The sequence below is a fragment of the Dicentrarchus labrax genome, unplaced genomic scaffold (genome assembly GCF_905237075.1).
Source record: "Dicentrarchus labrax unplaced genomic scaffold, dlabrax2021, whole genome shotgun sequence".
Lineage (NCBI taxonomy): Eukaryota > Metazoa > Chordata > Actinopteri > Moronidae > Dicentrarchus > Dicentrarchus labrax.
The window spans coordinates 57,404-129,492 of NW_026136737.1; the positions used below are offsets into that span (position 1 = coordinate 57,404).

General features: G+C 39.9%; 1 long non-coding RNA gene across 1 annotated transcript; it reads right to left on the reverse strand.

The window, feature by feature from the left end:
* Positions 1–6,822: 6,822 nt before the first annotated feature.
* LOC127359584 (uncharacterized) lies at positions 6,823–23,552 on the reverse strand. Its single transcript, XR_007882662.1, has 2 exons — positions 23,488–23,552; positions 6,823–7,468 (listed from the first exon to the last, which is right to left on the reverse strand). It is a non-coding gene; the product is annotated as an uncharacterized LOC127359584 (long non-coding RNA).
* Positions 23,553–72,089: the final 48,537 nt, after the last annotated feature.

A 72,089-nucleotide genomic window follows, 5' to 3' on the forward strand; every position in this document is an offset into this window, starting at 1 on the left:
CAGAACATGAAAGCAAGGCTGACAAGAAAAGAGACAGGGACTGGAGCCAGAGCAGACGGGACTGTGGGAGAAACAGCAGACAAAAAAAAAAACACACAGGCAATAATAAGAAATCTGAAAATGCCAGAAAAGATGACTGGAAGCTGGTTCAGAGGCTCCGTTCTGGCAGAGCGGAAGAGGCGAGGTACCTGTGGAGGTTTTGACACAGGCAAAGAGCTACTCAGGGAGACATAGGATCATAAACAGATTTATGTAAATATAGATAAAGTCTTGACATTTGATGGCATTTTTCTCATTAACAAGCCATAAAGGTCATGAAAGCATGACGAGCATGCTTCAACACCCATTTAAATGGCTGACAGCACTACCATGTCATTTCAAGCGTAACAAGAATGTTAATGCCAGCGCTGCTGTTATTAAAAGACATGGACATAAACCCACAGCTACACACAGGTACACCACACACAACCATGCCTGCAGGGCATGTGGGGTGTTCATACACATCAACATGTAAGTGGTGTGTAAAAAATTTAACATTTTTATAAGAACTAACGTCCATTTAGGCTGCAACAGATCTAATAGAATGTTCTGAACACTCAGTCCCCAGGGCGCAAATAAGAGACTGCTCGTTATAGAAACCTCATCAACAGAAACTACCTGGAGAAAGGAGTCAGACAACCACCCACACTGTTCAACAGGAAGGCAGTGCAAAACAGACGCAGCAATGAGAGTGCAACATCAAAGATGGACATAAAAAACTCGACAGCAGTGAGAATTAAATGGCAAATATGGATTAAAAAAACCCACTACTGAAAGCTGGTGCCAAAGGTTTAAAGCGAAATTTTCTAGTCCACACATCTGCAGTTTGGTCTGATGCTGAAAATATGTGAGCGTCTCAGTGTCCAGATGTAAAAAGAAATAATGTGTCAGCAGCTTCATAAAGTTCCAGATAAATGACACAACACTGTGTTTTCCCTTTAAGGCAGGCGGCACTGTCTGACAGTCTGTGCTTAAAAGAAATACTACCGCTTCAGATCCACAGTCAGGATGTCTCGCTGTCAGGTGGCGCCTGCGGACACATGGACCAGCTGTTTACAGATGTTTGCCTTTGGTTCAACATAAACTCCTCAGTGTTTGTAGAGTGATATTGGTGATGTTCTTGGACAAGAATCAAAAAGAGTTCACTTTTGGCCCATGCCCAGGATGATGCTCACTCATGCCTACAGACTGTGTACGAGTGCGAGCAACAGGATGCTAACTGCAGTTTACGGAACAACCACCGGTGTCACTATTAACAATGGAAGTTACATATACAGTAGAACCTGAAAAACATGAAAATAGCCTAGTTCTCCAGCAGGTGCAGTGTAAATTGCAAAAAAAGTGTTGATCATATACATTAAGTGTTGATGGAAAAATAGATCAGGAATACTGCCCCCTTGCTGCTCGAGGCTTTGAAACCGTTATAATTATTATAATGTAGAGAGTTGCTAGCACAGTAAGGGTGACTTGTTTACTTACAGTATACCGTGTAAACAGGCGCTTCAGTGTCCCATGAACGCTATCGTTACGTTTTCGGGTTAGATACAGTGTTAGTTTTCTCCAACCCACACTGACTCAAGTGACATCACTTGAGGACATAAACAGACTTCATACAGCTTCCCCTGGACACACTAAAGGCTTTAAACTACTTTTTTTCAAATATGCACTAGTAGCCCCTAAGACCTATACTTTGAGGGGGGAAATTGGTGAAGTTCCCCTTAAAGGTAAGATAAAGGCCAGTGTAATTTTTTCCTTTATGTAATGTTGCACAACTTTAGTGTCACAAAGGCGCCAAAAGCGACATAATCATGACAGTCATCATAAATGTGAAAAATTACACTACAATATATTGGCATTTCTCTCATGTCTACAACCACAGTAGAACAACACTAGAGCTAGTTATAACAACAAGTGATGTACCTTTACGATCAGTGTGGTCACATATACTTAAAAATTATGGGAGAGCTGGGGAATCCGCAAAGATGTTAAGACAAATGGAAATCTGCTGCACACTCTCCCCCCTCCGTCCGCCACCTTCTTAGAGTGTGCCTGATAACTTCAGAATGCCTTACTCTGTCTATCAGCTGTGAAGACACCCCAGCCACATCTCACACACTCAAAGGGGTGAGAATATCTCTTCAAAAGCACATTTAAAGTCACAAAACTTCCTCTACACCAATGTGTCTTCTGTACTGTAGTGCCACAGCGACAATAAGAGCTCCAAATCCATGGATCAACTGCAAGTGTGTGGATCCTTTTTTATCACATAAAACTGACTTTTTGAGAGGCTAGAAGCGCTCCTCTCAAAGGGTGCTTGTGCACCTTCAGAGAATTATTATTTTTTTGTATTTCTTTTGTAAACTCTGTTTGTGTGAATGTATTTTCTCTTGCTCCGGCTGTCTGCTGGCTCGCACCAAAGCCAAGTCAAGCCATCAACCCACTGTTTAAAGTTGATTTCTCACTCAACTCTTCTATGTGCAAATTCATGGCAGCACAGAAAATTGGTTTGCATCGCTTTACAGTGGGTGGCTGTCAAGGTGCTCCACTGCCTAAAAATTGATGCACTTCCTGTCGGGCCCTCAGAAAGATTGAGGCTTGAGGGTCTAGTTTTGGGTCAGAACATTTTATCCAGGAGTCCCGAGAGATTTTTGTTTGATCAGTGTGTTAGCCAGGATGCGTTTAGTCCCTTTCCCAATTTGTCCCATAGAGCTACAGCATGAGTCTGAACATCCTTGCCCATGTTCAGATTCATATGTTTTGCTGTGACCGAGCTGGTTTTTACCAGTTTTTCCTAGCATGTCCTCTAATGCTGCAACTGTCTTCCTAAGTTCGAAAACTGCCTGTGGAAGAATGAAGTATTTTTGAAGTTTACTTCTTGCATTTCCTTCCTCATCTGATGGGGAAGAAGGGTTGAAAAGCATTTTGAAATTCTTAAACTTTAAATTGTGTCCAGTTTTATAAAACCCACCTTCTTTGCAGGCCCCTATGTTGGCACTGACTGCAGATGAGGCCAGCTGTTCCATATGATGACTGACACCGGCAGCCAGGTCTCCACCTTCTGCAGGTCAAAGGAACCTGGAGGGGTGCTCTGTGGATATGAGAAATCCACCTTGCGCCCTTCACACTTGGAAGTGCATATTGCCACAACAAGCTGCTTTCCAAGGTCATTAGATTCAGCTCAAGACTAAATTGTGCGTTTTCCAAACTAGATTTCAGTAAGAGACCAAAGATCTTTACACCATAACGAAAATAACTGTTTGTCTGAAAATAGCTATTAGTAGTTCCTACAAACACACCTGCCAGAGGAGATCAGACAGGCCAGCTCTGTTTCTTCTTTAAAGTCTCTCTTAAAAAAGCATTATTTCAGAATTGCATTCTCTTGAATAATGGTTTTATTCTGTGTGTTAGTGCAATTATGTGTCTGCTTCATTGGGAATGTATTATCTTTAATCTTATTTAAGTATTTCTTTCCATTTGTATCTGGTATTTCTTAATTTGTGCCTTTGTTATTTAAATATGATTTACCTAATTAATCCCCAATGGAGGAAATTATTTTCACTCACATTGGTACCACACTTGTGGTCTGTGCTGGACTTGAACCTGCAGCCCAAGTCCCTACAAAATGAGCTTCTGTCTCTCTCTCTCTCTCTCTCTCTCTCTCTCTCTCTCTCTCTCTCTCTCTGCATCCTTATATTCCCCAAAGTGTCAGGTAGGAATCAAGTTACCTTACTCTCCATGGGCTTATTCTGTTCAATAGATGAGGACTGTCAAATACGTCTTGTACACTTGTGACAACCATCCCTATCGTGGGATTTCTGGTCACACACTATGGGGCTGGTTGTCTCTGTGATATTTTAATGGGGGAAAAATTGAGGCAATCTTCAAAATGAATTTAAAAAGTTTCATTTCATCAAGATTATAAAATCGGTGGCGTTTGCATGTTGTAACTTATCAAGTTAAACTCAATTCTTTATCCTATTTCAGCCTCTAAATATATTTACAGTGTATGACTGAAAGTAAAAGGTTTTCAGCAGAATACATGAAATGTAGCCACATAGCATCAATGCTAATAGCATGACAACACTTCAGGTTGTACACCAAAACTATCTTTTAAAAAACTCATAGCAACATTGAATAAATACTTCAGATAACAGAATGGAACATTGAGACTGACATTCTCTATCATACCTATGATAAGTAGTACACATAGTAGAGTGAGATAAGTTACTTTTGGCCTCCCCATGGCCTTCAGAAGACGCCACTTCTTGTAGATCATGTGACTTGTGAGATGTCCCAAATGTTTAGAGGGGTGTATGTGTTAGAGTAACAGGGGACACAACTATCATGAATTTCTGATGAAAACAAAATACAAAAAAAAAAAAAAATGATTTCTGAAGATTCTAATCATTATAAGTAAGCATAGTGTTAGTGGGGACAGTCTAAAATATTTTTTTTCTAGGTAGGTTTCTAGGAGGTTATTAATGATTAATTATTAATGTTTTATGATGTATCTACAAACTGAAATTAGAACAAAGTGCAAAACACTGCACAAGCTGAATAATATAACGTATTATACAGATAGTTGTAATGCATATCTATGAATGTAACTGGCACACATTATACTGCACATTTCACAGGTAATGAGAAAATGGTTATATACAGTAGAAAGCTGTATTACTGTCTTAGTTCACATTGTTTGTAATTTACAGTGTTCCAAGCCTTTCATCGGTATCCTTAAAAGCCAACATCCAGATACATTATTCTCACTTATAGTCACAGAACAACAAAGTATAATGCCACCCTGTCAGCATGACCCCATGACTTTTCTTAAACATAAGCAAAGCACATGAAGGAGAACACTGACTACTTTCAGCATCCATAGCTGGTGCCTTTTTTTCTCTGCTCTCAAAGCAGAAATCACAGCCGTTTCCTTTTGCTGAGTAGTACATCTTTTGTGGTATTTAATAGTCTCTGTGTGATCCATAATCGGCAAAAATAACCCTTGCTACCTTCCAAGGACCTCACTTTACAGGAAGCACTCTTTTGAAGTACCCATTTCTAGCACACAATTGCCACTCTTGAGTTTTGTCGAATCATAAAATGCACACAGAAGCCGGAGGTTTCCACAAAGCGCTTTGAGGTAATGTGGCGATTCAGTGAAATTTATGGTATGGCAAATTTAAAATGTGCTTTTGCATCTGAATCTGCTTCACTTGATAACATTGAGGCACCAAACAGCTATGGGTGTTAGGTATCCAGCTGGGACAAAAGTAAAAGAAAACCCTGCAGTCCTGAAAGTCTCTCTTGTGTCAGACACTATCTGCTTATACAAAAACCTCTCACACTGACATTTGACACATTTCCCCAACACTGTGAATTTGTTCCATTCAGTTCCAACTCAACTGCTTGAAATTCCACCTGAAACTTTTTCAAAGTTAGAGCAGGAAGAGGCTCGACCCCACTGAACAGAAGTTCTTTGCACTGCTTTCCAGGCAGATGTTAACAGCCTTTAACTCTTCTGATGGCCCCTTTTTATTTTTTATTATTATTATATCACTATATCCTGACAGTAGTACATGAGACAGATAATCTGTGAAAAACTCAGGTTTCTCTGGTTCCTCCTAGTGCTCCTAATGGCATTTGCAAGAATTCATTGGGCCTAAACGAAAACAACCAAGTTATTTTATAAAAGTTACCTACTGCAGCTTTAATGTCTGAATTTTTGTTATTATTTTTTCCCCATGCTGAGCCAGTTGAGGAGCCACCGGAGTCATGCTTTCACTGCTGTGATGGGATTTCTGGTCCCTCTCGGAGATAAACGGACACATGCTGCCGAGTGCTGGAGGCACACACATTCACCCCAGGCTGTGACACACATAGAGTCATTACATATGTGCGCATAGCCTCTAAACACAAGCACACACAGCATCTATCTCAGTGGTAGACTTATACAGTATTCAGATATTTTTAACCCTTTGAACCTCCTGCTGTTTTTGCTCTGTTCTATTCCCTGTGCAGGCTTTTAGCAGTCATTATGTCTTATCCAGGCCTGCAATGTACTGTCATTGTCAGAATAAGCAACAAATAACCAACAAAAGCATAATGTTTTTGATTTTGTTTTCTTATTTACATTTTGGATAAATATGTTGAAGGTCCAGTGTGTAGAATTCAGTGGCAGCTAGCAGTGTGGATGCAGATTGCAACTCACTCATTTCACCCTCCCCTTTGAAGCGTGAGGAACTAAGGTGGTTTCACAAAATTTGTGAAAACATGCAAATGGTCCTATCTAGAGCCAGTGTTTGCTTGTCCCTTCTGGGCTACTGTAGAAACATGGCGGTTCAACATGGCGGACTCTGTGGAAGAAGACCACGCTAGACCTTTAACATTAGATTTTTAAAGAAAAAAAAAAGGAAACATCAAATCAAATCAATCAAATCAAACGTGTTTTCAATATCTCCAAATGTGCTATATGAAAAGAGTGAATGATCCCAGCAGGATGTGTGTGACATCTCCGTATTACAATCGGACTCATTTTGTAACCAGAAGAAATGTGTGTGACTGATGCAAATTGTAATTGCTGCCTGGATTATATGATAATGTTTATTTCATCTCAGGAGGCGTTTTGTTCTTGTTTTGCTCGTTGGGAGGTTAGGTGGTGGGTGTTAAAAGCTCTTGGTTTTGACACAGGATTTGCATCTTATGTGTGTGGTTAGGTTTAAGCTAAAAAAACACTTTTTTTAATGAATGAGTTTGGTTAAAATCCAGGTGAAGTGAAAAATGTCATTTTAGATAAATAGATAACTTTATTAATCCCACAATGGGGAAATTCACTTGTCACAGCAACATTTGAGTGAAATAAATAGGCTACAGACATAAAGAACAGGAACATTTGCATACAGCAGGTCCAAGGCCTTATTGTCTCTGGTGCTGCATGTGACAAACTGGTGGAAGGTTGGGAGTGTGGACGAGAGAGAAACATGGTTGAAGTCCCCTGTGATGATGATGGAGGCCTCCAGGTGTTTCGTTTGTAGTCCTGCAGTCACAGTGTGGATGACGTCACACGCTGCTTCTGCTTTCCCAGACGGAGGAATATAGACAGTGATGATGATGATGAAGACCACTGTGATGAATATAGACAGTGATGGCGATCACACTGGAAAATTCCCATGGCAGATAACATGGACGTAGTTCGACGGCGACAAGCTCGATGTCCGGGCTGCAGACGCTCTTTCACACAGACGTGCCCGGCGTTACACCACCTGTTGTTTATGAGCACGGACAGTCCCCCTCCTTTCTTCATGCCGGTTGCAGTGGTATCCCTGTCGGCTCGAACCGTCTGGAAGCCGGGAATGGTGACGTTGGAATCCAGCATCTGCTCGTGTAGCCACATTTGTTTCCAGTGGTGATTGCAGGGATGTAGAGTTTAAACCTCCTCTTCTTCATCCTCCGTTTAACCCCGGCTCTGCAGCCTCGCCGTCTCCTCCTCAGCTCCTCGGGTATGGAGGGTCTCTTTCGAGTCAGGATGCTCGGGTACCTCAGGGCGATCATCTGGTCGCGGGTGTAAACAATGTGACTCGCCGTCGCCATGGAGACCCGTGCAAACAAAAAATAAAAAGTGCTCAAAAACACCCAAAAAGTATTTAGGCGACGTCAACAAAGTAGTAAGAAAGTAAGAAAAGAGTTCAAAATAGAAAAAAAAACCTGAAAACACGCTGAAAGTACAACGATGATAGGAGCTGCCATGACAGGCTGCCGTTGTCGCCGGCGCCATTCCCTTTAAGATTGCATTCATAGTTATATTGTACCCCTATTTAATTTCTGTAAAAGAAGATGTGACGCATGCTTATGTAGTTATTAACTGATTTCAACCAAGTTTCAACCAGTGTATGATGTACTATTGCCAACAGTATCAGATGGCGTCAGCTATTTAGCTTGTGTAGCTAATGTAAACCAACTTAGCCCTGGGTGGCAGGACCAAAACCCGGCAAAAAAACCACCTCTGTACTTTATTCCATGTCATCACACTGTCCTGCGTCGGCATCAGATGCTGCATTCGGTCCCAGGCTTGCCGTGCTTTTCACTGGGAGCTCCCAGTCCCAGCAGTGTCAGCTATAGTCTGCTATAGCTGTGTAACACACGGCGCTATTGGCTCCCTTGCTGCCTGATTTTACATGAACTACTTAAATATGCAGAAGCTGATTTCTCATGTGGACTTTAAATTTAAAGTAACTTCATTTCTTGTCTTGCTACTGTTGACTTTTTCAACCAAGGTCCCAATTTCTCCCTAAACTCAACCAAGTGCTTTGAGTTGTCCAAACATAAAAACATGCATCATTCTTTAGTTGCCAATAGCAGATATTGTAGAGAAAACCAATCACATACGTTTACATTCAATATGAACAATTTGCAACATCAATACATTATGTTCAAACTGTATTTTCTGTTTCAAATGAGTATTTTTTAGGAGACTGGGTTGTTAATTCAAGTTTTAAAAACTAAAAAGTCCTTTTACCAGCATATGAAAGTGGAAAAAAAGATGTTGGAGGAGGAGAACTGATTGAACTCCTGTGTTAAACTGCGTCACCACACAGCAGGCAAGTCGATAGCAGGGTTAAAGGTGGTTAATCCGTAGCTCCGGTGGTTTATGATTCATTTTAGCAACTTAAAATATCACCAACCCTCAACTATATGAGACATTCTTTACTGTAGCCAAATCAAATATCAATACAGGCCAATTCTGAGGCTGAAATCTTGACAGAGTCAGAGAGGAGACAATCAAAAGGGAAGGCAGGCAGAGAGCGATAGCTGCCGCTGGTCAGAGACAGAGAGTAAGATAAATGAGGGATTGATGGATAGCAGCACTTGAGTGGTAGAGTGCACGCGCTTCTGCTGTTAAAACACACACACACACACACACACACACAGAGGAACACACTCTTACTATACAGGTATTCCCCTCACCTCACAGCCAATCAAAAAACTTATATTAAATTAAAGAAGACATTTTCTATCTTTGTAGGGACATTTGCGTAATGTAGCACAAACACAGTACTGACTCACACTTACATTTCATTTCAGTGTGTTTCCATGTTCTGGTCAAACGCTGAAATTAACACTCAGGTTGGGTGTTATTGGTGGTACAGTGCCTTCACCACAAGGATCTACTATCAGCAGCCCTTCTGTTCCCATGGTGACAGGACAGCTACAACTATAGCTGCTTTCTCTCCTTCCCTCACACTCCCTCACTCCCTCTCTTTTTTGAGTGAAGACCTGATAATGAGGCTAATTTAAATCATCATGCGTTGTTGTATAATTTTTTTTTATGCACTTAATGTGATAGCTCCTGGCTCCTCTGACGTCCAAAGCTGTCGTCATTTTGAAACACTTCAATCATAATGAAGTACGGCTGTCAAGAATAACATCCAATCAGGAATAAAGAAAACAACACAAACCTTGAAAGACATTTAACAGTGTGTTATTTGCTATTGCTAAAATACAGAAAAGGAAACAGGAGTTACATTTCTTTCTCAGGGATTTCTTGCGTTCTTATGCATAAGGTGTTTGGTTTAAGTAAGGTATAATAGTCAAGTAGTATGAACCTTTCCTGAATGCTCTTGCAGCTAAATGTACAACCAGCTTCCCACCCTCTCATAGCAGCCAAATATAGGAACCACAGAAAATATCTCCAACATCTCTCCATCTATAAATATATTTCTCGCCTCGCACAGCTATATTCTCTTTTGCACTTCTAACTCCATCTTTTCACGAATCTATGTTTTTATCTTATATCTATCCCAATTCCCCAGGAGTCCTGTTTGTCTGAGGCAAATATCAGACTTCAGATAAATCTATGAAGATATTATGCACAAAAAACTATTTATTTCAGTTTCAATTTAAACAACATTATTAAGGAAGTTTGGCTGTCTTTATGCATTATAGCTTGTTATGATCTGACAGCTGTTAGCATCATATGATTAGTTTAATAAATGATAGACCAATGCACGCCCTGCTGGCTCACAAAATTATATTATTGTTGAAAGTGTCACCTGTGATGCTTAATAATGTCGTTGCTTGTTATTAATGATGCTTTGTCATTAAGACAAACTGATTACAGCAACATATTGTTTTAGTACAAATTACTGGTAGAATATCTGAAGAAATGACATTTATAAGGATAGCCTTTGAAATGTACGAAACGAATGAAGAGAAAGATGATTCACAGCTGATGCAGACCGAGCACTGATAATAAATAATAACTAACAGAACTAAAAGATCGGTAAAAGATCTAGAAACCTAGCTCATAGCCTAGTTAGCAAGTTATGATAGCTTGTCACTGTTTTTTATGGTTGTGTTTCTTATTTTTCTTCTAGGGGAGACTCTTGAAGGACCACCACCTACGAGGACAGGGGACCATGGGTGTAGCCGAGATAGCTAAACTGCGAGCATGTTGTTGCCAGCTTTCAACCGTGGGTCTTATAGACCAGTGGTTCCCAACCTGGGGGTGGTTGGGACCTCCACTAGGGGTCACCAAAGCTTCATGGGGGGTCACAAGGCCTTCTTGATTTTAAGGGGTGCAAGAACATTTAGAAAGCTTAGAAAACACACACATATATATATATATATGGTTTTGCACAAAGTTCTTGAGGTTACTGGGTTCACTATTTGGGTTAATAGTAAAGTTTTTATACAATATGAAATATGTCACTCAGCCAGGGGTCGTACATTTCCTAAAAGATAAAAAAGAGGTCCCTTAAGAAAAAAGGTTGGGAATCACTACTGTTATGTCACAAATGATTTCAGCGGGATTTAAAGCACAACACAGTTATGCTTCACTGTTCACTTTTTTTAGCAAGGGTACCAAAAAGTAGCCTGCTGACACTGGCTGACCCTCTCCCTTGACACTACTGGAACCAGTACTTTAATAACTTACTGTTGTAACTAACAATAAGCAATATACAGGCCTAGCTAGCTACAATAGATCTCACAGAAGGAGGAAACAGGGAAAGAGGAACTGTAAGCATTAGGCCTAACTGTGGAGAGAAAGACTATTTTAAACTACAAGACAGATGAAGTCACAGGAGATGTATAAAGAGAAGAGAGACAACACTGTTTCCAAACCAGTGTGTGGGCTCCGAGAGGTTGCAGACTCAGTGGGCTTTGTGCACACAGGAAGCAAAGCACTGTGGGAGTTTTTAATCCATCAATAGGTGCCTTTCCCTCAGGGTCTCTGGGAATCGAGCCAGCAACCCTCCGAGTGCTGGCAGCCCCTGCCTCTGAAGGCATACAAGTCACTGCCTTCAGACACACACACACACACACACACACACACACACACTAACACACATGTAAGCCAACACACACACACACACACACACACACACACACACACACACACACCACACACACACACACACACACACACACACACACACACACACAAATATATGCCCATACATTCAAAAACACGACAAACACTCCCTCCATCTTCCTCTGCTGCAACACACACACACACACACGTCTCTATCTCCTTTCTATCGGGCATCACCAGTTTCCAGGATGACACTTTATGAATAATGATTTATTACATGGGGAGAAAAGAAAATGAAGGGAATAGGCCTTGGATCGACAGAATACATTTACCTGACGCAGCGCTCGAGTCGGGGAGTCATCTGAGAAACATTTGGAGAATTCAGCTCGCTCGGAGAGGATGCTATAATTGGGATATACTTTCAGTCCTTGATGTGAAAATAAAGTCCTTTTTTCCATAATCAAGGAGGAGAGACACTGTGGGAGACCCTGAACGAAAAGAAAAAAAGGGGAGAGACAAGACTGAATTTAAACGTAGTTAGAGACACTGATTAAGACTTCACTGAGACAGAGGAAGCTGGAGAAAGAGACTGATTCACACCAGGAGAGAAACAAAGAGGAAATGACAGAGATAAGACACAATTCTTTTCGTCTTTCTCAATAACAGTCAATGCAAATTAACTTTCTTAAACCCGCACTTGGTCATTTTCTATGGCTATATGCAGCACGAAGGGGCACCGAGAGATACATTTGAAAAGTTGAGCTTTGGTACCAGAAATCAGTTGGTGAAATGTCACAGCTTTACACAGCAGACTTGTTTTTACCAACCCAGTGATTTAAACATGTTTTACTGACTGCTAGCTGCAGTTAAGAAGCCAGTTTTTGATTAAGGGCCGAGGTCAAATGTCCAACCTTAGCCCTGAGCCCTCACAGACTTTAATCGACTTCCCCTGAGACATCAGTAGTTAAGTGTCTGAGTGGGGGATGATGTGAGGCCTCCAAACGCTGTCTGAGGAATGGGGCGGCACTTTGTGAAATCATTTTAATTGCGCAGAGGAACTGTAGTAAAGTCAGTAAAGCAGCTTTGTTGGACTAACAAATCTACTTGTAAAAATGCTGTCAATCAAAATCGAAAGACAAACTACACATAGGCCTCCATAGTGCTTGTTGGCAACATGTTGATCTGTAATTGAAAGGAAAATGTTACCTTGCAGACACCTGCATATTTTGTTTGTTCTACTATTTAAGACTCCATTAGAGTCGGTCATTGCTGATTTGCGCAATGCATTGTGGGTTTTTCCCTTATGCAAAGTCTGCTGTTGTGGACTTTATCAGAGTGTATTAAAAGTGCGCATGGACGCATTAGAACTGGGCCTAATATTAGTTTTCTCACATCCTATCTGCATATTTATTTCCCAACAGTGACCAGGCCAGGTGGTGATGGGAAGATATGTCCCAATCATGTAGTTTATATTTTGATTCACAGTTTACAAGACACTGGAAATGAACCAAAATATATTTGAGACATAAAACATTAACATTTCAGCATTAAAATGTCTATGTTATATATTGAGTTAAAGCTGCCGTAGAAAACGTTTATGAAAATAACTGCTTGTCATATTTGCTGAAATTTTAACTATATCCTAACAGTAGTGCATGAGACAGACCATTTGTGAAAAAAAATCATGTTCTTCTGGATTCTTCTAGTGCCCTTAACGGCATTTGCAAGACTCCACCAGGCTTGAACAAAAAACAACCAATCAAAGGCGAAACAGATAGAAAGACGCTTTAGGTGAGAAATGTATATGATGAATGTGAGAAACCCCCTGGTGGCAGAACATACTCTAGGTTTAAGTAATGCATTAATAAAACAGTAATTTACATTGCATTTCCAATTCCTCCATGAGATTAACATTATTATGGAAAGCACAAATTCCAATTTTATCATAATGTGTTGTTTTCAATTTTACTTTATTTAATGACTGATTTATGAATGGATTGGATGGTTGAGGAACCGCACTTACGAAACCTACGCTCTTTAACACTCTTCTCTCTAGCAGCCTCAATAACTAATATGTTTCTAACATATAATTATATGAAAGGTGATACGACCATAATGACTAACCAAATAAGGAACAAAAACAGCAGCTATTTTACTCAAACAATAAGTACAAAGAAGAGGACATCACAGTTCTGGAGACAGTCTCTAGTTGGAAAGTGATTTCTGTATTCAGCAGTGCAAAATCCCTTTTTATCCACGCTCACTATGTGTTTCATCTCTAATTATAACATAATTATTTACAAAGCTTTGTGTTCAGTATATGCAGAAGCTTTGTGGCAGGGTGGCCTGTTGTGAGTGCTGGTTGGAGACAGACACCTGTTTCCAGTCAAGTTAATTGGCTCATGAGAGCTAAAGGGCACTTTCACACAGGCAGTTTCATCTGAATCTGGATGTTCGCCGAGAAATTAGCTTTATTAGAAATCAGTTCTGATCAAGAAACCACAACTGACCCCCAAATGACATGCTATAGGATTAGCTACATTCAAACCATAGGCTGTCGTAGTCTCCATTCACCAATAGGTGTCTCAAGTGCTGTTGTGAAGCTCAATGTGGTCGGCTCTGGCTGTCATCATCTTGGCAGTCCTGACAATAATCCAAAAATGAACAGCTCATTCAGAAAGACCATGCCCTTCATTATATATAACTTTAAGCCTTGATATAATATAAATGGATCATTTACTAAAAATGTACCCCCCGTGCAGTTGTCATGAATGGGGAAATTATCTTATAGAGAATACAGACGTTTTTGGTACCTGGTTGTAAACGGGTTTATTTCTGTTGTAAAGTTGGGCGTTTTAGTATGGGGCCTTATGGAGATTGACTCACTTCTAGAGCCAGGCTCAAGTGGCCGTTGGAGGAACAGTTTTTGTTTCTTCCATGTTGTGCTTCATTTACAATCACAGAGGTCACCGCTTGATTCAAACATGGCTACTTTCCATGTGCAGTCAGATCCACATCTGTGCTTCCACAGGAAAAGTTAACAAGAAAACAATGACATGAGGGTCTGAATCAGTTATTCCGTTTAAAGATCAATACCCATGATAGCATTATTAGTGGTGAGAATAGTGAGAAAGGCTTCACTAACCAGTTTGGCATGCAACAGAGAAACCTGGTTTCTGTAATTGGGTTAGAGGATTAGAGAAACCTGATTTCCCCAGCTCGATGTCTCTTGGAGAAAGCTAATTTCTGGGCCATGTATCTATACAGGGTTTCTGTGACTTCAGACATAAAGTATCACTGTGATATAGTGGCAATATGAAAATAAATATCATTACACATAGCAATATATTGTTATATATGTTTTAAAAACATAAACATAATTTTTTTTTAAATGTAAAATGTAAAATTCATGATTTAGGAAGGGGTGTACGCTCAAGGGCATCTCGGCAGTGCCCAGGAGGTGCAACTGCCACCTCTCCAGCTACCATCCACACTCCATACTGTGGTCCGTGCTGGATTTGAACTGTCAACCCTCTGGTTCCGAAGCCCTACGGACTGAGCTACTGCCACCTATTCAGTCCAATGATTATAGGATGCCGTTAAAAGCAAACTATTTGAGGGTGTAGTCTTGCCCAGAGAGACACATGTACCAGGACTGACCCCTGACAGCCAGCACCAGGTCACATTTCATAATAACCACTTACAGTCTCCTCATTTTCTCTGTTTAAATAACTAAAAGAAACTACAGATCCTCCTTGTGGAGAGAATATTAAAAAGCATCCTTATTTTAGTAATCATTTTATTCAGCTTTACTACTGATTATTTTACCCGAATTAGTAACCCAAAACATTTTTTTCCTGCTTTTGATGGGATTACCATGTGTCACATTTCTTGGCAACAGCAGGCCTCACAGTAGGGCCAATAAAGCATCTTTCAACAGGGTTCTATTGAAATTAAAAGCAACTGAAAAGACAGAAACTGAGGTGGAATGAATGCTGTCCAAGTTCAAGTGCCAAACATAGAGGCTGATGGATTTCATTTCAGTGCTGATTAAAAAATCATTCTGACATTTACAACCCATTACAGTCGGCAGAATAAAAGTGAGCTAAACCAGAACTGAGATGCAATTCCAACATACGAATCCTCACAGAAACACAGTACATACAGTACACCTAAATGGCATCTATTCACTACGGATAGCCCAGTTTACTATCAGAACTGCTGGGTTAAGTTAATATGAAGGAGCTGATATGTGCTTAAATGGTGTCACATGTCTGAAAGCAACAAAGCAAAAGAGATTGCCCTTTTGCTACAGAATGAAATATTAATTGAAGAAACCGTTGTGGATGTGATCATACACACACTTCCTGCAAGAGGACAATAATCAAAAGGCCTGCTTAAAAAGCACAGCCTATGATTAGCTGCTTCACTCCTAATGAGATGGAACCATGAACCAGCTGGCCTTAGACTGGGACAAGAGACAAGAACACCCAAACACAACCCACACACTGGAAGAAAAATCAAACGCCATCCAGAAGGGACCCAGCCAGCTTTCTGCTTTTTGATGCTATTGGATTCTTCAGAACCGACAAAAAGCTGGTCATCCTAAGAAATATGCCCAAAGATGATTGACACAGCAGCTACTCATCAGGCACTTCTTTTATTATTTAACCACTATTGTGAACTCTTACTAATCCCAGACCAAAATGACAAAAGAAATGACAAAAAATAGACTATGCTAGCAGTTGTATTTCAGCAAAACAGTGCTTTGAGCTAAATGCTAATATCAGCATGCTAACATAGCTCACAATGACAATGTTAACATGCTGATGAATAGTATGGTATAATAACAGTCATCATATTAGTTTAGCATAAGAACAAAGTACAGACACATTATGACATGATGATGTTACTAGATGAAAAGGTTAAAGGCAGTACAAACAATTAAATGTCAACCAATCCAATAGTTGAGACAATTTAATCACAGTATCAACCTCATGGTTATAAACCTACCACGAATGTCAGAAATTAGTAAATTTAGTGTCAGTCCTTTACGTAGATGTTTCAAAGGAAAGTAAATATGTAGAAGCAAATAGCACTTTAATTTTGTGCCCCCTGTGGTTACTGGTGGCAGGCCCCATTTCAGTTTTTCACCTCATGATTCTGTCAACTGTGTCTTCTGCATTATGTGCAATATGCAAATGCAGTGCTATTGCTGAAAGAAAATGGCTGGTATAAATACAGTCAGCCAATAAATCCATAGGGGGAATCCCCACCAGTCCAGCTGGACATGCATTAGATGGTGGACAATGCACAACTGTGATTACCAAATCAAAACACAGTGAGGAACATGATGATGCAGGAGGGTAGGAAATTGGCAGCTAGGACAGGGTTCCACTGCCAGGTAACGTCACTGTGTGAGACAGGTCTATGAAACAGTGGAAAGGCCAACAGACCCAACCACCCACACACACACACACACACACACACACACACACACACTGACTACACATGACCCACACGCACATATTCATCCATGTAGCAATGCATAGAGACAGCTGACATTGACATGATAGAGACAGGATGAGGTGCAGTCCGACACTGGGTTTGCCTGAACCAAAACAGTGACAACATTTCTACTAGCTGCACTAGAAAATATACGAATGACATTAAGATTGATTTTGAACTTGTTGGTTTTATTTTGAAAGCTTCTGGAGAAGCATAATCCTTGATTGAATGGGAAAAGTTGCGTAACTGACTGGAGACATAGTAGGAAAAAAACTCATAACTCTTGGAAGAGTAAAGTAAGCAGCATTCTGCCAGTGGAGGGCACAAGGGGATACATAAGAGATGATGAGGCCGGATGGATACGATGCTGTGAGCTCATGTAATGATTTATACATGAGCAGAGGCACTCAAATCCAATGTGGCTAGCACATAAGGGGAGGTCAAACTGGGTATAATTTTCTAGTTTACATTAATATTCTACCAGTGGCATTTTGTAAAAGCTAAGATTTTTATGACTGTGGTTAAGTAAGCCAGAAAACAGGACAGTACTGTAACCTTTCAATAAAGATAAAATCTGCTGTAGAGGCTGCTTGCAGTGTGTAGAAATATGTTTCTGGGTTTGGCTTTTTGCCAGTTACCACTGGAACAAACGTCCTTGGCTTTCTGTTACTGTTCGGGATGAATTCTAGTCTTTCATTCCAGTCACAATATTTCATATCTTATCAGTTGATGGGATCAAAATATGCTGATATTTATATCTGCCATTGAGATCTCTCAACAATGCAGTGCTAGAGGGAGGATCTAGAAACGGTCTGTTGGCCCACCACTTTGGTCTCAACTATTGGATGGATTGCAATGACATTTTGTACTGATGCTCACAGACCCCAGAACATAAATCCTATTGACATGTTTGATCCAATAACTTTTTAATCAATCTCATCAAGAGCTACCAACAGGAAAACATGTATCTAACCAGTGAATATCTCTACAATACCTGGCTTGATTGGCACAACCATCGGTACAAATATCGATTATTTCCAGATGAAGACCCCTAATGACCCTAGTGATCCCTTGAATCTCCTCCTGGAACCACTAGCAGGTTGACTTTTTTGTTACAGAGATAAATATCTATTGGATTACCTGTTATGAAATGCATGACATTAATGTCCCCCTGATGAACTGTATTTGGTGATCACAGTTTTTAGTTCCATTATCTGGTCAAAATCTAATTCTTTGGTTTATATCCAAGAACTTGCAAAATTACATACCTATTAGCCTAAGCTGCATTTTGTCATCCATCCATCCATTATCAACCACTTCTCCAGGGTCGGGTCAGTCCTCCCAGTTGGACATGTCCAGAAAACCTCCAAAGGAAGGCAGCCAGGAGTCAACCTAATCAAATGTCCAAACCACCTCAGCTTACTACTTTTGGCCTAAACGAGAAGCGGTGCTACTCTGACCTCCCTCCTGATGTCCGAACTCCTCACCCTATCTCTTAGGCTGAGCCCAACGGAGGAAAACTCAGTTTGTGTGTTTGTATCTGCAATTTTGTTCTGTAGGCCGATTGATAAATTGAAAGCTTCAGCATTTTGTGTTTTGAGCTACTTAGCAAATGTCAGCATGATAAACAAAATGATAAATAGACTGAACTGAAGCACTTTTCTTCCTCAGCTGTTGAGGTAGAAAAGTACTGTAGAAAAGTAGATTGTGCTTTATAGTTTGCTTTACAGCCACAGCCACTCTGCTGGTAAACATTGTTCATGTCAGCACGATAGCGTGATGACGACAACATTAAACTCCAAGCACCGCTCTGTCTGTCTTGTTCGCCTGTACACAAAAGTAAAAAATTTCATGTGCGCGCTGCCATGACATTTGCCAAAACTTTAGGCAAAGACGTCTCATAGTTTGGTTTGATATTAATATATTTCCAAGCAAAGTCATGCTACTAAAAGGGATAATCATTTGGATTTTAAGACCCAAAACACTTTAGCACCACTCTCATGACAAATGTAACATTTTCAGCCCTTCTATGAAGAACTCAGAGAACAGGAGGGTCAACAGTATGCTGTTCAATCAATACAATATGTTAACATGGAGCCTCTAATGGGTACTAGCAGGGCTTTTTACTTTGAGTCTTGTTACTACATGCAATCTGATTTCCAAATAAAAGTCTCAAATATATTGCATGATCTTAGTTATTTGGTAGATATTGCATCAAAGCCTCTGAGTCCTCGCCAAACCCTTGTAGGTTAATGAGGATCAGTGCATTTTTATGTACACACAGCACATAGAAATAAATATTTGTTTGCATCTGCCCAATAATTCCATTAAATTTTCTGGGTTTTTTTTTCTACTTTTATTTCATAAGCAATTTATCTCTGGCAGTTGTTACATTAAAGCCCCTGCACAAACGCAGAAAGAGAGACAAATAGAGAGCAGGGAAAGAGGGGAAAAAAGTAAGTGATTATGGCTTGCCATGCTATCAGCATATTTGGCAGAGAAATGCAGATTAGCTTGCTTGTGATCAACAGACATCTGCACTGGAGACAATTGGAAATAATTTAACTACAGAATTGCATTTAGCTCGAGGAAGAAAGGAGAATAATCCCAAAACAACAACATAAACTACCTTGGTTCATTAGCAGAATAATAGAGCTCCATTTTAACCTGGAGATAAGGGCTGGAAGACGGATGTAGCCACAGGGTGTGTGTGTATGTGTGTATGCAAGTGCAAGTGTGGGTGTCTGGGTTTTTCATAAGTGTGCCTGTGTGCAGCTAATTAGTATCTGTCATTCAGCAGGCTAGTCACCTGACTTTAACTTTAATTATAGTTCTTTTCCAAGTCTTCAGCCTTGAGTCATGCAACACACAAACACACATTGTTAGTGCTTGGCTGCTGGGTGCATTTCTTGACAATGGTTGCCTCAGGCCTGAGCTGATCCAAAACCACTTAATGCTGAGTCCTAATCTAACCTTAGTTAGAATTCATCTTAACCTGTCAAAGATGGTCCAGACTGTGGCCCTGCTCAATACAACTGTCAAACTCACTCAAAGCAAACTTTGGAAGAGAAATAGTCAACGCAGTAACAGAATCTTGAACCATATTTGACCAGCACTGCCTAGTTTGACAGTTTGATCTGAGTTTGGTGCGTTGAGCTGGACAGACTCACTGAGAATGACCTGTCAATCACAAGGTAGCCAAGCCCTAAAGCATACCCTGCTGTATGGTCTATTTTACTCTAAATGGGACTATCATTTACTAAATGAACATCAGGCTGTATGGAAGAAGACTGAAACTAGAGATTGAGAACATAAACTCATTAGGAAACTGTTTACTGAGCTAATACATCAAAAGAGAAGTGGGGTCATTTCTCCATAAGACTGCATAGTATCAGTTTTTATTGCAGCCAATGGAGCTGCCCCCTGCTAGCCATTACACAGAATGCAAGTTTAAGACACTTCCACATTGGCTTCAATTCACAGACCTGGAAGCTCTGTCCATTATATATACTGTCAATGATGCTGTCACATTGAATTTAAGGCTACAAACTGCACAAGATTATAGGTTCAATTTTAGTGATCACTGTGTGCCTTGTTTAACACTAGAATACTTTTAAGGACCAATGTTTAGGATTAAGTGACATCTAGCAATGAATAGGGTTTGAAATCAAAAACCGCTTCCAGTTAGGAATCGGTTCCAAATTGGAAGTGTATGCCTGCGAGATTATCTGTTCCTTAATCGATGCAGGGAGGTTTTTTCTGACAGCCACATATTGCAAACAATGAGGTCAAACTTACACATCTGGAAATAACAGATTTTTTTCTTTGACTAAGAAAATAAAAATAGTCTCTCATTTTATCCTTTTTAGATGATTACAGACAGATGGTTGCAACCGTTAACTCTCAGGCTACAGCCTTTATTCTGCTGTTTCTACACTGGGTTCAGATTCAGAGAGTGCTATAGTGAAGATTTGTCGAGTCCAGGAGTCCGAGACCTAGTTGAAGCAGAGTCAAGACCCAGTCCACAGAGGTCATGTCATGTCGAAGTACAAATTAGAGAGACAGTCAACATAGAAAAAAGAATGCTTTTGCTTTTCCAATGAGATGAGTTTTGGCAGCCAGGCATTCTGAAATGACACTAATCAGCCAATATCAACCCGTTCCAGATGAATTTTGAATTAAACCTTCATGTACTGTTTTGTTTTGAAGGAGGACGTTACTTCAGAAAAAAAAATACATATGTTGCTGGACTCAAGTAAAGTCTGAAACAACAGAAAAATGGCCTCAAGTCTGGATTTGAGTATTAAAGCACTGTTCAGAGATAATACAATAGATGTGTTGATGCTGAAAACCTGTGTGGGCCTACTTTTTTTCCACACAGAAAACTGATCCGGAATCAGTAAGGGAATTAATAAAGAATAAGCCAACCAATAAGCAGAATCAACAATGGCATTGGTATCAACCAATTTCCTTCCTTGGTTAAGTTGCAGATTGCTTGGGCTACTGTAGGAACATGGCGGTTTAACATGGCATACTCTGAAACACAACAATTATTATTATACACAAATAAAAAGATACCTATGAATATTATATTCCATTTCTGCCAGTAGATCCTCCTACATGTTACACACTGGAGCTTTAAATATGCAAAAGGAAATACAAAGCAGTTTAATAAACCAAGAAATACTTTTGGTTTTGTGACATTTAAGAAAAGTTGACTTGTCATGTGATGCTGAAATGTAAAATTTCTGGCATATTTCTAAAGTTATGTGTGTGAAAACACACTTCAGAGGGAAAACTACATGTATAGTAACATGGCCTTTGTATGTTTCTGCTTATTTACATGGCAGTTCAGCAAGAACCCTGAAAAAGCAACAGAGACTGAGAAACATCCAGATGCTTGCCTTTCAGCCTTAAAAACCTGTTGTAATTCATAAGGGAGTAGTGGAAGCTACATCTGTTTCTTCATCTGTCATCTTCCTGTTGATTTCACACCATGGTTTGTCTCCATTAGGAACAACAACAAATAAGAAATTGAAGTTACGGTCGTAGAAGACAAATGACTTCTTCTTTGAGCCACTGCCTGTTATTTTCTTCTCTTAGTGTGTCCCTTTTTTCCCTCTTCCTCCCCCTCCCTACCACTCAGCTGACATCCCATAATTTCCCTGTGGGCTGATGGCTGAGTGTGGGTGTGGATGGGCGGATTGGGAGAGTGAGGGAGAGAGAAAGTGAGGGGTCATGAGTGAGAGACAGAATAAGAAACAGTCACTAAGGTAGAAAAAAGGGGAGAATTAGTAGAGAACTGATGTCATTCCGAGTGTGCTCATTACACATGTTAAAAGCTTTTCACCGGCCTGCTGTCTCAGTTCCTCTCATCTTACTTGATTCTGCTTGCGCTTCAGCAAAAAAAGAGATATATTTTATCCCCGCGCTGTTTAGATTATGTTTACACACTTGAGTCAAAATGCATACATAAAGATAGATAGAAACTGATTTAGCGGTGAATGCGTGGCAATGTGGTTGAATTCAGATATCAATATATGTAACAATATGGCACATGTATGCCAAATCACAGATAACATAATGAAACTAAAGTTCAATGTAACATTCTCCATTGTTATGCATTACCATCAATACCATGTAAGTATATTCCAATCCAATCCAACTTTATTTGTTAAGCACTTTAAAAATAAGCTATAAGCTTTGATAAAGCTTATAGTTAGGGCTGGATCAGGTGAGTCCTGAACCATCCCTTAGTTATGCTGCTATAGGCCTAGACTATCGGGGGATTTCCCATGGTGCACTGAGCTCCTCCCTTCCTCTCTCTTTCTGCACTCATTCATGTCCCCTTAATGCATGTTACTAACTTCACTTCTTCCCCGGAGTTCTTGTGCTTTCTCGTCTTGCAGGTTCTTGTCGATCCTGGTGGAGCCTCCTGCCATGGTCCTGCTAGATTGCCATTGCCAATACTGTGGTTGCTGTGCACCTGTCTGTCTGTCTCTCGCTCTCTCTCTCTCTCTCTCTCTCTCTCTCTCTCTCACCCCAACTGGTCGAGACAGACGACCACCCTCCTAGAGCCGGAGGATTTGTCCTAGGTTTCTGCCTTTTAACAGGCAGTTTTTCCTTGCCCTTGTCGCCAAGTGCTTGCTCATGGTGGTACTGTTGGGTCTCTGTAATTAATGTTTTAAAGAGTTCGGTCTAGACCTGCTCTATTTGAAAAGTTATATACAAATAAAGCTATACAAATAAAATTGAATTGAATTGAATTGAATTGAATTGAATTAAAAAGTGCTGTACAGGAGAATAAATAAGACATCATAAATGTAAACATTGATGGTGATGATGAAGACCACTGTGAGGAAGATAGACAGTGATGGCGATAACACTGGAAAGTTCCCGTGGCAGATAACATGGACGAAGTCCGACGGTGATGAGCTCGATGTCCGGGCTGCAGACGCTCTTTCACACAGTCGTGCCCGGCGTTACACCACCTGTTGTTTATGAACACGGACAGTCCCCCTCCTTTCTTCCTGCCGGTCCCGGTGGTGTCCCTGTCGGCTCGAACCGTCTGGAAGCCGGGAATGGTGACGTTGGAGTCCGGTATCTGCTCATGTAGCCATGTTTGTTTAAACCTCCTCTTCTTCATCCTCCGTTTAACCCCCGCTCTGCAGCCTCGCCGTCTCCTCCTCAGCTCCTCCGGTATGGAAGGTCTCTCTCCAGTCAGGATACTAGGGTACCTCAGGGCGATCATCTGGTCGCGGGTGTAAACAATGTGACTCGCCGTCGCCATGGAGACCCGTGCAAACAAAAAATAAAAAGTGCTCAAAAACGTCAAAAAATTATTTAGGCAACGTGAACAAAGTAGTAAGAAAGTAAGAAAAGAGTTAAAAATAGCTAAAAAAAACACTGAAAACACACTAAAACTACAACAATGATAGGAGCTGCCATGACAGGCTGCTGTTGTCGCCAGCGCCATTCCATGGCTATATTAAGTGAATATCATATAAAGTGCATTTACCTATATTTAAAACAAAAACTGTTTTCAATTAAAATTTTCTTTGAATTACTAATTTGGACAAAATAATTTTGCAACAGCAACACAGAGAGTAGGGGTGTTAAAATTTACCAATGCAAGTCGGAAATCGGTTTAACTGATCATAGCCTGAGTTTTCTTACCTTAAACCAGCTGAGGTTTACTCATCTGCTTTTAAAAGGCTTATTTATTTTCTATATAGTATTAAAAAAATGCAAGACGTTAGGCGTAGAGTACAGGCTGGACTTATTCTCTCCACCATGCTGTTTTGTGGAAAAACACCTGGAGGCCCAATGGCCCAGTCTGATATCCTGCTGGTCACAGTGAAAAGTTGGTAGCGAGAGCCACGGTGCCAATCCACCACCAGTCTTCCAGCAGGTCTCTGAGATGTTATACTAACCAATTTGTTACAAGCGTACAGCCTGTGGTAACTATTAGGTTGGGAGGCTGGCCTCCTGCAGTCTGCTTACAAGGATGGGTCTGGGCTGAAAAAAGTGTCACTGTCTGTTCCAACTGACACTGAGCCCAGTGTACCAAGGCGTCAAGCAAATATGATAAAAGTGGTGCCTTTCTGGAGAGTTAACATAGTTACAGGCACTTGGAGAGTGAAGATCTCTGCGTAGGCCAATAGTGCAGTCTTCCAAGATATGCAAATTTGCACACTAATCATGACCAGTTTGTGGATGTGGGACCTTCTTTTTGGAACCCTTCAAGCCCACCAAGCATTATTAATTTGGGCCAATGGTTTTTCTGTCATCCTGCTGACAGACATGCAAACAGCACTGAAAACATATACTCTTTGGCAGAGGTAACATTTTTAGTTATTTTCTCAAAAGGAGGACAAATGAGTGTCCAGCTTAAGGTTGCGCCTGCAGCCGGACAGGGCATTTAAAAGCCGGACGAATGGCCACCCTAGTAACATTAGATGCAGAAATTTGACATCCTACACTTTCAGCAACAATGCCTTAAAAAGCAAATCATGTATGTCCCGAAAATATAAAAATTAAAGAAATTAAAAAAATAGGGGCATTTCTGCAGTGGGCTTTCAGTGGCCGACCACTGTTTCTAGGCCAAACAAAGCTAAAGTTAGCTCATTTTCAGCAAGCTAATCTTGCTGTAGCTCAGTTAAACAGCAACATTTTAAATATAAGGAACCATACAGGATGGGGCTTACCTCAGTTTGCATCATTAAGATGGTCAAGAATTGGTCGTGTATCACCTGTAGTCCTTGTCCTCCTCTCCTCTGCTCCTCCCTCTCATTGAGCTGTAAACCTGCAAATTCGACATATCACACACACACACACACACACATTAACATAGAAATGTATGAAAACATTTGCATGCAGTAATCCCTTGCACCAACATATTCATTTCTGTACAGACACGCACAGTTACAACTTCAACTGTGGACGCAGGACAGTCCTAAAATCAAATGTTTGATTTTCGGCTTTCATTATATTAGCAGGATAAAACAAATCTACCACTGAGTGTCCTACCATCTGCTTCACCTTCAGTCTGTTCTGTCTTTTCTGCCTGGTAAGGAGCACTCATCAGTTCTATGGGTACTTTACTTTTTCATTATATAGTAGGAGCAGTATCTGTATTTGCTCTGTTTGAATTTGATACATTCAGCCAGAGCAAAGTATCAAGTATCTCTTATTGGATACTGGATAGTTGGCAATGGAAATGAAAACAGTCTCAAACTGCTGATGAATAAGGAATGCCGTATTGAAACAAGATAGATTTCTTGATGTTATTCTCAAAAAAATGTGAAGGATGAAAGAGCTAACTTTGAATTTAATGCACACACTGATGGAATTGTAAATCAAGAAGCTTTTTGAATCAATAGGGTCTTAACCTACATAAAAGGTCAGTGCAGTGAGAGTGATGTCATGTCACATCATGCATACACTGTAAACCCTAATAAGTTCACAGAACTCAAAAGATTTTGTCTAAGAGATTACCCAACAATATTTTAGTGATGTTTTTAAAATTTTTAAGTTTACATAAAATGAAAATTACATTTACAGTTGACTTAAATTATCTCAATGTTATCTTATAAATATTGATATTCCCCAACTTAAAATTAGGGAGTAATTCACTCAGAATTCTCAATATTTTTCAACTCATATAATTGGGAATCAAAATTTTCAATATTTTCAACTCATAATGTGGGACATGCACTCAAAATTAATTCCAAACTGAAATACTGATGTCGGCCCACTACACAATTACAATCAGCTAATAATGTTAGAAAACATGAAAGTGACACCACAGTGACAATTTAACAACTTTTTTTATTCAACATGTGCTTTTTAAAAGGCATCTTAAATCTGAGGTAGAACAGGCAAATGATTACATTTGTAAAGAGGGAAAAAAAACAAAAAACTTCCTCAATACTCAGCTCAACAAATAGTCCATTCTGAGTGATTCACTCATTGAACAAATCATTCTTCAGCGTCAGCAGACGCCCTTTCAGTGGTTTGTTGTCCTCAAGACACATCACAACTTTTTGGATGAATGTGAATGTAAGCTCGAGATTCTTTGGGTACTGTAGGTCTAGTGCATAGACGTACCCAAAGAGCAGGAGAAATGAGTCAGCCAGATTTGTGGGACCACTCACAAGTATTTCATCCTCCACGACAATACAGATGCTCTCAGGGCTGAAGAGGGCCGCATCAGTAGTGTCATCCGTGGCGACTGTCAGGAGAGCCACCGGAGTGTCAGTGAGGTCTGGACCATCTGCTGACTACAAAACACAAATAATACAAGAATGAGTTCAGCCCCTCAAGGATACAAATCATGCTAATGATGTCTAGACATTACTGCCACTTAGCACTTAGACTGCAACTAAGCTACATGTTTAAACTATTTTCTTTACATATGCTTATATCTTATGTTAGTTTCACACCTATCTGTTAGCATACTTTTTGTTTAGTGGAATGCTTTATACTTACCTTTTCATTTATGTAATTTCTACATGTCAGTTTGCAGAATAAGAACTCTAGTAATCTTCATAAACAGGTCCTGGGGGGTGTTCCAGAAAGGAGGTTCAACAAACTCTGAGCCTAACCCTGAACTCTGAGTTGACTTACCCTGTGAAGTGAAACTCTGAGTTTTCGGTTCCAGAACAGCTGATCTGAGTTAGGTAAGTCGACTCTGATTATGTTAACTCTGAGTTGAGCTCGTGCCTGACGACTAGTATAAAGCCATCATCAGTGGAGCTCCGATACTGTGATTCACCATGGCAACGGGAGAAAACAGGAAACAGACATTTTCTGGCTGCAGCCGTAATAAAAATCTGTTTTTTTGTTTTTTTTTTTTTGAGTTCTTTGAGTGATGTCATATGTTTAAGCTGACTTAATAGCTAGGCAAAGTGATTGATAGTGAGGCCAGTACACTTACATTACAGGTCCTGAAGAACTTGGAGGCATCTTCACGCAGGTACACAGGAAGTGCACGAAGGACGAGGGCCCGTCTCGTATTTACATCAGGTTTTTCCTAGATGGACAAAAAATATCCATTACAATAGTAATTAAACAAATGCAGAGCAAACACTTAAAAAAAAATCAAAGTGTTAAATAGCTCCATATTCTGATGGTGGTCATTGCTATCGATGGTCGATTCAGTATTTTGGGTCACCATTTCTTAAATTAATTAATTTTTTTAATTAATAACTTTCTATTGTAAATACTTAAATAACTCACAAAGGAAAAAAAAAACAGTAGTTAATTGGACTACTACTACAAACTGAAGCTGATAAAGTATCTTTTTAAGAATATATCTTGTGAAGACGTTTATTTCTGATGAGATGACAATGTTGTGTTCATGGCATAATCACTTAACCTCGGGGCACAGTCGAGGCAATTCACACTATGGCTTCTTACAGTTGTCTGCAAACAATCTGTTTCTGAGTCATGCAAAGTTAAAAATTCACCTGAAGGTCATAAATCCTCATGAGCTTGGCTAGCTCCTCCGCTATCTTGCCAGTCTTGGTGGCCTTGTCTCTGAACAAGGTGATGAGTTTAGGCGTGTGTCTGTCCAGCTCCTTGTAGAATTGATTGCGCAGGTTAACGTTGTTGATTCGGTGGAACTCTGCAAACACCTGTACATGGACAGAATTACGCAGAAGTGTACAAAGATGAATGAGGAACAGAATTGTGAATGTATTTTAAGTTTTCAGTTGGCAGGTAGCAAAACCAAGTGCAATTCTATTAGGGATGAGTCAGAACCAAGGTCAAAATAGAAAGTTCATTGTCATTCTTTAATTTAAAACAGGCTGTATAATGTTATCTAAAGGAAATTAAAATAATAAACCTCTGTATACTTTGTTTACAGTGATTGGCAAAAATATGTCACAGCGTGATGTGTTGTCAACTTTTACATCTGCCATTTGCTTTTTGGTGAATTTTTTGAAAATGTAATTTTTAAAACAGTCATTTAAATATTGGAAAAATCAATCATGTTCAAAGTGGGCATGCTAAAGTCATATTGATTAATGGGTCTCAACAGGGAGAACAGTAAAATAATAAAAGATTTTTTATTTATTTTTTTACCTGTGACTCCATAAGTAGGGCTGGCCATCTGTCCACGACGTCTCTCACCTGAGGAGCTACAAGAGCTCCAACGATTTCTTGGCGATGAAGGGCATAGGTTGTGTTCATGAGCTTGCCTATGACTAATTGGTTTTGCTCAGTCTTTTCGACGTCATGTATGATTTCTTCTCTCAATGTTTCCAGAGTGGCTGGGGTTTGATCCTTCGGTAGGTTGATGAGGTAGTTGACCTCAGCTTTTCGAGCTTTCTTTATGTTTTGATGGGGGTGATCATTGTCAGGGTTGTTTCGGTTCCGCTTCCCTATGTTGATGGCTACTTCTGCAACCCCAGCTTTGGCCAGATTGTGACGGTAAGACGCAACCTTTTACCCTATGTGACCTTTCCATCCCAACTCCCCATCTTCACCAGCCGTCATTCTGACACATGGATGAGCTGTAATCAAAGCTTGAGCAGCCATTGCCAATTCCTTTTCATGTGGGTATGGTTTAAAACTGTAGATTGTTTCTGCCATTTTTTTAAGGATTTCACTCTTGTGTGACCTCTTTAACTTCAGCAATTGTCCTGATTCTTCATAAACACGATTTCCTTCTTCTAGTATATGCTCGATTTCATAACCAAAACCAGGAACAACAAAGTGATCAGGCCAACTCTTCTGGCGCTGTAACGCAGGTACATGTGGGAGTAGGTCTGTGTCAGAAGATGCAGTAGATGAGGTGTCACCTTCTGGTCTGACGACTCTCAATGTGCCCTTCTCTGGTAACTAAATAATCTTGTTCCTCTGCTGGGATATTATGCAAACCATTGTTGGAACAGGTTACTGGTTCAATTAAGGTTAATATTAGCTGTAATATCTTATTAAGACACAGTTAGATATATTTTCTTAAAACCAGATTACTATTCTAATGCCACACAGGCTCGACTAGATTGTTTTTCTTTTTAGACAAAATATAAGCCTCATTTCGCAGAAAATTTTATAAAAGAAAAACATTGTACATATTTCTCTTGTGATCAAAACCATTGCTCTGAAGCTCAATGTTGAGGCTATTATGTAGTTCCACCCACTTCCAGTTTAAGCACCACTCACATTTGGTTCAAGCCCCACCCTTTCCGAGTACAGATGTGAAGACAATGGTGTACATGCTAATACCTAGTACAAATGTAAACAGAAAAAGACTAATGCACATGAGAAATAAAAATGTTATATTAGCACCAATAAAACTTTTAACCCTCATAATGTCTTGGGGTCATTTTTGACCCCATTTCAATGTTCTTTATGTCATAAATATGGCATTTTTTAAAATCTAATTTCACCAAAATAACATGGATGGTTCCATGGTATGGGAGCTCCACATAAAAATCAATTTTGACGACTTTCACTGAATTTTGGATGTTTGATTGAATTTTAGAACATTTGTTTTCTTCCCTACCGTAATTTGACCCCAGAAGGGCAATTGGGTTACACTGTGCAAACACACACACACACAGCGCATATAACACACACATACACGCATATAACATACAAACACACAGACACACACACCCCAAAGAACCAAAGGTCATTATTTATCACAATTGAAAAAAATTAAATGCTTTCAAAACAGTGTCCTGACTAAACTTTGACATATACCAGACTGTGATAATCAATCAACATATATTCCTATTATATTAACTATAGTCAAAATTATTCCGATTTTTAGCATTTTTTAAAAAAAAAATGCAATATAATTTCACATAAATGAGGTTTACTGACCTTAAATTATAGAAATTTGGTTTTAATGAGTTAGTATTGAGTTGACTAATAAGGTGAAACACAGTATTATTCCCGCTAAAATGAAGTTGGTGGATATGTGATAACAATTGTCACTACCACCTCTTGCCTTAGGAAGATAAAGCCACCACTGCAGCTCTAGCTGCTTCCTAGCGAGTGAATTCTTCAAATGCAGACAGAGGGCATGGGGAAACACTGGCTAAGAGTACAGCGTCAGAGCCTGCGGCTAATAAGAAGCACAAACCTGGCAACTGGAAGTGCATGTCAGCTAATAGGAGGCGAGAAGGGCTGCTTTATCACTTTCTCAAGCAGAACTCTTACTGTCCCTGAGCTGATGCAAACTAATTGTGGTTTGGATGCAATGGACTGGAATGTGTAATGACGATGTCCTTGCGCATGTAATGGAGTGAGATACCTGCAGCCTGCACTGGGTACTAACTAGCTGTGACCGTCAACGAAGCAACCTCAGTGTTTGTGTCCACACATTTTGAGGTTTGACAGAGCAACACGAAGCTATGACTTACACAAGCCAGCCAATCCAAATCTGAAATACAATTTACAGGAATAGGACAGACAACTACCACAGTTATTCCTACCTGTACTATATATGGGATTTAGAGGTGAGCTGGGTACTTTTGATATCTTGAGTTTTAGGAGAGGCCCTGCGTGTTCAAAAAATACATGGAAGGGATACCTACAGCGTCATATTTTGTGTGGCATCATTTGACGATTTGTGAGAATGTGTTGCGTAACCATGTTATTTTAGGCTGACAAAGATCCAGTCACTTGTCCTATCTTGAGCTGTATCCTATTATGAACTAGGTGAGTTAATGTAAACCTTCTGACCTGTTGGCAGTACTAGCTGAAAACTCTGGGGACAGGTCATTGTAATTCATCCTGTGGGGACCATTAATGTCTATACCAAGTTTATATGCAGTCCATCCTGCAGTTATCAATTTCACTCTGTAGTGTAGACAGTGCGATCAGATAACTCTCACTCATAACACGGCTGTTACTGCTGGTTCTACCTTTCCCATTCTTGATACACACCACTGCTGCTGGCTGTTTCAACTTATTTCTCTTTCCACTAAACCAGCCTGCTCCTGTTCTAGTTTTATATTGCCATACTTGGTAATGGCATCTCTTTCCTTTGTATCTCCTATATCTCAGTGAAATGTACTTGTTGTGTTGTGTACTGTACAGCCCTAGGGTTTACTGCACTCCCTGCTGAATCCTGTGCAATGACATGGATTCCCCAGGGAGCATCCTCAGGAGCTGACCCTATTCCACCAAATAAAAAGCGTATAATATGGTCGTTTAAGTAAGTAAAGTTAGTTTGAGTAATAATAAATTGTTTAATTGGCTACTCTGATGGGAATAATGGTAAACCCTCATTCAACAGAATGTGTTGTCTCAAGAGGAAGCAACAGGCTGTCTTCCAAAGTCACCTGTAACAGGTGGAAGGTTAACAGATGTAAAACAGTAGATACAATCAATTATAACATGCAAATTCAACTGGTATGAAACAGAGGACACAGGAATCCATTCATCTCCGAGTTCATTAACGTTGTAAATCCTTTGGGTGTACAGCAGTGAATTCAAAATTAGCTCACTGTTAATTAATCTCGATTAAAAGTGCCGTAGCGGTGATTATGCTGCGTCTCATGTCAGGGTGTAAATTGATGTGAAATAGATTGGTATGCATTATTAATCATGTCCAATATCATGTGTCAAGTGTCAGTGAGAAATGGTTGATAGTCTTTAATAGTCTTTTATTGAAAACTCATGAGTTGAAACGGGCTGGGCATGAGATGAATGCTTTGTCAAGTATCAGTGCGTAAAGGTTGGCACCTGCTGTCAGAGTTTAGGGTTAACTTGTTTCCAAGGTGGAAACCCATTGCTTAGCCAATTCATATGAATACATTTTTAATGAATGGATAAGAAAACATTTTAAAAAGCATGTTGAATTCAGCTCCTCACTTTTGGAAAATATCCAAAATACTTGCAGTCATAATATAATGCAGTCAGAACACTTTTCTGTAACATTGTGTGTTGGGCTTACAAATCCTACCTATATACAAGTGAGATGCTAAATCAACACAATTTAAAATGAATATTTGATCTTCTTTTATTAATCTCATTTTTGTCAATTTATCCATGATGACTACTAATGCATTTGAAGAGAGGTTTTGTGGGACAGGTTACACAAGCTGTTGAACAGGCACATAGTATTATATGCTAACCAAGTGTTATGGACTCCATATTTGAACTCAAAAGTTTCGATACATTTACATGTATAATTTTGAGGCAATCTGTTGAAAGAATGTCTGCCCATCACAGCCCAACACTCTCTCTAATGCCATTTTCTTGAGACAACTTTTTAGCTGTAATCTCTGATATCTAAAACCCTTTACAGCGTTCCCTCGTCACTGTTCTGCTGTTAGAACCCAATTTCAAATCCTGTTGACATTTGTAACAATGCTTTTATGTCTGGAAAGAGAAATCAAATGTTCTGGCTTCCCTTTGCCTCTCTCAACAAAGATATCTCGTCCTCAATCCAGTTCTTGCATAAATTCTGACTGCTATTATTTTAATCTGTCTCCTGCAGTTCCCTCATGTTATGCAAGTGCACTACTGAATGACTGAGGTGTTTCACAGTATGATATATTTTAGTTTGAAGTGCCAAAGCAAGTCACTAAGAAAAAAAACTATTTCTGTGTTTTTTACACACACAACATTACATTCACTTCCATCAACTAGAGTAAGAGTAAATGATAGACCTTGAATTCAGACAACCATCTTTACTTCCAGTTGACTCGGTTGATGTGACCTGTAAGAAGAGACAGATGGCCCCTGACTGGAAGAAAAAAGCACACTACAGTATTGTATAGTTAGATCTGAAGTAAAGTTTTCAGCTTTTAATGAAGGATTTGATACAAATGCAATTGTGTTTTAGTTTGATGTATCACCGCAACAAAATCCACAATTAAACTAGCACTTAAAAAGCAAGTACTCTGTTAGGAAGGACCAAAAAACAGCATCTGGCCCTCCGGAGGCAAAGATGCAGATGTAGTGCTTCATTACATCCCTGTTTCCTGCAGTGACCAACTGTTTGTTGCACTCTTTTCCTTTTATGGGTGCCATTGTTCTCCTCCACTCCTGCTGGTGAGGTCATGGAAGGTGATGCTTTATGCTTTTTATTTGCTCTACATTTATGAGCCGAAGAGGAAATGATGAAATATGCAAATCGCCGGGATGCAGAGACAAGCACATGAGGTTGCTGCAATTCATTTGAAAATGACAGTATTTGGTTTAAATTATAGATATCCAACTTCAATAAACATCACTTTGCTTGATGTATTAGGCTAAATGCAAGGCACCTGGAGAGATCATTTTTTACACATAGCTTTCAAATGCTTGTTCACTATGAACAGAGATTAGAGAGTATGAACACTTTTTGGTTGCTTATTAGATTTACAGAAGGCGGTGTTATTGATAAGTTGCTAAAAGCTTCCCCAGGGATTGTTTGCAGCTGTAACTAGGGAGGCCTGTCAATCTTGTGATCTCTTCACATGCCAAAACAGCATGTTACCATAGTAAGCGTGATACTCAGGTTTTATATAGGCTGGAGTGTGGTCTTCCAAGGCCAAAGAAAAAGTGTAACATATTGATTAAATGGTTTCTCTACCTGCTTAATGTTAAGCTGCAAATAAGCTGTTAAACGTCAGGATGACCGTCTAACTAGTTTACTACCAATAGTAACATAGGACTTCTACCCAGCCAACTGGGTACTTCTACCCTGGGTCAATAATGGGAAATGAGAGCATGAGCTTAGAGTGGGCAACAAAATAGGGTCCATTTGTGTTGCCAGATTCCCAGTTGGGCCCCACCTAACATAAGGCTGCATGGAGCCCATGTGAGTGATTAACATTGGGCCATTAGGGAACCCATGGACAATCCCAAATAGGGCCCATTTTTCAGCCCATCTTATACCTACATGGACCCCACATACAAATGTTGGCTGGGTAAGGACAAGATAATATCATTAACTAGCCAAATGCTTAATTATACACGACTTTTTGATTAATTAGCAACAGCTCTGTGCTTTAAAATCAGATTTCAGTATGGCAAGGAAGCCCAGTTTTCTGGGAGAAAAAGTGCTAGGCAGTAGAGGAAATGTTCAACCCTGTGAAAGAATACATGGAACATTTATGAGACAGCTTTAAGTTTAACTAATGGTACTAATGGAAAATATAAATTTCCTCTATAGATGGTACTGATTGCATCTGAATATCTATTTGCTTATTTGACAACAGCATAATATAAAGGGCATAAAAATCATAGCATATAGGTGATGTAAGGTGGTTGCATGATTAAGTATTCCTGTCTGCCTCTCAAATCATACAGAAACTATTCAGTGAGAAACCACTTCAGATCAGGTGAAACCACTGTAGCGTGAAGTTGAATATACTCAAAGCAGAAAATCAAGTGTGCCAACAGTGTTGTTTTCTGTTTTTCCAACTGGGAGGTTTGGATATCTTCCTAAAAGCTACGGATTTGAATATTTCCATAATAATAGCATAAAAATAGTCTATGTGAGGGCTGTGACATTCGGAGCGTCTCTGAAAGCAACATTTTTCCATACTCCCTGAGTTCCACGAATGGTAGTTGATATACTCTTCGGGGTCTCCATAGATGTTTTAGACGAGAGTCCTTTTGTGTGTCTATTCATGTGCATATGTGTGTATAACATTATTAACAGCAGGCAGCACTGATGCATACTAAATCAGTGCGGGTGTAGGACAGCTTTAGGCTCTGGAACTGGTGGAGGACAAAATAAAGAAAGTATGAGTATGAGTATATTAAACTTGGACAGAACTCAAAGCCTTACCTTTACTTGGCTTCCTGCTCTGAGACTGAGAGTGTACCAAATAATTTAGAGGATAAAGACCTTACAATCTGTCTTCAATGCTTATCCACCATTTAATTCTTGTTTTCTTAACACAGTTGGAAACCCTGGAGTCCCTTTCAGTGTTGTCACCATACAAAGCATTGACCAAATTGGATTTGACAGTGATTGGCTCTTTCCAAAAGCTACTAGAGTCTTGGGGACAGCCATGGGATAAATCTATAGTCTGGACTGTATTAATGGATGCTGACTACTCTCTGCTCTTGGCCATAGGTAAAGTATTTAAGGTCAAATTAAGCCGCACCAAATGACAGCAGTGTTATAGTACTTATTATCCACTTCTTTGTTCAATCGAAGCAAGAACAGAAAAAAAAGCTTTTTCACATAGTTAGACAAAATGCTGAGATATAGTCCTACTGTGTGAACCTTTGGCGACCCCTACTGGGGGTCCCGACCCCCAGGTTGGGAACTACTGCTGTATGTCATACCTATGCCTTTCACCTATACTGACACATTAATGCTTGCTTCATTAAGTTCTCTTTCATAGTGTTGCTCTTGCAACTGCATTTAGAATATATATTTTTTAACGTACCTTTACCATATCATGTGATATGCTTCAGTTCACTTTAAGAACATATATGATCATTTATTGCTACAGAAAATTGCAGATTACATTACATTTAAGAACCAGGAATCCAGACACTACCACTGACTATCACTATCACACTGACCGTACGTGGTCCAGCCTTACACTAGGTTTCGACCTAGTCTTGTTTACACATCTCTTATTCTTTGTGGACAGCAAGCCAGCATGGACGCTCTTTGTTGTTGCCCATCTGCTTCAAGGATAAGTACTTGGACAGGTGGCTTGTCATTCCCTGAGTGCTCTTATCAGTGTTTATCACTCTGTCTTGAATACCATACCTCGGTCTGATGAGGACGACTATTTCTGAGATGTTTGAACTGGTGTGTGGAACCAATGATGAAAAAGCATTTAAATAAAGATGATGAAGATTTTATCTTATATGTTGACATCTTGTGTTTTCATTGCTACAGATACCTAACTAAATATTTGAATTCTAAATGGCAAAACCTTCTCTCGACATCCCCAATGTTTGCAGGAGGTGCCATAACACTTTTGTATTTGATGAGTATTAATGTAGAAATCTGATCAAAACAAGTTAAATCCCCCTCTTTTTTTACCCAAACCCAATTACTTATAGAAGCGTTTCCTCTAACTCTGCCTCATGTTTGATAATCTTTTTTTCCAAGAAGGTGATGAAAAATTCATGCCTTGTCCCCAGATATCAAGTGAAATCATTATGCAGCCTGAGTGCTCAGCGTGAATATCAGTGTGTAGGTCTTCTCTGTCCTGTAATGGGAGTGCAGTGACGGACTCCAAAAAGCTAAAACAGCTAAATAATGTGACTGATCACTTGAAGAATATTTTCAAAAAAGTACTATAACTGCCTGGTCATTCTTCAGTGTCAGTGTATTAATGGCTCAGTTTTACTTGTTTCAGTTTCAATATTTAGAGTTTGTAATATTTAAACAAATGTTATTAGCCCCTTTCTGATGCCTGAGTTTATAACTGCAAGAAGAAAAAAATAATTGTAGGATTATGCTCTCTGAACAGATACTAAACACATCTGAAATTTCGCCATTCCTCTCAGTCAGATCTAAACACACTTTATACCACCTTGATACAGGCCTTACTTGATACAGTCCATCAAGGATAAATACATACATCTGTTTAGCAATCACATAAAAAGGTGTTCCTTATAACTATAATCATCAGATTTAGACTTTCTGTACCAAAAGTTATGCAGGTGATTGTTGTCTGTATGGTGTGAGCAGGGACTACTAGAGCAGTGGGGCTTTTCATCATACAGATGTGCCAGAATGAACAAATAGGTTTAGGTTTAAAACTGTGAAACTGGACAGTAGACAGGAAACTGAGGAACTGAAGTCAGGGACCATCTCAAAAGTGCATGTTAATGAGCCAAAAGAGCTTTTTTGATTTCTGTTAATAGCTCTCTCAAGTTGCAATCAAACTTCATTTTCATCTGGACCTCCTCCCATTGCACTCAGTCTCCCTTTTTTTAAATTATGTAATTGGCCCTCACAAGCTTGTATGGCCTATTTCTTGTCAATAACTTTCTCTACTGTCATTATAAATACTTCAGACCAACTTCACATTCATCTCATCCCATTATATGCATATGCATCTCCAGTTTCCAGAAATCATGCATGATGGCCCAATGCTATTCTTTCTTGCAGTTTATTTGCATTTTTAGTTTCTAGAAAGATCTTTGACGGCTTTAATTCAATTTAGACTCAGCTCTGTATGACACTCGGCCCTGGCCCTCATACAGCATGAGCCCGCCAGTGCTTCTACAACATTGTCCCGAGGAACATATTCGTATTGAACAATTGAGGGCATGATTTACATCAAATTCCAGTATTCAGTGCAGAAAGAGTGTTTCCTTTAATTGTCAAGACAGAGAGTGAGGATGTGGTATAAATGTGAGGAGCTTGCTGTAAAGGTTTTTATGCAGGAGACTGTAGTTTGCATTCTTTAATAGTTGTTCATTTATAATTATTTAACCATAATGACGATCCCTAACATTAATGAAGTGTTTTCGCTGAGTAATACTGAGATCAACAACATGATATCAGCCCAATTATGGTTTTATCCGACAAATGTGGGGCACAGAATGAAAATGAGTGTCAGTACTGCCATGACAGATGAAACGACAGCAAACTGATGAAAATGCATATGTATGAGAAGTTGAGGTATACTACAACTGTGGTTATGACCATGGTGGGAACCAGAGGCAACAGAGACAAATCAAAAAAAGAGTTAGATTTTGAAGAAGCTCAGTACAGTCTCGTGTTTTTCCATTAGTTACCCCTCAGTCTCCAAGTAAATATTGAATGTAGTTTTGGTCTGGAAGTATATGAGTTTTATTTTGTACAACTCTTACATAGATTGTCTTTTTGTCCCAACATTTTTACTTTGATGTGCTTCTCTTGAAATAATGACAATAGCAATCATTCTGCAGTCTGCTAACTGATATCTGCTCATATCTGGCTGCTCAAGTTCAATATTCTGTCCTTTTTCTTCATTTAAACTGAAGAAATCAGAACAGCATCTTCACATCTTTGAGCATTACATCACCCACTATGAGCCACATAAGCTGCCTCACACACATAATCACTGTGACATATTAAACATAGCCAGTTACACTAATGAGATTATTAGATAATTAATTCATCAATTAGAAAACGTGTCTTTTTTAACACGTGATCCATGTCTTAAGGCATCACAGAGTCCAGAAACAGCCCTTGTTAATATGTAAATGTATTATAAACGGTGCTCCAAAATGTATTCAGATCATCTTTGTGGAAGATATGGTGGGAAGTATGAACTGTCCATGAAGGGCAAACTGAGGATGTTGTGTCATGAAAAGGGGACGGGGGAGACGACAGAAAATGGGATTAAATGTGACATGGATGGATGTAAACTCCAAACCAACCATGCACTCCATGTAGAGTGCTCTTAAGTACTGTCATATTTCCTCATTCAAGTCCACAAACAGATGAGCTGGAGGCTTTTAGCACACACTCCGCTGTACTGTAGGACGAGCATTCAGGAGAGCAGTAATCTACTTAATTATTTGAACTGAGAGCAGAAATTCATATTCAGTCCATTATTTTTTCTATGCAAAAACTCTTCATTATCTATATTGCAATCTCTCCCTCCAGATCCATAACTGGGGAAAGACCTTACTGTTATCACTAATATCAAATATTAAGTCCCTGAATTGGACCAAAAAAAGATGGCAGTAACCCTAACCTTCTTTCACTTTTTGTTTTCATTTTCATTGCAGCACTTAAAGCTGCAGCAGGTAACTTTTATAAAATGATTTGTTTTTTATAAAATGTCTTATTTTTTTTTACAGATTATCTGTCTCATGTACCACTGTCAGGATATAGTGAAAGTTTCAACAAATATGAAAATAAGTTATTTTTTATAAAAGTTACCTACTGTAGCTTTAATGCTAAGAAAACAGCATAAATAAAAAGGTATTGGATTTTTGGATTTGAATTAAGCATAAGCAAAATATATGTTATACAATAATATATTTATAAAATAATTTTTTGCACTCAAACTACAGTGATTGATTACTGATGATTTCTGCGATGCCACTGTGCTCTGCCCACCTGTTCAAACATTCAGAAAAATCACATTAAACTCCACTCTGTGTTCCAGCATTCCAGCCTCCCCATCCGCATGCCTCTTAGGAGATCTTTCCTCTCAAAACAGCCAACTTTTACCGCTTTAACAATTGTTGAGAAAACCATTCTACTCAACTGAATAAATAGACATACCCTCTGTGCCCCAGTGGCTCCACCTATGATCTGAACCAGCCGGTCCTCTCCAGAAAAACAGCCGTATAGATCGATTGTGCAAGCAGTTTATTTCTACTGATATTTACGTTTATTGTAAGAAAGTCTGTGTATGGAGGAGGTTAGGGTGAATGGCTCAAACAAACGGAACGTTAAATGAGCAGACCACGGTCACGTAAAAAGTCAAACACTGACTTATATAAAGTCATATAGTTATGTGACTCACATCACTTGCATGCTTTGACTTACATAATGTAACATACTTATCTAAAGGTCCAGGATGTAGGATTTAGTAGAATCTAGCGGTGTAGTTGCGGTCTCAACTTCCTCACATCGATCTCCCCTTTCAAGAGCAACGGAAAAACCAAGGTGGTTGTGGAACGCCATGTCTATTGTTAACAACTTGTTTAATGTCATGTGAAATATGGTAACGTCACATGGGCTATGGTAACAAGTGACATGACTTACAAAACGCACTTCTCTCTCCCCCAGTCATATATGTTGCTTTGGGAGTCTTTGGCAATCAATCTATTCAGTCCTTTAAGTATAAGGATCTGAACACATTACAATGGAAACTAGTTGACTTGTTCAACCATCATTGGATGCCATTCATCAATTCTACATCCCTACCAATCTAAGACACATATCTTTCTGTGCTCACAGTGGGATGAGCCCCCATTTCACAATCGTAGTCTTTCCTGATGAGATGCACTATGATTATTATTTATTTAATTTGTTTTTTTTTTCCTTCATACAACTCCACACACACACACACACACACACACACACACACACACAACCTAACCTTAGATATCACACACACTGAGCTTTAGGTCAACACACTTGCTTACTTGTTAATCCACTCGCTCATTTACTTTCATAGTTTTCTTCTACATCTACGTATTTTTCCACTCACTTCTCAGTGTCTCCCGTTCCCATTTGTTAACTGGTTTTCAATGATTATTAATTATTTATTTCTGTTGTAATTATCATATATCTATTTCTTTTTTGATAATTTCTTTTCTCTGGGACTCATTATCTCCACATTTCAGGTATAGTTAAGTTTCACAAAATTATCCCACCAGCGCCAGTGATGAGTCAGAATCTCTGGTTCAGCTGTGGTGTCCACAGGGGGCTGCAATCGTCTTGGGGGGGGGGTCACAGGGCAGGACGAGTGCGAAGACAGAGGGCTCAAAACATACTTAAAAACAGAATTTAATATACCTCTATCTGACTTCTGCCAGAGATCTTGTACCCCCTGCGGTGCATGGCTGGTGCCCAGAGGTGCAAACTTCTTCTACTTGCTCACTCTTTACTACTCTCTTCTCTCTCTCTCTCTCTCTCTCTCTCTCTCTCTCAAACACTTATACACATACACTCATGTGTCTTTAAATAAAGCCTTTATTATTGGAGAAAACTGTGAATAAGATTGAACATTTAAAAAACAAGAAATACTGGTGTGGAGTTTGAAAGAAGGCATTTCAGCCCTCTGCTGCCCGCTGGAGGCTAGAGGCTCCAGGCTACAAGTAAAAGTCATTTTCTACATAGACAACAACGGACACATGCCGCACTTTTTGAATGGGAATTAAACTCTCCTGGTTGAATCATTGATACAAACTATTAAGAAATTCATTGGAAATATCTGTTTCTTTGATTAGAAAGAAAATAAAAAAAACTTGAAAAGAAAACTATGAGGAGAGGGAGGAGAACCATCTGATTAAATCGGATCATTTCAACTAGAGGTGATGTCGTTCTTTAGAAACCTGATCGAAAATTTAGCACTTTAAGCCACTGTCAGATTTTGGTTGCATGTTAGATGAACCCTGGTGCAGTGTTTAGTTCCCATCTGCAGTTGGAATTTAGTACAGTTCTTCTTTTAACCCCCAACTGGGGTTTTAGCTAAATGCTGTATTCGCAAAATAAGGTCAGTTCCAAACAGTCGAAGGTATCGTGAATTTTCTGAGGGCTACAATATCACTCACTTGGCATAAAGTACAGAAGTTTAAAACAATAATATTCTCCCTTCTTTTGAGGTAATAATAGATTTACCTGTGAGTAGTTATCTAAGATTTGGCCTTGATTACATTCACACACTGTTGCATCTAGCAGTCGTTCTGCTGTTTCCTTGCAGACATTTTCTCCGCTCCCACCTCTCTCCAGCAGACTAACTTCTCTGCTCTTTACTCTTCTCTCGCACATTGCATTTGATCTATTCCACCCCTCCTCCTCCTCCTGCTCTTCCTCCTTCACCCAATCCTCTTCCTCCTCTGCTTTTTCCACCCACATTATCCTCCATCCATTCCTCCTCATCTCCCTCCCATCCCACTCCACGGCGCTCTCATCCTTCCTCACCTCCCGTCTCTCGACAGTGGTGTCAGATTTTCCCCTGGTCATGAATTTTGCATGATTGTTCATCTATGCAGCTGGAAGACTCACTTTCCTCTCTCTCTCTCTCTCTCTCTCTCTCTCTGTCTCTCTCTCTCTCTCTCTCACACACACACACACACACTCACACATAGTCCCACTGACAACACTGTGGCCACGTCTCACCAACCCTTCCCCCTCATTAAAGTTCTATGTTAAATAAATGTTTCAGGGAGATCTTTTTACTTGCAGCAGCCGAGGTCTGTACAAAGGACATTACTCGCAGGTGAACAAATCTATACGCTTCAGCCACTCTAATATATATGTTTTTATTCTGGTTCCTACAAACCTATGTAATGAATAACTAAGAGAGAGGATAGGAGGGGAAGCAAGAATTGAGGGGAAAATGGCTAAGATAGAGGACAAGACTGTTTAGGGCGACAAGGAGGGCAAAACTGATGTGGATGAAGTTGTTATGAAGTTGAGCTATTAGCTCATTTTCTTTTTCCAGTGCCCAGTGGGGGGGATGCAAGTAGGAAGTATATTGTTGCTATAGAGACTCAATCTCAATCTCCACACTCACAGACTCACAGACTTTGAGGCGTGTTCCCAGTAACTCTGCGAGGGCTCAGGACTGTCCCACTGTCAAATGGTCAAGTGCATTTCTGCAGACATTGCCTGATGAAGTTAAAACATGGGGCTACCAGGGGAACCCCTGAAGAGTGAACAAATGGTGAAAAAATAAACAAGAAAAATTAAGTTTACATATGAGGTGGTTGATTCTGTTTTGAAATTACTTCAAGTCAGGCAGTTGGTCCATGAAGTGACTTGGCAGTGATGACAGTAAAACACATTCACTAAAAAGTCACAAATCCCAAATGTTAGGCTACATAACATGTTTTTAAGGTAACAGAATAATTTAATAATAAACTACAGCACTTTTGAAAAACATGCTTTACATGGTTAAACCAGGATTAAAACATTTCAGGTCAGAGGCAAATAAATCAGGCAGCTCAAATAATAGAGAAATAAAATTAGGTGAATCCCCAAACAATAAAGATAAATTCTAATAATAAAACAGACAATAAAACAGACAATAAAACAGCGTGGTAGAATGAATAAAAGGCTTGTTTTTTAGTTATGTTTTGTTTAGTGTTTCAATAGATGTCACTGATATGTCACAAAGTGATGGGACATGCTGCAATATTAGTCCTTGCAGCCTCTCACATTAACCACGTGACGTTAGCTAAATCTGTGAGGGTTCAGTGCTTAAGCTTTAGGGTGGAGACTGGAACTAGGCCAAGAAGGGTCCAGCTGAGCTTTTGCCGACACTACAAATCATGCCCCTACAAACCACGCTCATTATCGTAATTTGTTAGCAACGAAGGCACATGTACATGAAGTTGTAGTGGCTGAAGACCACAGACCATAACATGGGAAGACGCGCCCCTACTCTACCCTAAGCATCTAACCACTCCTCATGCATAAACCTAAACAATCAGCCAATCACTGGCAGAGTAGGGAGGGTCTTCACAAAATCTGTGTTGGAATTTATTTTTTCAAATTTCTGAATCTCACATTAGCCTAAAGTTTCATATGTTGAAATTAAAATCATTCAATTTAGGCAAAGTCTCTTCTGTGACCCAAACAGCCAATGACCTTGACCGATATCCTATACATTCAGCAAGATATACTTGATTAGGTTAGCTGCAGGTCACACATGCAATTATTCTTAAAATCATGGATGCACATACATCCATTAGATTTTAAACTGAAGAAAACATAAAATGATAATACTCAGGCAATCCATCAATTCAAATAGGATGAATGGGCATTAATGCTCATCTGTAATATTGATAGTCCGGGAAAGTGCAGTGAAAGCTGCAAAGGTAAGAGTTATATTGCTACTTTTCTACACCTCATGTGGGACTGTGGGACCAGTTTGGACCCAAGTGGTTGAGGAGCTGTGGGATAAAGCCTTGCTAAGGATGCCATGTTTATGCCTTCTTTGAGACAAATCTGTTCTACCAGCTGGAGAGGAACAGTTTGAAATATGAGGTAGCTTCATCTGATGAAGCTACCTCATATTTCAGTGGATCATTAGAAGCAATATGTAACACAAAGCCTTAATGTCCCATTTGATGGTTTCGGCCACCCTTTGTTTGTGTGAAGTTATTCATTTCAAATATAAACTAGACTACATCCGGCTGTCATAAAATATAACTAGGTACCTCTGCATAATTCTTTTATCTATTAGTGTAAACTTGCACGGCTTTGTTTTGTTTTCTGTTTCTCATTCTTGCAAAAAAAATGTTTGATGTATGATGGGTATTATAGATGGTGATTCATCAATTAAATCTAGAAAAGAAAAGAAAAGAAAGCCTTAATGGATGTCTTGTGAGATGCTGTGTATTGTGAGGTTTTCATTGCCTGTGTTTGAGTATAAAAAGCAAAACAGAAAGTGTTAAGTCACTGTAATTCTTACAGTATGTGCATTGTGTGTGTTCAGATTTGACTAAATTTTGACTTGAATTGAATTTATGTAAATTGCACACAGGCCACCCCTGGAGGTTGCTGTGTAGCATGTACAACTTGCATGTAGGGGACTGGATTTGCATCCTATTACAGTCCAAAAAATACTGCTGCCATTGCCATCCCACAGATATATCAAATTCTGGGCACAGTAACCCCCCAGCACAAAGCACACAGCAGAGAGATATTTTCTTACTGTAATACAGGTATGGGTGACAGAAAAACAGAAACATGCAACGATAAAAATATAGCCTACATCAGGCACCTAGGTGCAGGGATCCTTCACTTGAGTGCAGGCATGTATGTTGGTAAACTTAATAAACATTTTAAAATAAAATAAATAAGCAGCACTTTATCAATGGACAATAATGAAAGTTTATTTCCCAAAATAAAAGCCAAGACACTGGCAAAACTGCCTATTGTTTTCTATAGCCCCCTCATTGCCAGTGTCATCATTGGCTGATGTATATTGATGCGTTGTCAGCATACTACTGTCCAATTTCCCAGCGTCAACACATCAGTGCTCCAGAAAAGCAGCAAATTCATCATATTCACTTCCTGGATCAACATGTCCATGGTAACTGTAGCATGACTGCTTCTTCCGTCTGTTTTCACAATGGGCGTTCAATTACGTGACTCAGTGATACCAAAAAACAATCTTTCCTTCATTGATCAACATTTCAAACTCTCCAGAGTTCCACTGAGATTTGGTGAATAAAAACCTAAATAGCCTACCTGCCATTTAATGCAAGCATTATATAGTAACAGGACCAAGACGCTAATGAGTCACTACCTGGCGGCTGCTTGTAATAAATCTACTGTGGATATGATTAAAGGATACGGTGTTTGTGAATGCTAATGAGTAGCCAGCTCGGAACAACAAAGCCTTTTTAGCAAATGAAGGATAAAAAGGTAGATTAAAAGCAGATGGGGGGGCTACAATCGACCAAAGGATAGGATTTCTCACTGAAGCAACCTGCATTCCACCAGTTGAGATTCATACCTCTTAATCAGTGTTATGACATATGACAGATAGCACTAATCCATTATAAACCAGAAAGTATGGGGGCCTTTAGAGAGTTTGATCTCCGTCCATATGGCTTTATTTGAGACTGCATGTGAGAGTGTGCACAGAGGAAGAGGATCATTTGCAGTGTCGACACTTAGAATTAATTACACTGAGGAAGGGCAAAGTGTTGGTGGCCCTTACACTGTCCTTTCTTTGAGTAATTGCCTGTTGGAGCACACAAGTGTGTATGGGAGGGTGGCTTCATGCAATCGCACTCAGTCACCCAAACGCACCAATTGCTCATTAGCTATGTTGGCTATCAGTGCAAGGCCCTGAATACCAAAGAGAAGGACGGAGCGGGGGGTTGCAAGAAAGAGAGTGATTGAGAACGAGTCAGGCAGTTGGAGAGAGGAAGGTGTTACAGAGGCAGAGGTATAGTAAAAGGAATATATACACTAAGCGTGTAACGCAGAGCTACTGTCTGTATATATATTATTATATTTGATAACCTTTTGAGGCCGCTGGACTCGCAAAATTTCGAAATCATGGCAATCTCGGCAGGCAATCAATCAGCATCCTGTGAGGAACTACTAGCACCTACAGATTGAGCTACAAGCGTTTAAGCAAACATTTAAGCTCCAGGATTTTTTCACACCCAAATGCACAATGATACATGACGATTTAATTTTGTGACGGAACTTTAACTTCAGCAAGGATAAGCTGTAGTACTTTGGCATAGTTTAAATGGTTGCATCTAGGCTACCTTAATTTTTCAGTGGCTTAATGCACCACCCAGCAAGCACTTTCAGTGACACAAATCAAACACACCTAATGTCAGGTGGTTTCTTGGCTCCATAGACGAGGCAGATGGATCTGGCTAAATGCTAAATTCTGAAATGCTCAAGGTGGATCATCCAGCTGTGATCTCAAATTTTGCTAAATTCCAGAAGAACTCTCATTCATTTAGGTGTGTGAGGCCTTTCTGCTGTTTCTAACTTTGAAGAAGTTGAACTGCTTCTCTGTCCCACAGAGCATTCCTCAAACATGGAAGTTAAACCAAGGGGAGATTGCTAAAGACTTAGTGCTGCAAAAGGATCACAGAATGATGTTGAGACAGGGTAGTACAACCGGGGTCATCCCTATGTTCCCCAGGTCCCATGTTGCCCGGGTCCTATGTTCCCCGCTAAGGTTAGGGTTAGGGCCCCCCCCCCCAAAAAAAAGGGAAAAAAAAACCCGGGGAACTTAGGTTAGGTAGTAAAACACACTAACTTAAGGAGAGGGGACATCCATTGCGTTGCGTTCCCTACAAATATGTGTGCGTGTAGGTGTTTATACCCACTACAAAAACTACCACTGGTGATGGTTTATCCAATCACCTGTTGCCTTGGTATTCCCCCTTGGTTTTTACTTTTGTTAAAGCCTTTAGGTAAGTTTTTAATTTTTTTATGTGTGGATGAACACAATGTTGTTGGTGGTGAAATGAGGAAAATATATACATAAAACAATTTTTAGTAAAAAAAAAAAAAAAAAAAAAGATTTATATTTTTTTTTACCCCCCTTTATGTCCACCAAAGCTCTGGTGCAACCAATTACCTTCAGAAGTCACATAATTAGTGAAATGATGTCCACCTGTATGCAATCTAAGTGTCAAGATTGTTCATATACACACCTTTTTTGAAAGGCCCCAGAGGCTGCAACACCTAAGCAAGAGGCACCACTAACCAAACACTGCCATAAAGACCAAGGAACTCTCCAAACAAGTAACAGACAATGTTGTTGAGAAGTACAAGTCAGGGTTAGGTTATAAGAAAATATCCAAATCTTTGATGATCCCCAGGAGCACCTTCAAATCTATCATAACCAAATGGAAAGAACATGGCACAACAGCAAACCTGCCACAACAGCAAACCTGCCAAGAGACGGCTGCCCACCAAAACTCACGGACCAGGCAGGCAAGGAGGGCATTAATCAGAGAGGCAGTACATAGGAGTATCTCTACATAGGAGGACAAAAAGCCGTACGCTCCATAGAGTTGGGCTTTATGGCAGAGTGGCCAGAAGAAAGCCATTACTTTTAGCAAAAAACAAAATGGCACGTTTTGACTTTGCGAAAAGGCATGTGGGAGGCTCCCAGAATGTATGGAAGAAGGTGCTCTGGTCTGATGAGACTAAAATTTAACTTTTCGGCCATCAAAGAAAACACTATGTCTGGCGCAAACCCAACACATCACATCACCCAAAGAACACCATTTTTTTCAGCAGCCAGGACTGGGAACCTGGTCAGAGTTGAGGGACAGATGGATGGTGCTAAAAACAGGGATATTCTTGAGCAAAACCTGTACCACTCTGTGCGTGATTTGAGGCTAGGACGGAGGTTCATCTTCCAGCAGGACAATGACCCCAAACACACTGCTAAAGCAACACTTGAGTTGTTTAAGGGGAAACATGTAAATGTGCTGGAGTGGCCTAGTCATAGCCCAGACCTCAATCCAATCTAAAATCTGTGGTCAGACTTAAAGATTGCTGTTCACAAGCGCAAACCATCCAACTTGAAGGAGCTGGAGCAGTTTTGCAAGGAGGAATGGGCAAAAATCCCAGTGGTAAGATGTGGCAAGCTCATAGAGACTTATCCAAAGCAACTTGGAGCTGTGATTGCTGCTAAAGGTGGTTCTACAAAGTATTGACTTTAGGGGGGTGAATAGTTATGCACATTGACTTTTTCTGTTAATTTGTTCTATTCGTTTTTTGCTTCACAATAAAAAAAAAAAAAACATCTTCAAATCAATGTCCCGTAAATTAAATGATGTAAATCCTCAAACAATCCATGTTAATTCCAGGTTATGAGGCAACAAAACACGAAAAATACCAAGGGGGGTGAATACTTTTGCAAAGCACTATATGTACTCAAAGTGCCTGCCCTTTTCCAAAGTGTTTCCAACAATCACTACCCTAATGGTTCTGTGTAACAAACTACCTGTCACAGTTAAATTAGGTATATCTGAATAGAATCTTAATATTAGATTTAAAACAATCTACAACTCTGTCTTTGTTTTAATCTATAGAAGCACACCAAAACTTGATCAACTTGGGTTACATACAGCAGGAAAAAATTAAATGTGCATCCATGGCATGAACCAATCAGAACATCTGGACTCAATCACAATCCAAAATCAATGCTAGTAAGATGCTGTCTCTTTTTTTAAAAAACTGCTCCTGAGGTGAGCAAGAAGGTTACAACCGTTGGGCTAAATTTAAAAGACTCACGTTGCACTGTAGTTCTCCATGATGAATGTGGCAGCTTTATGACAGAAAGGTTGCACTTACAATGCAAAAAGACCAACAAAGGAGAGTAAATGGACAGCGTAGGAACAAGAGAGTGCAATAGGAATTAGAAAAGGACAGAGAGAGATAGAGACAATAATGTGAAGGTGGGGAGAGGAGGTTCACGCCTGGCTGAGCTCTTTATCTGAGCTCTCACCTGAACAACTGCCGTCTATCTCCTCTTCAGACTGCCACGGATGACAATGACAACACTGCTGCTGCTGGTGCCAAAAATACCACACCGGTGTCAACAAAGACAGAGCAGGGGATGATGGGAAACTCCTCCATGGCCCTACAGATTAATAAGGGTAATAAAATCAGTCTCAACCTTGCAGGTCCTCCAAGGTCCATGAAGCAAATCAACAAGGAGGATAAAAAGGAGTCAGACACTCTTAGGTAACAATGTCACAAAGCTTTAATATTGAACAAGGCTAAAAGACTAAAGCCTTCCTAGCTGATGATTTTGCTCTTCTAAGTGTCCAGACAACAAAGTGTCACATTCATTCATGTGTCCTTGTGATGAGGTGGTTCTGAGAACTGGGTGACGTAGTGATTACTTAGGATATCTGTTGCTAACTGGAAAATAAAATGACACAGGTGACTCAGGGAAACTGTTTGTACAGCAGCCTCCGCTTCTGGATAACTCACAGGACGAGTTATTGTCACTGACAAATACATTAATAAACACTTACATCTGCTTACAACTACATTACAGTGTGTTTCTAACCATCTATGAAAAGGTTATTGTAAAGTGTTGCCAACAGGCCCTCAAGGTCATTTAAAATTGGTCAACAAGTATTTTTTCTGAATCCTCCTATTCTTTGTGTACAGCCATGCTAGCATAAAGTACAGCTGAGGCTGATGGAAATGTCATTAGTTTTGTAGATAAAAGAAAGAATTGGATAAATGTCAAGTTTTACCTAAAAATGGCACTAGATGAAAAGAAAAGAGATAACCAAATTTAATACAATTCATCCCGAAGGGGGAACATAGATGCATTGCAATGAAATTTGGTACACACATCCAACAGTGATATTTCACTGAAAACCAAAAATATTAACATCATGGTGGCGCCAAAGGTATAGTAAGGGCATCGCCAAAGTAAGTAGGATTCATCCTGATGGGGACACGACTGTTCTAAATTTCATGGTAAATCTTCCAATAGTTGAGATATTTCAGTCTGGAGCCAAGTGGTAGACCAACCAACAGACTTTGCCATCCATAGAACAACACTGCTGGTGTATACAAATGTGTTCACTTTTAAATAAATGTTTTTAGCCTGTTTCCCTATTCAAAGCCAGACAATGATGGTAGCTGCAACTGAAATATTTACTTAATTTGTGAAACATTGACCAAAATTTCAACCTTTTATTATCAGTAATCTTTGTCTATATTAAAAGGACCAGTGTGTAGGATTTAGTGGAGGACTTGTTGAAGGAGCAGATTGCAACTAACTGATAACTGCTGGCATCTGTATTTGAAGATGTGGGAATGACAACTGTCTGTTAAGTGTGTAGGAGAAACTACTCACTGAAACCTGCGTAAAACATGTAAAGGCCCTATAAACAGGCAATGTTTGGTTTATCCGTTCTGGGCTACACATGGTAAACATGGTGGTTCATCATGCTGGACTCCGTGGAAGGCAATCCATGGCATCTGTATATAAAAACAGCTCATCCTAAGGTATTGAAAACAATTCTTATATTCAGGTAATTATACACTAATGAAAACATACCTATGAATATTATATTATATTTATCACAATAGATCCTCCTAAATTTTACACGCTGGACCTTTATTGTTACTTTACATTATTTTATATTTGAATCCACAATGTTGATTTGGTTTATTTCTTGTGTCATACACAATAAGTGAGGGTATGTCATTTCCAGCTACCTGGAAAAGGAAACAGAAACACAACTTGGAAAACTGGTTATCGAACAGAATCTATTTTCATCCAGATGGAGAGACTTTGAGCACTCTGGAAATATCTTCATGATAGTTGCTTCATCTACATTGGATGCTGTTCTCTATTCCTTTAAAGGTCAAAGCTTTCAGGATGGGTTACAATAAGTTGATTGAGAGAATTTGCATGGTCATCAAATTTTTGTTCACCTTTGCAAGTAAATCCATTGATTGCAGCAAGTCCATTAAAATAATCCATTCTAAAACAAGAATCCATTCTAAAAAATGTTGTTATAAATGCTGGTGTGGTCTGGCCTTTACACTCCTACCAGTACCTGTCTGTTAGAATTTGTTACATACATAAAGAAACAAGAATACATGTGTAGCTTCACTGCCTTTCTGAAGGACCTGCTTCTTGCTCATTATGGAAATCAATCAATATAGCAGGTTGTGACACTTATATGCACCAAAGAATATTGACCATATGCTCAACAGGCTCTCCGCCACAGAAAAAAATCCATTTACTTTGCATGAACACGGCTGGTGAAATTGTTTTCCTCTATAGAGCAGGGTTTCAGCAGAACTATTCTGAGAATATAGAGTGAGAGCAACAAGCCATGATCACTGAATCTATTTGGCAATATTCTTCAAATCAGTGCTTCATAAAGTGGGTTCTGGGGCCCCTCAGCAGTTCTTGAAAGGTTCCCTGGGAGGATAATGAAGTGTGTTATCTTCCCAGCTGCGTGGTTTTCCACTAAATCGTATCCAACGACACGATTCATCTCAGACGGGGGTTTCTTGGTCTAATGCATATCTGTTGGAAAGTCTTAGCAAAGATCACGGATGACATCCCCTTGCTCTTAACATCTCACCATGCCCCATTTCATCATGACAGAAACCATGCCATGTTCAAGCTCATTTCCATCCCTTTGTTAAACTGCCTATTCTGTGCAGGGTCATGGGAGGCTGGGACCTCTTCTCATTTCACTATAAATAAAACACCCACCATCACCCACTGTGGGTTCTGGAAATGTTTCTATCCCTCATTACCATGACTACCTCAGCATGGTTCTATATTCAGCCGGTATGAAAATTTAACAACCCCAGAATACCATATAAGGATACTGTGGCTAGCATTGGTTGACCAGCACTGGAATTTTAAAAGAAACCATGAAGCAGGGTTATTACTGCAGGTGGCTTTGCTTGGATCAAACACGATGATTTGAAATAACACTGAATCTGTTGTGTATGCAGATGTAATTTCCTGCAGCTCTCCACAAAGTTATGGTGCTTCAGAGGTTGTCACTGTTTATTTGAATTCACAGCCTCTGGATGCGCTGTTCAGAACGGGGAGGTTCTTGAGGGACTGCTAACACTACCACTAAGAAAATCAGAATCAGAATTTGGTTTATTGCCAGGTAGGTTTTTACACATACAAGGAATTTGTCTTGGTGCAAAATATACAAATCACACAAAAACATACAAACAGAAAATATACTTAACGCTGCACGCAACGCTATCTTATATTAACAATGGATCAAACGAATGAGTGCGATGTGAAAGGAGTCACCAGTAGGGACTAGGGCTGTAATCTCTGAATGCATTGGCCACCGTCTGATGACAGTTTGGGGGCAACGGCCAATATTTCGAGTATTTGGATAACAGATAAACAGGCCAATCCTTCGACTTTCAATCCATTTCTGCATGAAATTGCTTGCATTATTGTATTTGGGCTGTACCACCGATTAGATGCATCTTCAGCAGGTTGCTCTTTGTTAAAGGTGTCATGCCACCAGCAATAAAATCAGGAAATTGTGTGACAAAAAAATGTGAAATTATGAAATACAAACCTACGCTGATGACAGTGTTGAGAGTAATACGTTATAAGGTAAGGCATTACTGTAATTCCACTACTGGCCCAACACTGGATGATGATGTCCTGTGAAGGACGTTTGTAATACAGGGCCATATTCTTGGGAGAGTTGGCTTCCATTTAGCCCAAGTTTGCTCCAACAGAATAAAGTCCGCAAAAAAGATTCCCACACTGCAATCTGATTAGGCTTATCACTGATGGTGTTGTACACATTGGCAAAGACTGCTCGCTATCTGGCACAGTGCTTTGTTTGGACATACTGAGATCTGAGATCAATTAGTCATCACCGCAGTTCTAAATATTAGCACACCATCAACAAATGAGGCACCAAAATTGTTTGCCTTTTTCCACCCCATAGCCAGCATTTTACAGTGTAAGCTCCCAAAACAGATTTAGCAGGAAATATGTTGGATAGAGCTACATTACCATCAATTTACATCCAAATATTGCACATGGAAGCCAATTTTGGGACAACTGCAGTGGCTGTTTCATTTTAGAAACACAGTGTGTCTCTATGAGCTGTGTTAAGTGAAGCCTGGGAGTGACTTGTGGAGAATGAGCAGTATTATAGCATTTTGTAGTCATATATGAGTTAAAAATGTTGTGACTTTAGACTTGAGTTAACAGAAAACTTGAACTTTAATTCCAATGACTTAAAATATACTTCATATCTTCCCTAATCCCAAAAATCACAAGTATTTTATTTAAAGTGTGCCACAAACCAATTTATTTCTCTTCATTTCCTAAAGCAACTAACCTTAATGCTACTCAAGTCAAGTCAACACAACAGGACCCCAGATGTTACGTTACGTTGGGACTTGATTTGGGATTTGATTGCAAATGACTTGGTCTCTCTGCTTGCAAGCATTTGCAGCAAAAGGTTAACAATGCTAGCTCTGTGTGTTGAGGCTACTAAGGCACAGCAGTTATTTGAGCTAACTGTTTACCACGTTGATCATCTTAATATGGCTTGTGAGCATGTATAGTATAGCTGAGGCTGGAGATAATGTAGTTTTGTAGATATGTGGGCATGGACTAAGGTATTGGACAGTATTTTTCTGACAGAGGCACTAGAAGCTCTGAGAAGTATGAACATCTACCAGATATTTGTGTCAATCCACCCAGTAGATGTTCATTTCCCAGTGTAAGTGAATACTTTGACTTGACGCTGGCGCTACAGGAAAATTCAGGGGTTTGAACTTGATCCCATGGCCGTTGCAAGGACTGGGCCTTAGTACATCAGATGCCAGCTCTACAGGGTGAGCTGCTATGGCTCCCCAAATCTATTCTTAATTCTAAACCCACCATGGAACAAGAAAGTTTCATCTTGTTTAAGTGAAGAGTACATCATTTTGGAGTTTTTTCCTCATGTTTCTACCCTTGTCAGACATCCATCATTACTAGAACACACACAAACCTGAGCAGACCTGAGTTTGTGTCCATTTTGTAAGTCATTATGGTGCAGATTGAACATCTTGTGCGTACTGTGCTCATCTGAACTCACAGCCAGAAAAATCCTCTCCACACTGTGCATTTCTATCCAGGACTAGATGTGCATGCACACAGGCACACAAAAATATATATGCTCAAAATCTTAACACAAAAGTTGGAGACATACTTTTCAATTCAGGTCTTCTCCTCTGTGTTCTTCTCCCCGTATATACACTCAACAGTGTGAACTGTCTGCACACACACACACACACACACACACACACACACACACACACACACACTTGTTCGTGTTGTGCTCCAGGTGGAATCCCTCGCCTGCCTTCCGATTTTACCCCCGCTGGCCGACTCACAGGCAGCGAATCAAAGAATCAAAAGGAGGAAGAGGAATCAAAGAGAAAGTCAGATCAGAGAAAGGTTAAAAATCCTTTAAGCAACGAATCTGGCCCATGAACGAGGGTAGGGAGAGACGGAGGAAGGAAGAAAGGATAGAGGGAGAAGTTAAACGGACACTCAGAATCCGACAAAGGAGAGAATCAGGGAGGAGGGCAGTTGGGAGAGAGATACGAAGAGACAAGAAAGAATAAAGAGGGAGATTAGAAAGGAAGAGAGGGGAAGAGAGATGGGGAGAGGCATACTGATCAGCAGACGTGGAACAAGATTCGGCAAGAGGATGTGCAGGGTAGTGAACAGGGAGCCAGAAGGAGGAGTGGGCCATGGCTGGATTACTAGCCAGGCAGAGTACCCTGGAGCCTGAGACCCCAAGGGGCCCTTTAAGATCCCTGGCTTATTGTGGTTTGCAGTAATCCCATTAATTGTTGTCAAATCTCATAGAATGCCTTTGAAATGGACAAATTACTCAATTAATTACTAGCTTGAACAAATTTATTTCGTTTATACAAGAAGAATTGTCAGATATCACTTCCATGAGGCCGTTCTCAGCTGATCACAGGTAATAACCTTCCTGAGACCCCAAATGTCACAGCAAACTGCTGGTTGAACATCACATCTGATCGCTCGTTCACACAGCACACACTGTGCATCTTCATTGTTCAATTTTTTTAGTTTATTTTTATTTGTAAATAAATATATATATATATGAATAAAGATAAGTCTAGAGACACTATACAACAGCTATACACCAAATAACTTTTTTCACAAATGTACTGTACTACCCAATACCTGGAAACAGACAAAGCTGTTTGAGATAGGTGCGGTTCAATTTGCATTTCAGTTCACTGAAATCAGTTCACTTTGGATTCTCGGTCAATTCTGAATGAATTATATGGTGATGCTTTAAAAGAGCACTGTTAATGTCAGTTTGCAGGATAGGTAGCTAATTAGCTGCTCAGCTGCAGCACATTAAACAGCATGTTCGAAACCTGCAGTCACTTGTGTCCTGATAGATGCTGGTGCAGTACGTACTCTTCAATACCACTAACAACATGCTGTCTGCACGTCATGTAGGCTACAGCTACTTTGTCTGTCATTGCTACAGCACTCTGGCAGCTGGTGGTCAATCAAACACAAACAGGGACACGCCCCTCCAGCCGCCTGAGATGAAGAGGAGACCTTTTTTCTTCTTTTGAATAATAAAATAAGCTATTAACACAATTACATGTGATTTCAGTTGGACTTGAGCTGAAATATGGTTGAAAACTCCACAACAAGCGAGCACGGTTGACCTTGAGTAGATTGATAGAAGTCAAGCATGAACTGTCTAGCTAAGGGCTGGGCAATTATTTTTCAGGTGGGGGCACATGAGAAATTGATCAGGCTGTTGTGGGCCGGGCACAAATGTGATAGGTTTATTTGCATATTGTAGTCTCTGATGAGTATGAACAAGGGCATCAAAGCACTCCTCACAGACCAGGTATGCAGGTGTATTTTGTTACCTTTGGACAGAGCCAGGCTAGCTGTATCTTCTCTGCTCCCACGTTTTATGCTCAGCTAAGCTAATCTCTGTCTAGCTCTAGCTCCAGCTCCACTGATCTCCTCATTTAACTCTCTGCAAGGGAGCAAGAAAGCATATTTCTCAAATGTCAAACAATAGGGGCCCGCATCTCCAGCTCGCTTTTGCCCCAGGACTTCATAGCAGGCTGTTGTGTCTCAGGAAAAAGATCAAGAAAAAGGCTAGAGAAATGTTTGTGCTCTGCTCCTGCAGATCACTTTGACTCTGTGGAAAAGTTTAACATTATGAGCTTTGGCTGTTTATTTCCTTTACATGCAAAATCAAACTAGGAGCAAACAAAAATTTAAATAATGCCTGCAGCAAAGTGCCACTGTGTCAGACCTGCTTTCTGTGTATCATCAGACGACTACCCAGCATGGACCATTTCCTGTGTCATTTGTCTGCAGATAGAACTTGCAGCTATTTATGAGCGTGTGCCATATAAGTTTAGAATATATAATCTACATTGTGTTGCCTTCTGATACTTGTGGATTTTTTTGTTATACACAAGGTTATTTGTGGTCTCGAATGACCGGTTTGTAAATACTATTCACATCAGAATCTGAGTTCTGCACACAGTATATTAAATTATATTTTGCACACACAAGATAAACAAGATATCATGTTTTGGGACATCTGCAACCTGACCAGATGGTTTATTATATGAGAAGTCGTAGTTGGAAACTGTTTGGAAAAGGGTAGGCACTTTCAATAAATACTCAGCAGGTGATTGGATGAACAATCCGTCTGTCACCATCTATTGCAGGCAAACTTCAACCAATCAGATCAATGAACCATATAACGTAGTCAGACTCTGACCAAAGCCAGTGTGGGAGAAGAGCAAAAACATATTTTCCATTCAGGTTCAGTTTCTCACATTTATAACAAACCAAATTTCATGACAATCTGTTCAGAATTAAGTGAGTTACATTGGATTTTGTAGTGAAGTCTGCTAACCGAACGAAATGGCGCTCTTCGAAATTATTAGAATATCGCTCAATTTGGCAAGATAATCTTAAAACCTATAGAAAGGCCCTCCGTAATGCCAGAGGAGCCTATTACTCAGCACTAATAGAAGAAAATAAGAACAACCCTAGGTTCCTCTTCAGCACTGTAGCCAGGCTGACAGAGAGTCACAGCTCTATTGAGCCACATATCCCCATAAACTTAAGTAGCAATGACTTCATGAGCTTCTTCTATAATAAAATTATTACTATTAGAGAAAAAATTAATCACCAACTGCCATCAACAGCTATCAGTGGCTCTCCAAGTTCAGGAACTTTAACTAATGTAAACTCAGATATATATTTAGACTGTTTTTCTGCTATCGATCTTCACCAGTTAACTTCTATAATTTCTACATCAAAGCCATCAACCTGTTAGACCCGATCCCAACTAGGCTGCTTAAAGAAGTTGTACCCTTAATTGGCACTTCTTTACTGGATATGATCAATCTTTCTTTATTATCAGGATATGTACCACAGTCCTTTAAAGTAGCTGTAATTAAACCCCTTCTTAAAAAGCCCAATCTTGACCCAGGGGTTTTAGCCAATTATAGACCGATTTCTAACCTCCCCTTCCTCTCTAAGATTCTGGAGAAAGTAGTTGCCAAAGAGTTGTGTGACTTTTTACATAACAATAGTTTATTTGAGGATTTTCAGTCAGGATTTAGAGTTCATCACAGCACAGAGACAGCTCTGGTTAAAGTTAATAATGACCTTCTGATTGTTTCAGACAATGGACTTGTCTCTGTACTTGTATTATTAGATCTTAGTGCTGCATTTGACACCATTGACCATAATATTCTTTTAGAGAGACTTGAGCATCAAATTGGCATTAAAGGAACCGCCCTAAGCTGGTTTAGGTCATACTTATCAGATCGTTCTTAGTTTGTACATGTTAACGATGAATCCTCCATAAATACTACAGTTAGTCATGGAGTTCCACAAGGTTCTGTACTTGGACCAATACCATATACTTTATATATGCTCCCTTTAAGCAAAATATTATTAGGAATCACTCCATTAACTTTCACTGTTATGCAGATGATACGCAGTTATATCTATCAATCAAGCCCGATGAAATTAATCAATTATCTAAATTACAAACATGTCTTAAGGACATAAAATCCTGGATGAGCTGCAATTTTCTGATGATAAACTCAGAAGAAAACAAAATTCTTGTACTTGGCCCCAAAAACCTTAGAGACTCAGTGTCTAAAGATATAGTTACTCTAGATGGCATTACCTTGGCCTCTAGTACCACTGTCAGGAATCTTGGAGTTATCTTTGATCAGGATTTGTCATTTAATTCCCACATAAAGCAGACCTCTAGGACTGCCTTCTTTCATTTACGTAATATTACAAAAACTCTTTATTGCAACTCTTTATTATCAGGTTGCCCCAATAAGTCCATTAAAACGCTCCAATTAATTCAAAACGCTGCAGCACGAGTACAGATAGGAACTAGGAAAAGAGATTACATCTCTCCTGTATTAGCTTCTCTGCACTGGCTCCCTGTAAAATTTAGAATAGAATTTAAAATCCTTCTCCTCGCCTATAAAGCTCTTCATGGTCAGGCCCCTTCATATCTTAAAGAGCGCATAGTACCCTATTACCCCTCTAGAACACTATGTTCTCTGAATGCTGGGCTACTTGTGGTTCCTATAGTCTCTAAAAGTAGAACAGGAGGCAGAGCCTTCAGTTACCAAGCTCCTCTCCTGTGGAACCAGCTTCCAGTTGTGGTTCGGGAGGCAGGCTTAAGACATTCCTCTTTGATAAAGCTTATAGTTAGGGTTGGCTCAGGTGAGTCCTGAACCATCCCTTAGGTATGCTGCTATAGGCCTAGACTATCGGGGGATTTCCCATGGTGCACTGAGCTCCGATCTTCCTCTCTCTTTCTGCACTCATTCATGTCCCATTAATGCATGTTACTAACTTCACTTCTTCCCCAGAGTTCTTGTGCTTTCTCGTCTCGCAGGTTCTCATGGATCCTGGTGGAGCCTCCTGCCATGGTCCTGCTTGACTGCCATTGCTAATATCACTGATATTAGTGTTATTATTATTACAAGTATTAATATAGCTACGGTTACTGTTGTTGCTGTTGTCACTGCTCATTGTCCCCCATCGTTGCTGTTGTCATGTTCATCATCATCAGTCACTACTATTAGTGTAGTTGTTGCTACTGTTGTTGCTGTGCACCCGTCTGTCTGTCTGTCTGTCTGTCTGTCTCTCTCTCTCTCTCTCTCTCTCTCGCTCCAACTGGTCGAGACAGATGACCACCCATCTAGAGCCAAAGGATCTGTCCTAGGTTTCTGCCTTTTAACAGGCAGTTTTTCCTTGCCCCCGTCGCCAAGTGCGTGCTGATGGTGTTACTGTTGGGTCTCTGTAAATGTTATAAGGAGTTCGGTCTAGACCTGCTCTATTTGAAAAGTGTCCTGAGATAACTTCTGTTATGAATTGGAACTATACAAATAAAATTGAATTGAATTGAATTGAATTAACCCTAACTAGCAGATCTTGACCTCGGCAATATGGCAACCTTGCAGATGCACTTCAAATCAGGAACGTGGCAGCTACGTCTCTATGTCTATGGTCACACATACCTAACGTTAAACGTCCCTGTAGCGTATGCCGTAGCTGCCAGTAGTTCCTCATAGTTTCTCTGTGTTCCCACAAATCCAGCTTCTGTGCAAAATTAGGCTCCTTACAAAATATGGATCTTGTCATATTTGTGCACAAATATAACCAACATGCCGTCTAATATGGGAGTTCCTGTTGAAAAGGCAAATAGACATTAACCCATGTCAGCCCAAGTCTGTCATTCAAGGTACAATACAGTATTGACCATGCGCAGTATTTTTAACCCCCACACAACCAACTCTGCAACCATGCTACTGTCTTGCGATGTGAACACAGGATTTCTCTGCTGGACTTGATGTTCAGAAGTTAGTTCAATTATTGAATAATTATCTCTGCCTTCATTTTATTGTACTTCAAAGGTTTTGTATGCCAAGATGCTCACAGCTGGCTGTAATAGGCCAGTGTTCAATTGATATCAATCAGTGAGAGCAAAGACACTAGCATAACTTTTACTTATAAATTAGTTTAACTATTCCAATAAAATGATTCTATTAATAATATATTGACAGTCATCTGTGAGTGTCTCATTTAATCATCAAAAGCAGGAATACAGTTGTTTTTCTTGTGTTATCAGTAGAATTATTTATCCCACAACAGAAGCATATGTCCTGACACCTCCTCATCCATTATTTCTCCGATTCAGACATGCAGTCCGTCTCCCATCACCTACCCTCCAGATGTTATTGCCTCCAGAGCTGCCACAAACACACTGCCTGTTTGTGACTCATCACCCATGACTGAAAAATGTAGGAGTATAAATATATGCTGTCATCAAATTGGATGTGTTTGCATTACTATCGGCTTCATTTCCAAGCTGACTCGATGCATTACCTCATCGAACCTCACACAATTGCATTTTGGTGATTGTTTTTTTCTTTTGCATTGTTTATATAATTTCCAATCACAGAGCACGCTTAGGCTCCTATATTCAAAGCATGGTGAGGGTATAATTTGAATTAAGTGTCGTGCTTTTCACCCTGCCTACAGCTAGATTTCATTTGATTCTTATTCTGCTCAGCCAGTACTCCCCTTCAAACATGTTCTTCACGTGCCCCTATAAGGCAACATCTGATAGGAAAGAATAAAGACACTGTTTGTAACTTAAAACATCCCAATTATACCTGTTATAATCAATTTATATCCCTGCACACTACATATCGACATACCCATAAAAGTATGAGAATATGTAAGTAATATATAATACAATATGTATATATAAGTATTTTATGGTTAAACATTTATTTCTGTGGCATACTTTACTTGGTGTCATATTTGGTCACTCTTTAATTAAGTGAGGTAAAGAGATATGAACCTGTCCAGGAACTAGTGCTGGAAAATAATGGCCGAACAATTATATTCTATTGAAGGTCAAGTGTGTAACATTTAGGAGGATCTATTGGCTGAACTGGAATATAATATCCATAGGTATGTTTTTATTAGTGTAAAATGAATATAAGAATTGTTGTGTTTTTGTTTCCTTAGAATGAGCTGTTTTTATCTACAGAGAGTTTAGTCTATTAGTTATTTCTACAGTAGCAGAACAGACAAACCTCTAGATAGGACCTTTTTGTCTTTCTTCGTGGCCACTGTAGTTTGAGGTAAGTGGTATTCAGTTGCTTGCACTTCACCAGTAGATGCCTCTAAATCCAGCTTTGCCATGGTATCTACTGCTTCCAGGAAATAGCCAAATACTTGCACTTCTCCTACCTAAACTAAATGCTAGCAATTTACAGTGTAGGATTTAGTAGTATCTAGCGGTGAAGTTGCAGATTGCAACTAACTGACACACCTCTTCCGTCAGCATTTGACGAGCTGGGAAGTGTGTAGGAGAAGGTGGCTGCGAAACCCCTCAAAAATCGTAAAAGGCCCTATCTACAGCCAGTGTTTGATTTGTCCGTTCTGGGCTACTGTAGAAACGTGGTGGTTCAACATGACGGACTCTGTAGGACAGGACTACAGTGGCCATGAAACTCTAAAAAAAGACAAAAAGGTCCCATCTAGAAGTTTGTCTGTTCTGGGCTACTGTAGAAACAACTAATAGACTAAATTCTCTGTAGATAAAAACAGCTCATTGGAAGGTAACAAAAACACAACAGTTCTTAGATTCACACACTAATGAAAACAAAGAATTACAACTTTGAACTGTGTTATAAAATCAGTGTATACTATTCCTGCTGTATGCAGAGTTTGGAGAGATTCACTGCTATAGTTTGGTCGACAGTTAGCCAACTTTTAGTGCTTATTAGTGGTAGTTTTAATCGCATCAATTTTACATATCATTATTTCTATCTAAGTATGCTTCTGTCATGATATAACATGCATATAAATTGATTGGAATTTTTTTCTGTAAAAAATAATACACACGTAGATCCATGGATGGAATTCATCAATCAAGGATTTAGAATAGCAGACCATATTTCATTTATTTTGCTTAATAAATACCACAAAGCAAAGGGGAATATGGTTTGTCTTATCTTACAGCAGCAGTTTGTTTGAGGCAGGTGTGGACTGTAAGAAAACTTTCAGCTGATCTTGTTGCTTTCTCACAATTCAAGTGTCATATCAGAACAAGCAGCAGCTATCTGACCTGTGAGAGAGTCTGGTGGACCGTGAAGCAGAGCAGCACAGCAGACTATCACATAAACAAACCACCTACAGGAGTCTGCCTTTCTCTACCGATATCCACCTCATCCTAACAAAATGAATTTGTTATCAGAGCTCAGGTTGGTGGAGAGAGTGGGTGGAGTTGTATCTGTAAAGAGAGGAAGTGAGTCAAGATATCTCGGCCTCTGCTGCATCTATTTTGATAATTCTCTCATCAATCCCTCATAAGTTGCCCAATTTTATGGAGGTGTAATACTAAGTCACTGGTGTACTCTAGCTTTTACTTTCAAGCTTGGTACAAAGCAATTGCTTTAAAAGTGTGAAAAGATTTAAAGGTCCAGTGTGTAGGATTCAGTAGCATCTACAACACCCTTGACTCATTTCTAATCTGACTTTCCGTCGTTCCAACTTCTCAAAAGTAAGAATGATTTTTAATTTTCTTTTGTAAATTAAACAGATTTAGATTTTTGACTGTTGGTCGAAAAGAGCAAGCAATTTAAACACTTTTGAACCTGTGATTTTCAATTTTTTGAAAATGTATTCAAAAGATTATAACTGGATTAATCAAAAAGGCATGTCAATTGATGGTAAAGTGAATATTAGCTGCAACCCTACATACGATTATGCTCCAACAGCATGCATCTGTTTAACTGTTCGTGTTCACATTCGTGTGAACATATGTTCACATATGGGAAGCCACTACCTGAAGCAAAGGTGTGGAGCAGCTAAGGTCTGGTAACTGAACATCCCAAGATTTTCTTTCATTTTCAGACACATAGTCTTCCAGCCCATCTGACGCTGACGCAAGTGGCATCACTTTGATTTTTATCAGACTTCACACAGCTCTGGAGACACTTTTATATAACTTCTTTCACATGTGCAGTAGTACATCGCACACCCGGGAACACTTCTTAAAAGTTGGTGGAGTTCTGCTTTAAATAACTGTAAAATACTGTAATTCTTTGAACGTCCCTGTGTGAAATTTTGTGTATGTGTGATCTTTTCAGACATCTGTAGAAATCCAGACAATTCAATCTTCCTATTTTCCCAAATCCTCCTCTAAACACATACACACAGAAAAAATAATATAAAACAAAGACAAAAACATCTTTGCCCTTTGGCAAGTCCACGTGACAAGCACAGATGCACAAGTGCACTCCCATTGCATGTATAATCTCTCACAGTTTTCCATGCTGGGGAATACAAATTGCTCATCTCTGCTCTCCAAAGCCTCTCTCTCCTCTCAGGACTGACTCTGGAAATAAACAATTAAAGTTTGATCATGTTAGCTCAGAGCTGGGTTGTCTGTGGTGGCCCGGAGAGAACGGCAAGAGAGGACGAGAGAAGCACTCCTGCGACACATGGGTTTTACATCACAGCTGACACACACATGTGTGCATACAGATTGGACACCTGAGCCTTGCGGGTCCTGGGAAAGCTTGATATCTTATTTAGTTTCACAGGGAAACATAGATCCTGACTTCAGAATCACAGTCTTTGCACACACCATAACATATGACATGAGAGTCTACTTTCAGACGATAACTGACATAATGATAATGATAATCTATGTATCTATAATCTAACCTAGTAGTACAATTTTCACAGTTACTGTATGATGGCTCACTAAGTCTAGACTGTTTTATGACATATGGTTGAAGGCACAACAAACTCCATGTATAATTTTTTTTTTTATCAATATATAGGTATACATCTGATGTACTAACCCTAACCCTGCAAAACATTTAAAGTAACTGAAAACATAACAGCTGAAAGTCACTGTAGTTAATTCTAACTTTGCTTATTGAAATCAAGACGAGTACCAGACCAGTACCTGACATGGTACTGCCACCTATGGTAAGCATGGCTGTACCCACCACTGAGTTTACCAAAACCTGGACCTCAGTATTTTTTCTGGTCCAATTTTCTGAGACATCAGGAAAGCCTGGTTTCAGACTTCTTAATTGATGCCTACATATCAGACTTGTGCAGTAATCCAAATAGATCTAGTTCTCTTCATAGAGAATGTAGCCATTAAATCACTGTTGTTGGGACCTGGCCATGTGCTCAGAGAAAGGAATTGCCATTACTACAGTGAGGCCTTTATGTAAGCAATAAAGCCTGCTTGTAGTGACTGAAGCCATAAAAAAAAGACCCAAATCACAGACCCCTCAGCGGGGGGCCAAGAATGTGGCCAAGGTGTGGAATAAAAGCAATAAACACCCAAACACCGGCCCTTCATTGGTCAGATTCCCTCGGACCCAAGACCTGTTATCCCAGGTATTTAAACCCGAGAGACTCTCTCCTCCCCGCTTCTCACTCGAGATTAACGTCCGTTTAAGTACTGCTCTCATAGCACTAGAGAGCGTCCTCTTTATCTTTTCAAAACCCTCTTTTTATTTTTCTTAAAGTGTGCCATTTGTCTGCAAACTCGCTAGACGAGCCAGACCGTTACACCTTTTCCCTCCTTTTTTTAACGATCGTCATTTAATCCGGGATCTTGCAGAGACAGACTGCCGCACGTCTGAGACTATTGAACTGTATAACCGCTAGTTAAAGGACACACACCTGAGATCGTCTCTTCAGAGTCTGATCTCACTGTGGTGTAGTTCGTATAAAGCTCGATATTGGTGCAGGTCAGAACCTCGGCTCCGGTGCGCGCGCGTAATTCTCACTCTCTCTTTTCCTTTTCTCCCTCTCTCACACACGCACATACACATGTCCTGATTTGCTGGCCATTGTGGGGACCAGATAATGGTACCCCCACGCAAGCAAAAACTTATCATAAATTACACACTTTCCCCCTTTTAAACTGGCCGCTATTCTAGAATGGCAGTGTAGCGTCATCAGTGAAACCTCGTCATCACTGTAACATCACCTCCTCCTCAATCTAGGCCGCCACCTTGATACACACCTCCCCACGCCTACCTCTCCTGACCCCTCCCTCTCTCTCTCTCTCTCTCTCTCTCTCTCTCTCTCTCTCACACACACACACACACACACACCATATCCAGGCATTCCTATCGCCAATCTTTTGATTTCTATTGTAGTGATTAGTGTTTTGTACTGATTATAATTATATAATTACAGTTAATTGATGATTAATTGTTAAATAAACTGCATTATATTTTAAATAGTCGGTTTCTGTGGTCATTGTGTGGAGTGTTATTATACAACTTGCTGGTTGGCGGGGTCAGTGCTTGCATTCACACCTTCACATGTATGGTTACCCCTTTAATTTAATATTTTGATATTAAAGTTAAAGTAGTGCAGATTAGATATTAGTCCCTGGTAACAGGGTGGTGCCCCGAGGACAATTCAGTAATTAATACTTAAAACATTAATTACTTAATTACCCTAATCATTTATTCTAATTATTACATTTTAATAATTATTTTCAATCATTATTCATATTTTACTAATACCCAAATCCTGCCCCCTACTGAGCTAGACACTGTGTACTGTATTGTTTGATCACTGTGAAAAACATTAACTGCTCCAAGCAACTGCTACTGCAAACAAAAACCTCACCAAGACATGCACACAATGGCAGGCTGAATAAAGCAAAGGTGTACTGTATGCGCATTTCAAGCGGATGCACATACAATCCTGAAATAATAGTAAATAAAAGTAATTAGAGTAATAAAATTAAAGTAAAGAAACAGCCTAAGAGCAATTAACACCTACTGATGAGATTTCTTAGAGCTGATGGCAAGACAGCCAACACAATTTACGCCTTTAGTTACAAATTCACAAAAAGTTTGACCAGAGACTGAACCAGACGAAAACCAGCATGGATTCCTAAAGTAAAAATACTAAGAATAAATGCTTTGTATGAAGTGACAGACAGGCATTCTTCTACCTAAAGGAGGTACAAATGATAAATGATGGTGCCTATAATTGTTTGCAGTGAGGGGTGGTAGACGGAGTGAGGCTCTCTGGTCTGTTGGCAGCCTCACTGAAGCTCTCAGGTATCTATCAGTGTAGATCAACTGGATATCTGGCAACATGATGAAGAGGTAAACTGTCCTACAGAGATCTCAGTCAGCTACAAACTGATGCATCTTCGGTGTTCAGGCAGGTCCAAGATTACAAAAAGACTACATGACGGTACCCTGCGCCACCAATCAATAGTGATTTCAGCAGCAACAGGGAGGTCTCAGAATACACAGAATTTTTTTTGGTCACAGATATCAATGGGGCAAGGACAGCAAAGAATAGTTAGGCATCATCAGCGTAACAGTGGTAGATAATGTTGTAGGATCTCACGTCTCATCCTAACCTGACTATGCTTGATTGAAGCCGTCATTGAAAACTGTTCGGAAAAGGGAAGTACTTGGCAGGTGATTGAAAGATCTGTCTATCACCATCTATCACAGACAAACTTCAACCAATCAGATCAATGAACCATGTAATATAATCAAACTCTTACCGAAGCCAGTCGAGAAAGGAACAAAAACATTTTTCACTGAGAAAAGCCTTCAGTGCCATTCTTTCCTCCTCTTATAAAGAAAGAAAAATAAAGAAAATGCTCTCCAGTTCTGATATAACTGATGCAAGCAACATCAACGCTAAACTCTTTAGCAACTACCATTATTTAAAAGTGCCATCGTGCTGTGTCACTTAGCGCCCACCCCTGTAGCTGCCAGTACTTCCTTAAAGGAAGCTTATTGGCCTATTACCAGCCCCAAACACAGACTGAAACGTGGCAAGATGGTTTCTCTCCTGATTTTGTGATGTTGTGAATCCATTTGCCCAGCAAGGTTTACATCCCACAGGCAATGCCAACAAGTGAGTTGAACATTTTCACTTTCATGCAGCTATAAACAGCTCTTCAAGTTGAAATCTGTCTGCTTTGTTTCACTTGAGCCAATGCAAAGATGGTAGAGGAAAAACTTATGTCTAGCCTCTTCTGACAAGGGACCTTTTGTGGTGTCAGCAAATACTACTAGCAAGAAGAAAGGAGAATCTGTCAACACTGGATATGTATATTTTTCAGTCTTCTGTCTCACAAACAAGTGATGGAACAGATGTGCTTCAATATTAATCAATACAGCTGTCTGCACCAGCTGCACAGGGCTCATGATTCACAAACACTTTAGGTGCATAACTGATACCCAAGATTATTTATACGCCTCAAATATATTTTCTACCAACTCTTGTAAGTGAATATAGTGAAGCCTGGGAGCTAGTTCAGGCAACCCGCTAAAGTTTTCTGCCACACTCACAATGTGTATTTCTCCCACTGCAACATACACTGATTAGCCATGACATTGTGACCACCTGGGCACCCTGGTACTGATAATGTTCTGCAGCCCCATACCAACATCCTGTGATGCACTGTGTGTTGTGACACATTTCTATCAGAACCAGCATTACTGTTTCACAATCTGTCCATTTTTCCTGCTTCTAACACATCAACTTTGAGGACAAAATGGTCACTTACTGCCTGATATATCCCACCCACTGACAGGTGCCATGATAACCAGTTAATCAGTGTTATTCACTCCACCAGTCAGTGGTCATAATGTTATGACTGATCGGTGTATTCTACACTCAAATAATAATCCTTTTCATTCAAGTTAGATTTAGATTTATTTCTTATTGGGCTGTAAGCTCTGTCAGGAATCCCAAAAAATCTACACTACTAAACTTCTGATAGACAGTGATGGTGGGCTGCAGCTGCTGCTGTTAGTCTGGTGATGTTCTACTTTAGCTATGTGGCCAGTGCAGATAGAGAAGTAAGATAAAGTTTGGGGTAAATGGTTGGGCATACACAGATTGTGACTTTGACAATGCTGTTCATGTCCAGTCTCATAGAACAAATGTTGCTTTCTTTTAACAATGGGGGTAATATTTTCCTTATCTTAAAGGACCAGTGTGTAGGATTTACTGGCATCTAGTGGTGAAGTTTTTAGATTGCAACTAACTGAACACCGCTGGTGTCTGTATTTGATGACCTGGGAAGATGTTTAGTGTGTAGGAGCCACTTCAGTGGCCACGATATTCATGAAAAACGCAAAAGGCCCTATCTAGAGCCAGTATTTGTGTGTCTGTTCTGAGCTACTGTAGAAACATGGTGGTTCAACATGGTGGACTCCATGGAAGGTCACCTGCAGTGTCAGTAGACAGGAATGTCTCATTTTAAGGTAACAAAAACAATGATTCCTATATATATTGAATATTATATTCAATTTCTGCTAGTAGAGCCTTCTAAATGTTACACACTTGAACTATAAACAAGTAGTTTTAGCTGCCTAAACCTAAGTAGATCTTAAAGCTCAGGTAGGTAATGTACTTACACCCTGACCATAAATAAAGGGAGGGAGGGAGGAAGTGGAATTAACATGAGATGACGTTTCCTACCCTAGCTTTAACCACAGAGGTGGCAGGAAAAAAAAACCCTTTTGCAAAAGTAATTTGGTCCTATCTATTTTTGAGTAGCTGTTGGCCATTTCACCTTGATGCTGTTAGCTTCCAATTAAGTAAAATAGCATTAACCTGGCAGATAATGCAAATGCAAATATATTTGTTATGTCTTTGGCATTGTCACCCAGGAGAAGTGTGTCCTGACAACCTGATTGAACACTTCTCAGCAGCAGAATATGGAGCGCGTCCAGCCATGGTAAATATGCTTGTTGTGGTATTTTATACTCCATAATATTGAGGGATATAATCAATGATATATTCTTAAAAACATTATGGAATTCAGCTTTAAGACTATGCACCATAATCATTAAGCATTTTTATGTGCATCACATAAAAAGTAAACTTTTCTCATAGGGTATGCTTCAAAAGTTATTTAGGGGTTTCTCTGACTTTGGGAGACTACGGCTGGGTGGAACTGTAACAATGTTACAGCCTTGGCCACAAAACTCCCTCTCATCTGTCATTCTGATTTCCAAATTGCAGCCAGGCTTCTGAGTATCTACAGTCGGAGAGGGCCACATAATGGGACACATTCTCGCTTATTACTGGAAGCACTGGAGCGCGAGCACAATTGGCCTTACAGTAAACACACTGGCAGTCAATGGAGATGCATTTCATGAATGGGAAGAGGCACAACAAGGCCTCAGACGGATCATCCCTCTCGACACAAATGCAATCGTCTCTCTAATGCTCCGGCACGGGAGGACATATGCAGCAACAGAGAGGGTTTGGGTGGGCGCCCGGTAAGGGCTCGCCACCGACGAGTGTGTGTTGGGGTGGCTTTGGGAGATGGGTCGAGAGCCAGAGAATGGAACGGGACTTAAAATTTGAATCAACAGGAGTAGGCCAATTGAAGCACTGAATGAGTCACTTTTCACAAGGGAAATACTGCGCCGGCTGGCAAAGAGGTAATCCTCATCCCCGAAGACGGAGAGAGACAGAAAGACATGAAAGAAAGATGGGGAAGAGACGGAAAGATAGGCACAAGCAAAGACAGACGGATGAAAGAGATTGGAAGAGGAAGAGAGCAGTTAGACGGGAAAGAGAGATGATAGAGGGAGACAGCAGGGAAAGAAGGCAGAGTTAAATACAATACAAACCTCCCAGAAGCAATTTAAATGTTTATCACCTTAATTAAAATTGTTTTTGAATTAATTGGAGGAAGGTTTAGCTCTGGCTTGGCCACTGCGAATGATTACACTTCGTATAATTACAGTGGCCACCCAACGAGTGTGTGTGTGGTGTGTGTGTGTGTGTGTGTGTGTGAGGGAGTTTTCATGTGTCTGTGGGTTTGTGTTTTAGAATTTGTGTGTGAGCTATAATAGTCCATTGCGATGGTAATGAGGGAGCCAGTCATTGATTACCTCAGGCTGTGAATGTCATCCACTCACCACTCACAACATTTGTCAAAGGCTAACAAGCAGGACAAGGACTCATGATATGCATGGTAAACACAATCATTTACATTTTGAATGCATCTTTTTTTTTATGTTTACTTCTGCTGTGTCCCGCAGGTATCACATTTACATTTTTCTTCCTGTTCAGAACTGATGTTTTTACCTTCACAAAGCCAACGCTTCCTGACTAACGAAAATCAATTTAAAATATATTTGAGAATGTCAGCAATGAAAATGCTGGGGACATTGAGGCGCAGGGGCCTTGTGGATACGACCATTGTTCCTAAACAAGGATTTGAGGGTTCACATCCAATTTGTAGAAACTGACAGGAAAGTGGGCCAGTGAGCCCGTAACCCAAAGATTTCAACAACGATATTTGTCATGGTTGTTATTCTCTCTGGAAAAGTATAGCAAGTCCAAATTTTTTCCTTGATCTATCAGTGGACACAGGGGGGGGCACCAGGGGGGGCCATGGCCACCCTGACAAAATCTCTGTGTTTGTCAAGATACACCAATCAGCCATTACATTCTGAGCACTGAGTATCTGGTTATCATAGCACCTGTCAGTGGGTGGGATATATCAGGCAACAAGTGAACATTTTCATCACACATCAAGTTGATGTGTTAGAAGCAGGAAAAATGGGCAGCGTGAGGATCTGAGCGACTTTGACAAGGGCCACATTGTGATGGCTAGACGACTGGGTCAGAGCATCTCCAAAACTGCAGCTCTTGTGGGGTGTTCCCGGTCTGCAGTGGTCAGTACCTTTTGAAAGTGGTCCAAGGAAGAAAAAGTGGTGAATCGGAGACAGGCTCATGGGGGGCCAAGGCTCACTGATGCACGTGGGGAGTGAAGGCTGGCCCGTGTGGTCCGATCCAACAGACGAGCTACTGTAGCTCACACTGCTGAAACAGTTAATGCTGGTTCTGATAGAAAGGGGTCAGAACACACAGTGCATCACAGTATCCCGGTCTGTAGTGGTCAGTACCTTAAAATTAAAAATGCTCCAAGGAAGGAAACAGTGTTGCCATGTTGAACCACCATGTTTCTACAGTGCCCCAGAACTGACAAACCAAACACTGGCTCTAGATAAGGCCAGAGTTTAGCTGCCACCAGAGTTTCTTCTACATGCTTGGAAGACAAAATATCATTAACCAAGACAAATATTTAGTAATAGTTGTAACATCATTTATAAGAATCAACTATATTAGGGGCTGTGAATGAATGAACCACTGCCCATTCTAAGGTAACACACCATTCCTATTTCAGGTGACAACAAATGAACCCAGAACTATAACAAACATATTCCATTTCTGCCAATAGATCCTCCTAAATCTTACACACAAAACCTAAAAAATAAAAACACAAATGTCATATTCCCTTTATTTTATTTATTTTTCTACAAGGTTTTCCACAGTTTCATGTCTGGCTGGCTCTCTTTTTGCCGCAACTTGAGAATTAGCGCCACCAACTGTCTGTAAAGGTACATTAATTCACATTTTATTTGACAGATTTTCTGGAAATTCAATCAACATTTGTCGCACATTTCAGTGGAAACACAACTTCTGATGTGTTTGTTTAAAAAGGGCACCCCTGAAGTATCACTTCTATCACTTCTTCACAAGTTGTTTTCATTTTCCGAGAAGTTTCCTGCAGCTTGTGCAGCACCTATATAATGGTCGCATGGTGTTTTGATCCTCAACAATATTTCCCAGGTAATGAGCATTCTATAGAAAATAGGCTTCTAATTTAAAGTGCACTGCCTCAAGGGTTATTTTCTTTACTGCACATGATTACTTTCTGCAATAGTATAAAAGTCAAACAGCTAAATTTCCAGGTCTTATAAAGCTGCTTCAGCAGGCTTGTTTGACCCACACCTTCACAAAGGGAAAGTTATATAAACATACTTAATAATTCTGGAGAGAAAAATGGGAGAATGTAACAGAGTGCCCGGGGGTTAGGCAAAGCATAATTCATTCAATTTATTTCACAAACTGAAACTATTTCATTTACATAATGTCTGCACTCTTCCTCTCCCTCTCCAGCTATTATACTTTTTACTCTGATACTTTCACTCTCTCCA